The sequence below is a fragment of the Schistocerca cancellata genome, chromosome 4 (assembly GCF_023864275.1).
Source record: "Schistocerca cancellata isolate TAMUIC-IGC-003103 chromosome 4, iqSchCanc2.1, whole genome shotgun sequence".
NCBI lineage: Eukaryota > Metazoa > Arthropoda > Insecta > Orthoptera > Acrididae > Schistocerca > Schistocerca cancellata.
Window position 1 is genome coordinate 116,755,399 of NC_064629.1, and position 72,089 is coordinate 116,827,487.

Consider the following 72,089-nt stretch of genomic DNA (forward strand, 5'->3'; position numbering starts at 1 on the left):
CTTCGCATGACCACCTGTCTCAGTTCCACTGCCGACTGCTCCTAGTTATTTCAGTATCCAGTTGTTCGTTTCGTTTACTGCGTTCGCCTATTTTAGATGTGTTCCAAACTGTTCTTACATTTGGTTCTGGCTATGCAGCGTCCACGACCGGTAATCAAAAAGTATTTTATAGTTAGGTAAATTACATAAAAATTACGTTGTATGTAATAGGTACGTCTTTTCAGGTAACAAAAGGGCATATCAGCTCACTTCATTATTTCGATGAACAGCAGAAGACATACTTATAACAAGGCAAGATTTTTTTGTTATTCATATATTTCTTGTTTCATCGACTTGATTTAGCAGCTAACTGTCAATAATTTGCTTAATTTTTAGTGTAAGAAAATTCATATAAACCGATTTTCGTGTATCTTTCATATACAAAACATTACATTTAGGAAGGCTGTATTATTTTTAAGTTTGGTTGTTTCCAATTTGCAGTAGCTGCTAGTTTGGCTTCTTAGAAAAAAAAAGAAAAAGTGGGTTGCGGGTCATTTTGGCTAAGTAGGAAAATCGGTGCCTCTCCACTTGGAACGACATAGATTGCCATAAAATCGTATTTACTTATTATCTCAAAAATATTTGTTCAGAAAGGGCTTTCAAACCAAAAACTTTATTACTGCGAACTTAATTATTATTATTATTGCTGCATTAACTTTAATAATGCAACATAAAATCTAATTTTTACTGAGCGTGTGACGCAAGTATGAGAAAACCACATTTTATTTTATGCTCCCATAAAGTCTCTACTTCGCCTACGAACTCAGAGGCAACGTGAAGTGTATATAGGGTGTAAACGATTATTGTTTACAACGTAGCATAGCTATGTCGTGGAAGTCGAAACGAAGAATTTTATACAAGACACTTGTGGTCTATTAAGTTGAGAAACAGCCACCAACAGGTTTACAAGACTACATGTCGCGTGAGATTTTCATGTTCTCTTCTCCAGCTCTCTACACATCGTCATCGATTGTTTCGCAATTGTTGCTTGCATTAGCTTGTTATTTCTTCAGTGCCTAATTATTACATGTTTGTTTGTTTGTTGTATCTGCTCGTAACGGGCAACACATCGTCCGTAATTGGCAAGCAGTCTGTACTCGGGGATGGTTTTCCGTGCGCCGCCCTGTATTATTTCCCTGCGATCAGCCACACAAGGCTACGGTTGGCTAAACGAGAGGTTCTGCAGAATCACAGAAATTACTTCTAAAAGTGTTTAAGAATTCTGTAACGAATAAAAACTCTGTAGTCCAGGGGGGAGGCAAGTGTCCCCTCTTGGCGCCCTCCACCTTCAGTCATCTACACTACTAGTTTTCAGTTTTTCATAAGAATGAACGGTGAACGAGTAAAAATGAACAATTCCCAAAAAATAACGATCAGCAGTGAACTAGTTCCCAAGGATGAACGAGTTTGTCCATCTCTAGTACGCACACACCGGTATCGTCCTTCCTTGTAACTGGGCGACGCTTCTTCGAAGAAGGGGTTCAAGTAATAGATCAAACAATGACACTGAAAGTTGACTTACCAGAGGAAAGCCACTACGGATGGTAATGGAGGATGTTAGATGTCCATTGACTACCACTGAAGCTTGGATACCCTAAACAAATTATACGAGTCCCTGCGCGCTTCAATTGTGAACCCAACGGTTTCCAGTAGCTGCAACAGGAAGCCACGGCTGACGCGGTCGAACGTCTTGTCAAAATCCAAAAATGCCAGAGCATCAGAAACAGAAGTAACAGCGGCAACCGGTATGATATCACGGCATTCTACTACCGGTGTGAGAGTAGTACGACCAGGAATACAACTTTGATGGTCACCAACAACTTTCCCCGCTCTCGCATAGTCTCTTAATCAAAATTTAATAAGGTAATCGAACGAAATTTATCAGTTGCCTCCTTACCAGAACTTTTAGGAATTAAAACAATTTTGCCAGCTTTCAACGAGTCGGGCACAAACCTTTCTCTCAACACTTCGTTCAAAAGGAATGCAAAAATAGTCACCCAACAAAGGCCAAAAACGGACATTAAACATCTTAGGCAGACCATCCAACCTCGGCAACGTGCGAGGAGGCGATAGTCACATTGGAAAGCTTCTAAAAACGCAGCATTTTGAGCAGGTGTGAGTCTACCATCCAGAGACTGAATAAATAAATCGAATGACGTATCGACAGGAAACCACATACAACCCAACACAGAATTGATGTAAAGCATGCAATAAGTCCTTTCGTGCCGTCACAACATTACCGCCCTCACTCTTGAGAGACATGATACACGTATACACGTACATCGACGACGAGTCTGGTGTCAAATAGGATGACATAAAAAAGTCAGTTCATCAGCCACCACGGAACTTGGTTTTTATCTCATCCTTAATCCATCCATTTGACGTTGCTTCAACCGTAACAACTGCACCTTCACGCGGTTGACCTCTGCAACCCGTAGTGGAGCCTGATGCACACTTTCATAAAGGTGACATAAGAGAGAGTAGTGAATTTCTTGCATCCTCCGAAATTTCCGCGCTCTGTCATCGCAGAATCGTATCAACGTTTGTGCGAGCGCCGGCTTTGCCAGTTAATCCCCTCATTTCACAACAGAGGCGCATCGCGCAGTTGAAGAGAGACTACGATCCCACACTTCCCGGATCACTTCATAAAGAGAGGAATCCTACAAGTGCGGCACATTCAGCATCCAGGGCGACTGAAAAAAAGTCCACGACTGTTGCGTGTGATTTAAAGCAACAGTAACTGCGCAGTAGACTGTGTAGCTGGCGTGGATGACATCGACACCCAAAATCAAAGCGCAGATCCTATTAGATAAATAAAACCTATCAAGCCTACTGCTCGATGTATTAGTCGTATAGGTATTTCCACAAGAGTCGTATATTTACAGCCACAAAAATCTTGCAGTTTCAAGGAACGAACTAAATCTTACAATTACCGATTGAAATTAAAATTGGGAGATTGATCTACATGACGCTGCACGTAGTTCAAAGCGCCACCTGTCAGAATATTATGCAGACTTCTCCGTAACAAATAAACCACCTTTTCCTTATAAAATCGGGTAACATCCAAAATGCATCCAGTACTGGACGGCGCGTAAAGGTGAGTCGAGGTCAGGTAAAGAAAAGTACATCCTGTTCCTCTACCATTACCAAGCACTTCAATCCCTTTAATGGGAATTCCCTTCCTAAAACACAAGGCAGTCCCCGTGGAACATTCGGGAGCCACATTAAACACACTGTAAAACTCAGGGAGAGAAAAGTGAGCAAATTGTACTTATGTAGAAATACGACATCCGCACAGGAACTATACATAAATTGACGCAACGAAGCGAACTGCAGATCCGATGCCACCCAATTAAAATTCAAAGAAAGAAACATATAAGCCTGTATACTTTAACAACAAGAAACGAAATTCGCGGTGCTGAGCAACTGAATTACGTCATCAATGAGTGTCAAAATCCATTGCCGAGGCCAGTGACGAGTCAGAGGGTGGCAGGCTCCCCCGCCTCTGCAATCTTTATGTTCCTTCTTTCCACGAGCCAACGCCAGTACGTGTTGACTCATTGTTTACAACGACTACATGATAATACAGAGTCGGCAGTCGAGGATGTAGGTGGTTCTTGATCATCATCCAAAGTTGGTGACAAACAAGTAACCACTGACGCCAACTCAATGGGATGGGATCCTTACAATTCAGATCAACGCACTAGAGAGGTATGACGTCTAAAATCTTGGTCGACAGGTGGGATTTCATGGCCACCAATCGCCTCCGCTGGAGTAACAACAGATGGCGGTTCTGACATCTGAATGGATGATATCAGGGGAACAGGTAATTTTAGGACAGCCTAAATTTGCTGCTGTTGAACCATTGTAACATCAGAAGACCCAACGACCATTGGGTGGTTCCGGAGGAGTTACTTCAATCGTGACGAGAGTACTAGGGCAACACTAGACACCTCAGTAGATGTTTTCGCACTATTGACCCCATCTGGAATGGATGACTCAACACTACATGATACATCAACCGATAAAGTTACTTCAGGGAGGGGTGGGTGAAAATGTTCTAATGTGTGTGAAATCTTATGGGACTTAACTGCTAAGGTCATCAGTCCCTAAGTTTACACACTACTTAACCTAAATTATCCTATGGACAAACACACACACCCATGCCCCAGGGAGGACTCGAACCTCCGCCGGACCAGTCGCACAGTCCATGACTGCAGCGCCTTAGACCGCTCGGCTAAGGGGTGGGTGAGGAGGAGACGTATACGATTCCTCACCATCCTGCGTACGGCGTCTCTTACGTTGCACTGCGGACACTGTCAGCTTGGCAACAACAGTTTCAGGACCGTGCTGCGAGTGTAAAGGTAGAAAGTCGGAAGCAGTAAGCTGCGCATCCCTCTGTTGTTCCGGATGACGTGGCGCCAACCCAGTTAGCAGTAGAAACGAGATCAGTTGATGTCAATTTTCGAAGCTTTCAAATATGGAGTGCAATACAAATACCCGCTAGAGGCAGTTAGATATAAGGTGGGCACTTTCACTGCAGAGAAAGCATGTTCCCACTTGCCCACTATACACTATATGAATGCAATAACAAAAAAAATGGTTCACATGGCTCTGAGCACTATGGGACTTAACATCTGTGGTCATCAGTCCCCTAGAACTTAGAACTACTTAAACCTAACTAACCTAACGACATCACACACATCCATGCCCGAGGCTGACTGGGTGTTGTGTGATGTCCTTAGGTTAGTTAGGTTTAAGTAGTCCTAAGTTCTAGGGGACTGATGACCATAGATGTTATGGCCCATAGTGCTCAGAGCCATTTGAACCATGCCCGAGACAGGATTCGAACCTGCGACCGTAGCGGTCACGCGGTTCCAGACTGAAGCGCCTATAACCGCACGGACACGCTGGCCGGCAATGCAATAACAGTAGACCCGTAGATGGGAAGGAATGTTACGTTTGACTACCATCTCCACTGAACGGATTCCGCTATAACACTGCAACCGGTGTTGAGAACCAACAGTCGCGTCGTATACCCCTCACATCACCATAAGGGAGCAACATCTTAAATAATCCGTCGTCAGCTTCCGGCGACAGATTGAACACTCAGACACTGATATAATCCAGTTCCGTGTTAGCAAGAAGCACCACACTTAAGGAACCATCAGGATGCTTAAAGGGAACTTGAGAACTACGACGCAAAAGCAACCTATCTACTTGAAGTGGATCCAAAAAGACATAGTTATCAGTATCAAAACAGGCAGTAAGAACCTGATCAGACCTTACATGAGTTGTATTAACAAGCCAATCATGAGTCTCCTAAAAGCCGGGCTGCACGGAAAGCGTGGGTTTATCGAAACTAAAGCCGACTGTACTTTTTCATGGAACACACTTGGAACCTACGGTGGATATTATGAGCGGACCACGCCACTGCTAACGGACACACACAATAACTGACGCTGCGGACCAAACAACGATGCGACACACACGAAGACACAAACAGGACTGAGGAAAAGATGTCCAGGCGCGCGCCCGCGACTCGGCGGTGCGACGATAAATCAACAAACACCCCCCTCTGCGCTCGAGACGGAACTATCGCTTTGGCTAACCGTGCACGACGCACAGACAGACTCGAACTTCCATATGTCGCCATTCTTGTGTCACACCTTGTACTCGTACACACATTATGTAATTCCCATACAGGGTAGGATATTTTAATTGATAGTCGCTGCCTAGTATCGTTGGATAAATACGAAATTGCACTACCTGTTCTTTCGGACATGCATGCATGTCCAAAGGAACATTGCACCGTTCTTCTTAACTACACAGGCACTGCCATATCGTATTTATCCGCCGCTACCAGGCAGCGACTATCAATTAAAATGTCTTCCCCTGTACAGAAATTTCGTAATATGTGTAGGAGTACAGGTCGCGATGCAAGGACGACGACATATGGAATTTTGGGTCAGGCTGTGAGTCGTGCACAGATATTCAAAGCGGTTAAGGCGAGCGCTGGCGTGCTGCGGGAAATCCTGGCTCGAATCCCAGTCTGGCACAAGTTTTCATTGTCCTTCTTCCCTTATACAGCTGATGGTTGTTCGTAATCGCAACTGCGAATACATTTCATATATATAAGTGTTTTTATATTCTACACGTCCACTGATATGTGGAAAAGGTATTTTCATCGTCCTTAAATAATTGCAGCCAGTGCTTGCTACAATATAGCAGGTCAGCAACTGGAAGCAGTTAATTCCATAAATTATCTGGGAGTACGCATTGGGAGTGATTTAAAATGGAATGATCATATAAAGTTGATCGTCGTTAAAGCAGATGCCAGACAGATTCATTGGAAGAATCCTAAGGAAATGCAATCCGAAAGCAAAGGAAGTAGGTTACAGTGCACTTGTTCCCCCACTGCTTAAATATTTCTCATCAGTGTGGGATCCGTACCAGATAGGGTTGATAGAAGAGATAGAGAAGACCCGACGGAGAGCAGCGCGCGTCGTTACAGGATCATTTAGTAATCGCGAAAGCGTTACGGAGATGATAGATAAACTCCAGTGGAAGACTCTGCAGGAGAGACGCTCAGGAGCTCGGTACGGGCTTATGTTAAAGTTTCGAGAACATACCTTCACCGAGGAGTCAAGCAGTAATTTGCTCCCTCCAACGTATATCTCGCGAAGAGACCATGAGGATAAAATCAGAGAGATTAGAGCCCACACAGAGGCATACCGACAATCTTTCTTTCCACGAACAATACGAGACTGGAAAAGAAGGGAGAACCGATAGAGGTACTCAAGGTACCCTCCGCCACACACCGTCAGGTGGTTTGCGGAGTATGGATGTAGATGTAGATGTAGATATTGATATGCTTCTCTTATATGTGGTGAAGGAGTCTATCTTCTGAAATGTAATTGATCAATTTCTCTCAACATATAGGCTATCACGTCCGTCTACGCTCCTGATGTATCATGGGTCTGTTGTGTAAATACTGTGCACGTCTGACATCTGACGCGACGATCCGATCGTTCACCTGAGTATTCGTCATACTGCTTTTGTAATGTTCACTCTCTGATTTCGTGTAGCGGTGACGAGTCACGAGTATAAATAGAGCACGACTTGACACAACTGTGGCAACCTTAATAACTCTCCGAATTCATGCTGCTATTATCTTCGCTACAATCAGCGGCTGCTCTCTTTTTCTGGCGGTTTCCCGTAGTAATGTATCCCACCTGTGTACGTAGTTAAATGCCAACCATTTAATTTTCCCGTTGCCCCCTCCCCCCCCCCCCTCCTTCCATTTCTGTACATGCCACTTACGAAATGTAAGAGAAGCAAAGGGGAAAGAGTACTTCACATGTAGAGAATATAAGATATAGTTAAAAGATACATAAAAATAGGAGTACACGCAGGCAGCATAGAGATGGTCGACGGGCAAACGAACGGACTGGACTATATTGGTAGCACTGCAACCTATATGATAAGGGAAAGTGTTTTTTGCAGATGCAGCTTAACCTGCACCCATCTGTTCTACTCTATGTCTACAGTTTCATCTATATGCCACAAGTCATCGTTAGATGTCCTTACATAATGTGAGCCAGTGGTTCAGTGACACTGAAAGAAGTAAATATTCGACAAATAATGCCACCCTTTCCCTTCTCCGGATATTTCTACATCTACATCTACATTTATACTCCGCAAGCCACTCAACGGTGTGTGGCGGAGGGTACTTTACGTCCCACTGTCATAGCCTCCCTTTCCTGTTCCAGTCGCGTATGGTTCGCGGGAAGAACGACTGCCGGGAACCCTCCGTGCGCGCTCGAATCTCTCTAATTTTACATTCGTGATCTCCTCGGGAGGTATAAATAGGGGGAAGCAATATATTCGATACCTCATCCAGAAACGCACCCTCTCGATACCTGGACAGCAAGCTACACCGCGATGCAGAGCGCCTCTCTTGCAGAGTCTGCCACTTGAGTTTGCTAAACATTTCCGTAACGCTATCACGCTTACCAAATAACCCTGTGATGAAACGCGCCGCTTTTCTCTGGATCTTCTCTGTCTCCTCTGTCAACCCGACCTGGTACGGATCCCACACTGATGAGCAATACTCAAGTATAGGTCGAGCGAGTGTTTTGTAAGCCACCTCCTTTGTTGATGGACTACATTTTCTAAGGACTCATCCAATGAATCTCAACCTGGCACTCTCCTTACCAACAATTAATTTTATATGATCATTCCACTTCAAATCGTTCCGTACGCATACTCCCAGATATTTTACAGAAGTAACTGCTACCAGTGTTTGTTCCGCTATCATATTATCATACAATAAAGGTCTTTCTATGTATTCGCAATACATTACATTTGTCTATGTTAAGGGTCAGTTGCCACTCTCTGCACCAAGTGCCTATCCGCTGCAGATATTCCTGCATTTCGATGCAATTATCTAATGCTGCAACTTCTTTGTATACTACAGCATCATCCGCGAAAAGCCGCATGGAACTTCCGACACTATCTACTAGGTCATTTATATACATATTGCGAAAAGAAATGGTCCCATAACGTCCCATAACACTCCCCTGTGGCACGCCAGAGGTTACTTTAACGTCTGTAGACGCCTCTCTATTGAGAACAACATGCTGTGTTCTGTTTGCTAAAAACTCTTCAACCTAGCCACACAGCTGGTCTGATATTCCATAGGCTCTTACTTTGTTTATCAGGTGACAGTGCGGAACTGTATCGAACGCCTTCCGGAAGTCAAGGAAAATGGCATCTACCTGGGAGCCTGCATCTAATATTTTCTGGGTCTCATGAACAATTCAAGCGAGTTGGGTCTCACACGATCGCTGGTTCCGGAATCCATGTTGATTCCTACAGAGCAGATTCTGGATTTCCAGAAATGGCATGACACGCGAGCAAAAAACATGTTCTAAAATTCTACAACAGATCGATGTCAGAGATATAGGCCTATAGTTTTGCGCATCTGCTCGACGGCCCTTCTTGAAAATTGGGACTACCTGTACTCTTTTCCAATCATTCGGAACCTTCCCCTTTGTGTTTATTGTTATTGCTATCATTACTATTATTATTATTATTCACAAGTCTGGGGTTCGATACCCTGTTGTTTCTAGGCTTTCATCTGACTGTCTCCTGTAGCAGCGCTTTATGTGTGAAAATATCAAGTTGCACCATTGTTAGTATCCCCTCTATAAATAGTTCGGAGAGCCGTATTTCAGGTCAAGACAAGCCGAAGGCATTACGCTATGCCTAGTAGTGCATTGTAGTCTTCGAACCTACCTTCCGACTGGTGACAGAGCATTACCTTATTAATTGTCAAAGCTACTTGTCGTATAACGAGCTACTACATGTATAGTACCGGTACACAGAATGCTTTTTTTTCCTTACATAAAGCGAGAAAAGCAAAGATACCTGTCAGAAGTGATACAGTAAAGCAGCGGATGGAAACCAAAAAGGAGACATCATCTCCCGAAAAAGTTACGAGCAATTTTTTCTAGAACGCAAAAGAAACATTGATGACCTTGCGACGGTTAGCACAATAACTAACAAATGCTGCATAAGACGGCTGGGCCATCTGAAGGATTAATACCCAATAAACATACAGCAACTGATGAAACCTTAAATAATGTTTGTGTAAGGATCAGTGACTGTATTTTGCAAACCGTCACTCATTTTAAGCATACGTAGCATGTTCAGATCTGCACAAGCAAGGGTAGAACATCAGTGCAAGAACACGAGTTGCAAGAGAGGCAGAATCTACAAAATTTTTGGAATGTAAGTCTTGAACAGAATGTATATTACAAAAAAAAAAAAAAATAGAGCTTCTTGAACAACTTAGATCAGTTACTTTTGCATTTCGTTTTGGTAGAAGTCTTGGAGACAGTAAAATCAGTAGGTTAAGATACTTGGCTTATTTTTATTAGGTGGCGTCAAACTCATCTCTCCATTGTACAAAAGCATGTAGCGAGAATAATATGCGGTACTCGCCTTCGACAGTCTTGTAGATAGCTGTTTAAAGAGTTGGACATTTCAATTACACCATCACAGGACATATTTTCCCTCATGAAATTTGCTGTAAATACACTCCTGGAAATGGAAAAAAGAACACATTGACACCGGTGTGTCAGACCCACCATACTTGCTCCGGACACTGCGAGAGGGCTGTACAAGCAATGATCACACGCACGGCACAGCGGACACACCAGGAACCGCGGTGTTGGCCGTCGAATGGCTCTAGCTGCGCACCATTTGTGCACCGCCGCCGTCAGTGTCAGCCAGTTTGCCGTGGCATACGGAGCTCCATCGCAGTCTTTAACACTGGTAGCATGCCGCGACAGCGTGGACGTGAACCGTATGTGCAGTTGACGGACTTTGAGCGAGGGCGTATAGTGGGCATGCGGGAGGCCGGGTGGACGTACCGCCGAATTGCTCACCACGTGGGGCGTGAGGTCTCCACAGTACATCGATGTTGTCGCCAGTGGTCGGCGGAAGGTGCACGTGCCCGTCGACCTGGGACCGGACCGCAGCGACGCACGGATGCACGCCAAGACCGTAGGATCCTACGCAGTGCCGTAGGGGACCGCACCGCCACTTCCCAGCAAATTAGGGACACTGTTGCTCCTGGGGTATCGGCGAGGACCATTCGCAACCGTCTCCATGAAGCTGGGCTACGGTCCCGCACACCGTTAGGTCGTTTTCCGCTCACGCCCCAACATCGTGCAGCCCGCCTCCAGTGGTGTCGCGACAGGCGTGAATGGAGGGACGAATGGAGACGTGTCGTCTTCAGCGATGAGATTCGCTTCTGCCTTGGTGCCAATGATGGTCGTATGCGTGTTTGGCGCCGTGCAGGTGAGCGCCACAATCAGGACTGCATACGACCGAGGCACACAGGGCCAACACCCGGCATCATGGTGTGGGGAGCGATCTCCTACACTGGCCGTACACCACTGGTGATCGTCGAGGGGACACTGAATAGTGCACGGTACATCCAAACCGTCATCGAACCCATCGTTCTACCATTCCTAGACCAGCAAGGGAACTTGCTGTTCCAACAGGACAATGCACGTCCGCATGTATCCCGTGCCACCCAACGTGCTCTAGAAGGTGTAAGTCAACTACCCTGGCCAGCAAGATCTCCGGATCTGTCCCCCATTGAGCATGTTTGGGACTGGATGAAGCGTCGTCTCACGCGGTCTGCACGTCCAGCACGAACGCTGGTCCAACTGAGGCGCCAGGTGGAAATGGCATGGCAAGCCGTTCCACAGGACTACATCCAGCATCTCTACGATCGTCTCCATGGGAGAATAGCAGCCTGCATTGCTGCGAAAGGTGGATATACACTATACTAGTGCCGACATTGTGCATGCTCTGTTGCCTGTGTCTATGTGCCTGTGGTTCTGTCAGTGTGATCATGTGATGTATCTGACCCCAGGAATGTGTCAATAAAGTTTCCCCTTCCTGGGACAATGAATTCACGGTGTTCTTATTTCAATTTCCAGGAGTGTACTTCGGAAGAGTTCAGAAGAAATAGAGATACCCATAATAACAGTACTTCAAGAGGAAAGAATCTTCATTACTCTTAACTAAAACGGACTTTAGCTCAGAAAGGAGCGAATAATGCTGTTACTAACATCTTTGAATAATTACCCAATGATTTTATGTTTCTAACGGATATCAACAGTAGCTCGGAAAGTAAGTTGATAAAATTACTTCTAGGCAACTCCTTTTATTCCGCAGAAGACCGTTTATTCATAAACTCGCAGCGTATTCAGTGGAAAAGTGTTGTACTTACTTGCGTTTTTATCATATATATATATATATATATATATATATGTTTCGTGAACTAATCTGTACGTAGTTAGCTTGGTACCATATTTAAAAAATAGTTAACTCAGTATTCTGTAAACTGACTCGTTCCACAAATTTACGATTTATCGGGTGAAGTGGCCCATAGCATAAGCATTTAACGAACTAACTAAGTAACTAACTACGTGAATAGATTAGGATTTCAAAAGAAAATACATCTGCCCACAAATGTAGTTTGGGCATGAGTAAACTGAGGTTGGATGAATCATCTTACTCAAAGGCGTTTCTTCATCCTGACTCCCATGTTCCCCCCAAATTTGTAGTTAGAGAGTTCAACGAAGAGACTGTACATAGGTAGACCTTCCATCATCGCTCTTTATAAACGGAATGTACTAACTGGAAAAGTGTTGGAAGAAATCCAGTGTACTACAAGGTAGTTAGGCCGAAAAATAGGTACATTTATGACCTAATAAACGCAGTCGTTCATTGTCAGTTAGATATCTTTCCATCTTGACCTCATTATTTTCTGTGGGAAATGGCTAGGGTATGTCGTTAAACTTTTTTACAGAAGTAATTACATCTTTTCAACTATACCTAAGATATTTGTCCGCACTGTTCCATATCTGTAACACAGCCTAGCAGACGCTGGACTGCCAAGCGATTGCGTGGGCGCGAATTGTTGGGGCAGCGCGTGCAGGAGGAGCGGTTAGGCGCTTCCCGTAAGAGGAGCCGCGACCACGGCGGCGAGGTGGTCTCTCCTCTAATTGTTATCCGTAAACGGGGAGCGGTGATTGTGTTACGCGCGCACGTGTCGGCGCAGGAAGCGCGGGGCCACTTCCTGCCGCCACCCCCGGCTGGGTGTTGTTGCTGGCACGGCCAGACTGGAGCACGCACTGGCCCGACACCCTACAACTGGAGGACCGCTCCACCACCTGGCGTCGGATTTCCTCAGCCTGCGGACGCTGAGTACCGGCTGATGGAGGCTGCGAAGGACGTTGCTCCCTCAGGTATGATCGAAACTACAATGCCAATCACTGAAACTGCAGCACTGTGAGGGCAGCAGATAAAAAACGTAAAATTCACTCGAAATGTACAACATACCGGGTGATCAAAAAGTCAGTATAAATTTGAAAACTTAATAAACCACGGAATAATGTAGATAGAGAGGTAAAATTGACACACATGCTTGGAATGACATGGGGTTTTATTAGAACCAAAAAAAAAAAAAACAAAGTTCACAAAATGTTCGACAGATGGCGCTGGACAGCAAAAAAAAAAATGGTTCAAATGGCTCTGAGCGCTATGGGACTTAACAGCTGTGGTCATCAGTCCCCTAGAACTTAGAACTACTTAAACCTAACTAACCTAAGGACATCACACACATCCATGCCCGAGGCAGGAATTGAACCTGCGACCGTAGCAGTCGCGCGGTTCCGGACTGCGCGCCTAGAAACGCGAGACCACCGCGGCCGGCCGCTGGACAGCAAAACGTCAGTGACTGTGCATGACAACCGTGTATAAAAGGTGCTGTAATGAGAGAGAGTTACCTGAAAAGGTGCTTTTAGTGAAGCTGTATTATCAGAATGGGGAATGTGTTAGTTCAGCGTTACGATCCTATCGCCATAGGAAGGGGATTGGAACGGGTAAAGGTCCGTTGACAAATGCAGCTGTGGCGAGAATGATTTCGGAGTTCGAAGCCACGGCTTGTTTAGGCGATAGACCCCGTAGTGGCCGACCGAGCACAAGGCGTAATGCTGCTGAGACAGTTCAGGAAGAAATGGAGACTGTAGAAGGTTCGTCTATGCACGGGGAAGTCAGCGCTCGTGCAGTCGCACGTCGCACCGGCATTCCATACACTACTGTTTGATTGGCACTTAGGCGTACCCCCCGATGCTATCCGTACAAAATCCATCGGCATCATGAACTGTTACCTGACGATTTAGTGAAGCGGAGGGCATTTGCGGTGTGGGCGTTTCAAAAGATGGCGGAAGATGACGATTGGTTGAGTAACGTGTTGTGGACCGACGAAGCTCATTTCACGCTCCGAGGGTCTGTCAACGCCCACAACTGCAGCATTTGGGCTACCGAAAATCCTAGAACTGTCGTGGAAACTCCATTGCACGACGAGAAAGTCACGGTATGGGTTGGATTTACCACATCTACCGTTATCGGGCCTGTTTTCTTCGAGGAAATGCGTGATTCTGGTTTTGTAACTGCTACCGTGACGGGTGAGAGGTACGCCGATATGTTACAGAATGGCATCATCCCCAGCCTGGCTGATAAACAGCTGCTGGAACGTACGATGTTTATGCAGGATGGCGCTCCACCCCATATTGATAGACGCGTGAAAGATCTCTTGCGCGCGTCGTTTGGTGATGATCGTGTGCTCAGCCGCCACTTTCGTCATGCTTGGCCTCCCAGATCCCCAGACCTCAGTCAGTGCGATTATTGGCTTTGGGGTTACCTGACGTCGCAAGTGTATCGTGATCGACCAACATCTGTAGGGATGCTGAAAGACAACATCCGACGCCAATGCTTTACAGTGCTGTTCACAACACTATTCCTCGACTACAGCTATTGTTGAGGAATGATGGTGGACATATTGAGCATTTCCTGTAAAGAACATCATCTTTGATTTGTCTTACTTTGTTATGCTAATTATTGCTATTCTGATCAGATGAAGCGCCATCTGTCGGACATTTTTTGAACTTTTGTATTTTTTGGTTCTAATAAAACCCCTTGTCATTCCAAGAATGTGTGTCAATTTGTACCTCTCTATCTACATTATTCCGTGATTTATTCAGTTTTCAAATTTCAACTTTTTGATCACTCGGTACTTAGATATGCAAACTATTAACATTTCAACCCAACAGCAGAACGTACAGGGTAATTACAATTAAGCTTTCGCTGTTTGGCATGGCACCACGAAAAACGAATGATCGTAGGACAATTTAACATGAAAGGACCTGCAAAGAGAAAGAACGAACTAATCATTGAAAGAAACACATTTTGATTTCCATATGACAAGGTAGCATGAGTTAAATGGGTACCATGTTTACGTTCAAGGCTACACACGTTGCTCAGTGTGACGACCATCTGCATCCAAGACAGCCTGGAAGTTTGTACCAGGTGTACCGGTATAAAATGACCGTTTTTTTGTGAAAATGAAACACTAAGAAACTTCCTGGCAGATTAAAACTGTGTGCCGGACTGAGACTCGAACTCGGGACCTTTGCCTTTCGCGCGCAAGTGCTCTACCAACTTTTTTTTTTTTTTTTTTTTTAATCTCACTTTGTTCGGTTTCGTTCGTTGCATCTGCTCGGGGCGGACGTCGTAAGACATCCGTTTATTTTCATTGTTGATCGATTAACTCAGTTTTTTAAATACAGAGGGCAGCTAACTCTCTGACCGAACACGCTGAGCTACCGTGTCGGCAATCAACTGAGCTACCCAAGCACGACTCACGCCCCGTCCTCACAGCTTTACTTCTGCCAGTACCTCGTCTCCTACCTTCCAAACTTTACAGAAGCTCTCCTGCGAGCCTTGCAGAACTAGCACTCATGAAAGAAAGGATATTGCGGAGACATGGCTTAGCCACAGCCTGGGGGATGTTTCTAGAATGAAATTTTCACTCTACAGCGGAGTATGCGCTGATATGAAACTTCCTAGCAGATTAAAACTGTGTGCCGGACTGAGACTCGAACTCGGGACATTTGCCTTTCGCGGGCAAGTGCTCTACCATTTCATTCTAGAAACATCCCCCAGGCTGTGGCTAAGCCATGTCTCCGCAATATCCTTTCTTTCAGGAGTGCTAGTTCTGCAAGGTTCGCAGGAGAGCTTCTGAAAAGTTTGGAAGGTAGGAAACGAGGTACTGCCATAGCTCAGTTGGTAGAGCACTTGCCCCCGAAAGGCAAAGGTCCCGAGTTCGAGTCTCAGTCCGGCACACAGTTTCAATCTGCCAGGAAGTTTCATATCACCGCACACTCCGCTGTAGAGTGAAATTTTCATTCTAGAATGAAACACTAATTTTGAATTAAAAAGTAAAAACATTTTATTCGAAGTACTGACCATTGCTTTCTATATATTTTGACCACCTTTCTGGCAATTTGTGGACACTACGTCAATAGAAATGTTCTTTTGAAGCAAACCAATCAGACACCCAATTTTCGACTTCTTCGTAGGGATCGAAGTGTTCCTCAGCCAATGCGTGTCCCATTGATGAAAAAAAATTGTAGTCGGAAGGGGCCAAGTCTGATGAATACGGCGGGTGGGGTAGCAGCTCCCAGTCAAGTGTTTTGATTGTATCCTGAACCAGTTTTGCTTTGTGTGCAGGTGCATTGTCGTGTAAAAAAATTACTTTGCCATGTCTTGTGGCCCATTCTGGTCCTTTTTCGATCAATGTATAGATCAAATTGATCATTTGTTGTATGTAGCGATTAGTATTCACAGTTTCACCGGGTTTTAGACGCTCGTGATACACCACACCTTTCCGATCGCACCAAACACAGAGCATTGTCTTCTTGCCGAATCGACCTGGTTTTGCAGTCGATGTTGATGGTTGTCCCGGATTAACCCACGATTTTTCCCGTTTAGGATTCTTAAAATAAATCCATTTTTCATCGCCAGTAACAATTCGATGCAAAACTGATTTTCTTTCATGTCTTTGAAGCAAAATTTGACAAATGGTTTTACGGCTTTCCATCTCTCTTTCATTCAATTCATGTGGCACCCATTTTCCACACTTTTGGATCTTTTCCATAGCTTTCAAACGGTCAGAAGTTGTTTGTTGTGCAACATTTAGCATTGCTGCCATTTGCTTCTGACTCAATGTATCATCTTCATCCAATATTGATTGCAATTCGGCGTCTTCGAACCTTTTTGGTGGTCTTCCACGTTCTTCATTTCTTACATCAAAATCATTATTTCTGAACCGTTGAAACCATCTTTTGCATGTTGCTTCTGACAGAGCATGATCACCATATGCCTCGATAATAATTCGATGCGACTCTGCAGCACTGGTTTTCAAATGAAAACAAAAAATTAATGCTTTCCGCAAATCATCACTTTCTGGTACAAAATTCGACACTGTTAACACGATGAAAACATATGATGTTTGTTTCATGACTTGAGGTATACTAAATATCTTTGACAGATGTCTTAGCAACCAAACAAAAAAAATTAAGGCTCGTTCACAACAAATGTTACCTATCGACACATTTGTATCTTAACGATTATTTCATACCGGTACACCTGGTACGTATATCATTTCACAACTGTTCGCAGCACTTTTCGAACAGTGGACCACAGAATGTGCAGCTGTCGTGACACAGCTCCTGCAGTGCTTTAAGATCGCACATTTCGTCCAGCATTCTCGGCCACGGCAAAAGTAACTTCTTCAACAAATGGCTGTCGCCCTTTTCGAGGAGAATTTCCTAAATCGCCAGTTGATTTGAACTGCTGAATCACGTTCTTCAATCCCACTGCGGAAAGACGACCTATCTGTTTTCCTTTAATGAGTCGATACTCACGAAGAACAACAGCACTACAGCTGTTATTTTGATAAAACAGCTTGCAAGGTGCCGGGGCTAGCAGTGTATTTAACACTAAATTCTTCTCGAATCAGCCGGCCGTGGTGGCCGTGCGGTTCTAGGCGCTGCAGTCCGGAACCGCGTGACCGCTACGGTCGCAGGTTCGAATCCTGCCTCTGGCATGGATGTGTGTGATGTCCTTAGGTTAGTTAGGTTTAAGTAGTTCTAAGTTCTAGGGACTGATGACCTAACATGTTAAGTCCCATAGTGCTCAGAGCCATTTGAATCTTCTCGATCTTCATATGGAAATGATGCTCTAAGCCCCCCTTTTCTAACTCCTACTTTTGCTGTTGCACATGGATTAAGAAGAAACGCGAACTGACTGTAATCGACCCTGCAAGTGGAGTAGAAAAGAGTTTGGCACCTGCAATAATTTAATTTGATAGAAATTAATTAAATAAAGGAAAGTTTCAGTAACGTAGTGAGAAATTAAAGGGCTCTCTACCGATTAACATAATGAAAGTTCTGTCCAAAATAACAATTTGATTTATTATGACTAAACTCAAAATCATAAACAAAACACATGAAACATTTACAATACATCAAATTGGATCAAATTGGATACTCAAATAAATGCTGTGAAGGTGAAGTTGTCCATAAACTAGATTGTGACATTTATGATGAAGTGGTATGTGGAGCCAATTCCTTGCAACTCAAATCTTAAGAGAAACACCCAGCCAACTCAACATTAATTGCAGCTACGGTAGTGATAACTCAGACAATGAACACCCAAGACAGAAAAAAGTTAGAAAAGACGAACAGGCGCGCTCTGCTGAGCTCTGATTATCACAGTGCAAATTCCCTAGTCTGCCGGTGCTGCGGACATACATTACCAAGCAGTCTTCTTAACTCCAAGGACACGATCTGGTGTACTGGAAGCGATGGCTGGTTGCTTCGACATCCCGTCGTGGTGATGATAATGTCGCGAGTATAGCCCGAAACAAATTGTCCTGGTCTGGTTGTTCCAGACTAAAGACTTCCTATCAACACAAATGAGCCTCTGAGGGAGACGAAGAAGGCTCGCCACACAATCACTGACGGTACAGTGATTGATTTTAAAAAGCGAAGTCACACAGTAACTCCGATACAGTCAGCTTTAGCCGAAACTGCCCAAGACAGACAATATAGGCCTCTTGTACGCAGAACGCTCAATTGCCAACTGTACTCGGAAAGCTACATTGAAGTCGAAACTTCAGCAACTTCGTTAAACAGTTACAATCAAATAAAAGCATATTAGACAGCCAACGGAAGGCAGGCTGTCCAGAGCAGCGAGAGCTCAGTCTTGTAACCTACTCCGACCGAAAGGTGAGAGCCGACTACCACAAGAGCACCCGTACAAACCGAACACAGAACATTCCCGTCCCCACAACAGTGGCCGTGGTTAAACGTTCCAATCAGCAACTCGAAAACCGGCGGAAAATTCCGCTCTATTGCCGAAGCACTACCATTCCACCAATGGAGATTCTTGGCGCCAATTTCCACGCCGATTTGCTACGTCACGGAGCTATGCCCTGGGCAAGCCAATCACAGTTACGATTTTGCAGAAAACGCGGGAATTTGCCCGCCAAGACTGCCTGGGTACACAAGTCATTCCCACGCCTCGCTGGTAGCCCGCCAGAAAGTGTTTTCGCTAAGTTTCTGCGAAGTAACTGAACCTCTAGCCCAGCCGCTATTATGACAATGTTGGCGTCTGGAAGCATTCACTCGACTCCCTCACACCCATCGGCTTAACCCTTTCAAGATCAGCTAAGGACATCACACACATCCATGCCCAAGGCAGGATTCGAACCTGCGACCGTAGCGGTGGCGCGGTGCCAGACTGTAGCGCCTAGAACCGCTCGGCCACTCCGGCCGGCTGTATACTCCTATGCCTCTATATGTGACTTACGTTTTCCTCGTATTAAGCTGACAGACCTATATCATTGTAAGATAATTATTGGACAAATAAGTTATCGATACTGATTTTGGTACATCAGACCAAGTGGCTACATAGCTATGCCAGTATGAGAAACAAGCGTAAAACTTTATGAAGGAGTATTGGCTAAGAGATCTGGAGAGTGTACGAAGAGGGAGCGTGACAGTTACAACGCATTTTGAAAACATGAAGCTCTAACGAGTTTTGTACTTGCCGAGAAGCAGTGCTGTCATGCTATTTTTATTTTGCGACAACTTGCTTTTGTACTCCTACTGCACAACGCTGCAGTGTCTTGCGTGTCCGACATACCAGATGTGAAGTTATACGCCATAGAATAGAGTGTCTTCTTTATTTTGTTATCAGTACTGATGTTGATGCTGATTCTAATGTCGGTGATGATGATGACGGATAGGAGGAGGCGGAAGAGTATGATGAGAGAAACGAGAGAGTGAAAACAGGTGTTGACACATGTACTCTTTCTCTCCAGAATCACCGAAGTGCTGACAGGCTTAACATTCCCCTCCAACAGACGAATCACCGACAAGTGAAACTTACTCTCAGCCTGTGCGACATCTCACAATGATTTGAAATGTACCTCAGGATATTGCCCCAGCGTTTGATTAGCTGATTGATCTTATAGTCTGCTAAATACTGGAGACAAAACGTTTCTTCCATGTCCAGGATTGGAACCGACAGTTTCAAAGTCCAGAACCACCGCATAAACATACATTACCAGCAATGTCAGCTATCAATACGGGTTTCAGTAGGTGACTGTATACAAATGACAAGTCATTTGCTATAACACGAGGGGTATTCCATAAATAATGCAACACTTTTTTTCTGCTAGCAGGTTGGTTTTATTCAGGATTCCAATACTCCATATTCTTCCTCATTCTTTTGGCTACAAAACCCTATTTTTCAACATAATCTTCGCTTATGCGACGGCCTTACGCCACCTCACCGACAGGGCCTGTATCCCCGCATGTTACACTTAGCAGACAACGTCTTCCTGCACCAATAACCTCCCATCATCCACGTACTGCTTCCTGCACAGTGTATCTTTCATTGAACCAAACAGATGGAAGTCGAAAGGTGCGAGATCCGGGCTGTAGGGTGGATGAGGAAGACCAGCCCAGTGATGTTTTGTGAGCTCCTCTCGGGTGCGTAGGCTTGCATTAAGCTTTGCGTTGTCACGGAGGAGTTCGTTTGCATTTTTGTGCTGACGAACTCACTGAAGCCCTGCCTTCAGTTTCGAGGGAATAGCACAGCTGTTGCGGCCAGCCAGCACGCAGGAGATCAGACAGGTTTGAGCAGCCCTATTGCGAAGATCACAGAAGCATCTCCCAACGACTCACAGTGGTTTTGTCCACTGAAAAAAAAAATCATGGCCTTACTTACTGAACGCCCCTCGTAATACAGGCGAGTCAAAAGTCCTTGGACAACTTCATAAGTTGGAGGATTAAAGGGAAAATTGAAATGTGATGATGGGAACATAGGTTTGATGTAGGGCCGCAGCTTTTGGAGTGAATGTCATTCATGGCCGCCGTCTGGAAATCCGCCATTTTGGATTCAAGTCTTTTTTTTTTTTAATGGGAAGCGGGGTGTATGACACATCAAATGTCACTCTCTTGAGCTCTGGAATTGAGTGGCGTAATTTGTTTTTGTCTATCTTGTACAGTTTAGAGGTTATTAATGTTCAAAGTTGGGAAATTACCTTCATACTGATTGCTACAACACATGTTCTACGTGTTGTCCATCCAGAGACATGAGTCGGTATCAAGGCAACTTTGAACATTAATAACTTCTAAACTGTACAAGATAGACAAAAACAAATTACACCACTCAATTCCAGAGCTCAGGCGAGTGTTATTTGATGTGTCATACACCACCCTTCCCATTTAAAAAAAAATGACTTGAATCCAAAATGGCGGATTTCAAGATGGCGGCCATGAATAACATTTACTCCAGTAGTTGCGGCCCCACGTCATACCTATGTTCCCATCATCACATTTCAATTTTCCCTTTAATCTTCCAACTTATGAAGATGTCCAAGGACTTTTGACCCGAACTGTACTATCACCTTAGGAGTTGTTGAATAACAGAGACTTTATTTTTTAAAGGAAATTTACACAAAAACAATAGCTTACTAGTATTTATACTGAAATACAAAAGTGCTTTGATCATGTCGCCGCATTTTGTAGACGCGTTTGTAGCATTTTAGTGCTTATGGGAACCAACCTTTCGTAGCGTTTTGGCGCCATGAGACTACCGCTGCAGTGACCGCTAACTGCAGATCAGCAGAACATTAATATATGCAACAGTACAGAGCATTGTTTACTCTTTTAGCAGCTCTCCTGTTGGTGACAACATTCCCGCTTGAATGGCGTTCCATGTTCTTCTGTACTAAAGACTATCTATACTGTTACTAATAGTTTACTGATCCCACGAGAAACGGGTTTATTTCATCGTTTTTCGATGGAAGAAAACAAGGACTTATTTTGTGTTAGCAGAGGTCGTTTGTCAAAGGACAGCTAGAACTCGGATTTAGCGCCAATCTCGTCACAGCTCTTAGCAACTGCGTCGGGTAACGATTGTCCGTAAGAGGACCATCTAATCGTTCTTATGGAGCTGAGTAGAACAAACTAAGAATTTAAAATAGCCTAAGTGCTTTCTTGTGCTTCCAGTGGAATGTTTGATAGGTTAGGATCAGCCACGACATTTTACAAAGGCTACTTAACGGGAGGCAGCATGCTACAGAGAATGTTCCTGGTTCAGTTTCCAGCAGAACCGAAAATGACTGGCATTATTACGGAATAAATACTCCACGGAATTCTTGCTGCAGCACTTATGTATTGAGTCTCAAACTTTCGATGATTTCCTCTGTCATCTTCAGGAATAATTCTTAGGCCGAGTAGTACTTCCTTTATTTGGCTGAATTATGTCATGGAGACATCACAAAGTTACAGGACTTCCATATGCTGCCAGAGATTAGGTCGATAGTTATGATGGAAGAACGTTGGTAGCGATGTTGATTTTATTACATTGTGGATGACTGAGAGTAGTATGGCAGTGGGGTCTCCAGAAGAAGTTGCCCGACCTTGAACCCAGACAGTTTCACAGTCTGTCACTGACCTTGAAAGCATGACATTATCAAGATGGCGGATGGCAGGATATTTACAAAACTAAGATGGTGGATGACAGGGTATTTCAAAATCAAAGATTGCAGATAGTGAGAAATTAAAAAATCGAAGATGGGATTAGTGCTGCTTGTAGATTCTGCTGCTGTTGTTGTGTTAGTTGCGTCTCGGCTTGGTACAATTGCTGGATTTGCTCACCCTGTAACTGAATAACACACATTAGAGAACCTTCTTGTGACCCAGAAGCCATGCCTGTGAGACATTTGTATTAGACAACGCACACAAAAACATTTAAAAAGAAATAGCAAGAAATAGATACCAAGTAACGAGAGCAGGTAGATGGGTGGGCAAAAACAAAAATTAATCCTGTAACTTGCGCTCATCCTAACCCATCCTCGTTGCCAGCTATTGTATCGTGCTTTTGATACAACCGCAGAAGGAGGTTTTACCCGTCACCACCCTCAATTTCTTATAGGGCGCTGAGGGAAACACTATGAGAGAAGAAAGAGCAGAACACTGAAACACTGATAATGATTAGTGACAAGAATGCTCACATTTACTGACGAGTACTCACTTTTGTACAAATCATCTCAGGCAAGTGGTCCTTAAGTTCAGCTACCTAATAAACAGTTTTTGTCCCACTAGAATATTCACTGAAGATGGGGTGGTGTGGACTTTCTAGAAGCAGATGATGCGGCACTAAGTACACAAGTAGGAAGTGGTCTTCTTGGTAGTCGAGCTGATTTGGAATTATCTGCTCTGCTGTGGGGCCGACACTTATCACTTCTCTGGCGGCGCCACCGCTGCGACTTGTTGGTGCGGCAGTCACTGCACTATTCGCCGTCTCTGGAGTGGGTTGTCGACCTATCGAAGCCTATGGTGTTGCCTGGAGATGCGTGCTACGCTTACGATATCACATCTACTAGTATGGAATCCATTCTTTTGACTCTCCAAATTCCAGTTAACTAATCAAGTTTCACATCCCTTAACCAGATATAGGAGTGGTCCATGTGTCTTTGAGCTGAATATTTTCCAGAATTTTTATACATCGGGTTTCTGGGAATTTTGTACAGTTTACTAGCACTTGCTATGAGCACCCACTTTCTTACTGCTACCAATGTTTGAAGCAGTTTTGATTTTCTGCATAGCTAAGAATCTTCTTGCCGGCCGTTGTGGCCGAGCGGTTCTAGGCATTTCAGTCCGGAACCGCTGCTGCTACAGTCGCAGGTTCGAATTTTTCCTCGGACATGGATGTGTGTGATGTCCTTAGGTTAGTTAGGTTTAAGTAGTTCTAGGTCTATGGGACTGATGACCTCAAATGTGAAGTTCCATAGTGCTCAGAGCCATTTCAACCTTTTTTTGTGAATCTTCTTTTTCATTTCTTTTCCTATGTTAAGTTACAGTTGAAAAAATGAAACAAAAAAGTGTGCTAATCACACAAGGCAGTGACAGGTGACAATTCCAGATAGATATGCATTCAGAATTCAAATAGTATGTAGGTGTAGGCTCTTAAATGATATTTAACACAGAATGAACGTCAAGTACTGAATCTTAAAACTCTATGTGTCACCAGGAGATGACATGTATGTGTAGAGCATGTCAACTACAGGAGCTTAAATAGTATTGTATCGCCAGAAGCTGTCAGTGTATGTGCACAGTGGACGTCAGCTACTGGATCTTGAATAGTATTCTAACACCGGAAGCCGATAGTGTGTGTACAGTGGGTGCTAGCTACTGGATTTTAAGCCTAAAAGATCAGTTAAATTTATTGTTAGATGAAGAGTTTGTTAGGATATGTAATGATATAGAGGGAGAGGAAGGGGTGGGGGAGAAGGTCGCGCGGGGGGGGGGGGAGGGGGGGCGTCGGGAGAGGAGGGGTGAGATACAGATGTAACAGCGTCCTCTATGAATATCTATCAAGTGAGCTTAGCACGCTTCACATGCCGCCAACATTCAACTAGGACTGCTATGTGACATTTGTATAATGTGGCTTGTTTACGTTTTGTTCTAAGAGCTAAACTACAAAATTATATGTCTTTTTTTATTGGTAGAAGCAATGACGAAATTCGAGGGAGAGAAAGTTACTTCCTGTACGCAAGTATCAGAAATATCTAGTTATTGTTACCAGACTAGTAAGAAGGGCGTCATGTGTTGACAAATATAGAGACAAAGGGTTAATACCATAGGGCTAACGTACGGGACTGCTTGGAAATATATATTCAAGACAAGTGCTGTTTGGATAAATTTGTAAGTCGATCCATTAAGTGTATATACATTTAGAGTAGTATTCAACTGCGTATAAGATTTACATGTGACAAAGCTAGACATTTTATCTAAATTACATAGATCGCCAAGCCATAGTATTTATTTAAAACATCTTAAAATAGAAAACTGTACTACTAGTAGCATGACGTGGAGAATAATTGTTTGTGAACAGTATTTTATTTTGACTATGAGCAAAGATTAAAAAGATTGTATCAGGAAGGAAAAAAAAAAAAAGATACGATGCCTGAAGAATATTTCAAAATGTTGTGATATATGGCAAGGCCGGAGTGACCGAGCGGTTAAAGGCGCTACAGTCTGGAACCGCACGACCGCTACGGTCGCAGGTTCGAATCCTGCCTCGGGCATGGATGTGTGTGATGGCCTTAGGTTAGTTAGGTTTAAGTAGTTCTAAGTTCTAGGGGACTTATGACCACAGTGGTTGAGTCCCATAGTGCTCAGAGCCATTTGAACCATTTGATATATGGCAAATTTGCTGCACACCATATTTCCAAATTCATTTCGAAGGGCGGTTTCACTTTGACATACTAGGAAATTTGCTACGTGTTACAGTTCCAAATTCATTTTCGAGTACACTTTCACGTACTATAAAGAAATTTTCAAAGTCGCCAACTCAAAATTCATTGACGTGGAGACTCAGCAATACAGTAATATGTAGTATATACTCTGGAAACACTCATCTTATATCACAAAAAATACGTTACATTTACTTATGATCAAGGTAAGCTGTGTTTCGAAACAGTCTTCTGATGTCGCTACATTCCTATTGATAACAGCTGCAGAACATCAAGGAAGTGTTTCCTATTTATTTATTTATTTTTAGACACTGTCGGAAGATTAACTGATCCCAGTTGAGGTATGCAATCTTGATATCACAGTCACAGGTAGCAGTCCGCATACCACACTGTTGTATGGTGGTAACCACAGTTTGTAAATGATGATTACATCTTACATATATATAGCGATTTTCACAATAAACAGCAAACAACAGGCACGAATTAATGTATAGTAAAGGCAAAAAACTTTTCCAGTACCATGGGTCTGTAAAAAACTCATTTGCAAGATGACTGTGAATGTGGTGCACTATGAGACGCAGCTGAATGCCGCTGCACCACTAGGGATGAACTAGCAAGCAGTAATACAGTCTTTCATGATAAAAAGTTTCCCAGACAATCTGAATTTTGCATCATGGTCAAAATTCTCCGAACGATATGAATTTTGAGTAAATTGGAACTATGTTCAAAAGAATCTGAACAGTCTTTTTGTTATTTTAATTATGCTACATTATTTATCACAACAAACAGTCTACAATGGATGTAAGTTAATGATATAGCTGATGCTTGGCGAAATTATGCTTGATGTTTCTACAAACCATACCATTTTGTAACATGAATAATGCTTTCTCATGGATGCATCTGACTCTTGGCACGCTAGTTTCTATGGATGGGCATTGGCAAGCCTGAAGCTGACAACAAAGCATATTTGCTTGTTGGGACTAGCTACAGCTTGTTCCAAGGTTATTGTTCTAGCTTGTCATTCTGAGAAAGCACATGTGCATTTTTGTCGAGTCATCTATATCCGACACGCTTCGTGATAGTAAAAGTACTGACTCACTGACTAATCGAAAAGATAATACTAAAGCAAGGCAGCAATTCGTAGCAAATTATTAATAGCGTTTTTGCTGTCCCCTATGTGTGTGCTATCAAGAGATTTTGTGTACACACAAAGTTAACCATTTTCAGCTCCAAAATGTAAGTATGAAGGTCGTTGCTACCAATAGTATCAATTCTTTTTCGTGCTAGAGTGTTCATAGAATCTTCTTCTTGTTCTTCCAGATAAAAACATGGCCGGAAGGCACATATTAAACCGAGACCAAATTATTGATTCGTTTCTGCCTTGTATGACAAAAATGAATAAACTTATAATAATGTCTGCTATTTCTGACAAACATTAAATGAAAGATTAATTGTTAACTTAAGTGAGCGAAATACACGTTTATTACAAGTTATGAAGTCAGAAGTATGTTTTAAATCATTAAACTCTTCCATTCAATTACTTTTAAAAGGTAATATCAACTGTGTAAAGCTGGTCTTTTCATGAAAGTTGTTTTGCCAAGATTTCATCAACATTCTGAAACAGCTTATTCCTGAGGATCTCAAATTGATACAGTGACAACAGAGTGAAACTGCTGCAGACTCTAATGCTGCATTTTTCTTGTTTGAGTGGATTAATGGAATCAAAAAGTGTATGTGAATTATTTTTTACAGTTCGTATTGAATTTGGAGAAGAATGTCTTAATCTGAATGCAGCTGAGTATTATTTATTTCAAAGCAATCATCACCATATTTATGTGATATTTCACATAAATTTGACAGGCTGACATTAGTCTTTCAGGCTGATGTCTTTATCTCTCAATATCAATATTGTTGTAAGCGTTACAGCATGAATGAAAGGTATCAGATTGAGGTCCACCTTCTATTAAACTTAATTTTACAGCTTGTAAAATAAACATTTTGACAAAAATAAAAGAACAAAATTAATTGTTATGAGTTCATTTTAAAGTCAACTAAGATCCATTTTTGCATTACAGTGACACCATGCTTAAGTATTAACTTTATCTTCCAGTAAAAGACTTTATGCATCTTCTGCTGACAGTGATATCTTATGGTGAGACCTTTTTAACATCTCTCATGAAGTCGCTATGGCGTCTGGATCACTTCAAATCCATCTTACAAACACGAATGTTTATTCCTTTGGTTCAGTTTGCTATTCTATGATAGATTCATTCAGTTTCTACTGAGTGAGAGCAGAAGATGACAACATTCTAAACTGCAAGATGTAATTATACCCTAGTATTGGAGAACTATAATATTTGGTTTCAGAGAAAAGTTCTTGACGATTGTAGATGTAGGAATGACATTGTGTACTTTATGACTGAAAACACACATAATACTGGTGTAATATTCTGCAATATTCATTATTTGTTTCACAAACCAGGTTTTGGGTGTTACGCAATTATCAGGTAGAAAGATAAATATGTGGTGCAGTGAAATTTTGTTGGAACAAAGATTTTTAACTAGTGCATCTACAGAATATTTTCGTTGTCAGAGATGAGAAATGTTAATCTTAGAATTAGGAATGAAACAAGAGGGATTATTTCGGTGTAAATACTATGTAATATCATTTAACTGAGAGAAAATATGTGACACATTAACTAATGAATTACAGATAAGTTACAACAGTTGCTCAAAGAAGAAAAAACTAAACAATAAACTTTGGTGACTTATTCCAAAGATGTGGCTGAACAAAATAAACTTGTCTTTAACTAGTCATAAATTACAAACAGATAATATGTAACAGTGCTATTAAGCAGGTAAGTGAAGCAGCAGTGTTTGTACAAAGTAAAATATTTTAACACAAGAACAGAAATTATAGTAACTTAATACAGGAAGTGGGGCATGAGAGTAAGAGGGATAATTTACAGCTTGGCCTGGATGGGATTATGAATAGTATCTGCAGTTAGAAGCGAAGGGAACTGTGTCTGATCACTCAGTACAAAGCTTGGATTGATGGACATATGTTTATTAATTTCCATTATTTCAAAGTAGTTCATCTTCCTTCCTTTATGTATTTGATGTAATACTTAGTGTTTCACCTCACAACTATGGCTTTCTTTGAACAGGTGGTCTGCCAAAGTAGAATATTCTTTTTCTAAGTTTCCAACTTCTGTCGTGTTCCTTCAAGCATATTGCCCTGCCAGGCTGACCTACATCTACATTGATGCTCTGCAAATCACATTTAAGTGCCTGGCAGAGGGTTCATGGAACGACCTTCACAATTATTGAATTTGCCACAATTACATGTAATTTCATATATTCCACTATTTTTCAGAGCTGGTGTGCTGTTTTTACCATTGGGCAAAAAGTGTCCAACAGTGCTGTGGATATAAAATGATGTTTTTACGTTCCTGGATTTAAGCTTTTGGCTATATCCAGTGAGACCTTTCCTAAGTACGGAATTGTGCACAATTTGTTGCGTTCTAGAGGTGGTGGGTCAAAAATATGCTGCCTTTCATTCAATGATACATCTCCTAAAATCCATCCTCATGAGTAGGGACAACTTCCAAATGGAATTAAATGCAATCAAACAAATAGCATCAACCACTGGCGGCTCTCCTACTTTAGCGGATTCCACAATGCACAAAAATCAGAAACAACATAATCATAACTGCTTTACTCACCTGCTTAATATCACTAATATATCTCATCTATTTGTAATTTAGGACATATTAAAGACAAGATTATTTTGTTCTGTCACATCTTTGTAATATGTCACCAATGTTTATTGTTCAATTATTTTCTTCAATGAACACCTGTCGTAATTTGTCTCGAGCTCATTTGTTAATGTGTCACATATTATCTCTTAGATAAATAACGTTACATTGCATTTACACTGAAATAATCCCTCTTGTTTTATTCGTAATTATAACATTAATATTTTTCGTCTCTGTAAATGGATACATATATAGATGCACTAGTTTAAAATCTTTGATCCAACAAAATTTCACTGCACCACATACTTCCTTCTGTACCTGAGCATAGCGTAGCAGCCAAAACTGATTTTTGAAACAAATAATAAATATTGTAGAATATTACACCAGTGTTATAAGTTGGTTGGTTGGTAGAGTCAGGGTAAGGGACCAAACAGTCAGGTCATCAGTCTCATCGGAGTATGAAAGGATGGGTAAGGAAGTCAGCCATGCCCTTTCACAGGAACCATCGTGGCATTTGCCTGAAGCGATTTAGGGAAATCAGAGAAAACCTAAATCAGGATGGCCAGACTCGGGATTGAACCATCATCCTCCCAAATGCGAGTCCAGTATGCTAACCACTATGCCACCTCACCCGGTAGTGTTGTGTGTGTTTTCATTCATAATGTATGAAATAGTCTACCAAGAACCGAGAGAACGGTCAATCAATACAATTGTTTACTACAGTAATTCTCATTGACAAGTCCACTTTAAGCTGTAAGTTGTAATAATGCTTATCAGCTAAATTGTAATTGATTTCAGTAGTGCTAATAAGTGATCTGCATGTATTTTAATAATTTGTACAGACAATTTAGATTGAGAAACATGTAATGTGAAGGTTCCTTTCTGCTTGTAAAGTATGGTAAAATAATCACACTTTGATCATCAAGAAATACTGCTTAACTTATAAGTTCATGTTATAACCATTGTATGTGTGTGTTTGTGTGTGTGTGTGTGTGTGTGTGTGTGTGTGTGTGTGTGTGTGTGTGTGTCCTTACAAAATTCTTGATAAATACCAGTAATCTAATACTTTGGAACACGGTGACAAGTCGAATGAAAAGAGAAAGATCTGGCGGAAATATTGTAGTATAATTGTAAAAAATTACTGCACTGAGATAGGCAGTTTCATTTTTAGTATACTCTAACTTTTTTTATCTTGTCATTTTTGTTGCGTTTTAATGTCTGTTAAAAGTACTTTACTGTGCTTGGTTCTTTCATTATAATTGAGGCTAAGAAGTACTTTTTTTAACTTCACAACCACTGCATTCTTTCATTTTTAAGTGATGTGATTGATGTTTCATTTAAATATTTCCTACCATCGTCACTTTGCGATTTTTAAATTTACCATCATCATCTTTGATTTTTAAATTTCTCTGCAGCTGCCATTTTGATGACGTTATGAATTCTGGTTCGGTGTCCGAATGTGACGTTACCAAGGTTCTTGGTCAGTCCAAGTGTCATGGAGACCTCATAGCTATACTATTACTGCGTTTATTTCTCTGTTGTCTTTGAGCATCAGATGCCCGTTTTCACGTACGAGTAAGGATATAGTTTCTTTCCCCAGTTGAAGTTGTTGCACGCTATGATTTAATCCTTGGTGACAAAGATAGGCGATTACGCCACTCTGTTTACCAGAAGCCAACAATCTCACTGCGCAAAGCTTTCACCATCTAGCTCAAAAGAAAGCAGTTTTAAACATTAAACATGCTGATACACAGAGCTAAAATTGTTTCTGAGAAGGGCTACCATATTCCGTGATCTGATATCTAAGAAACGTGTTCCGTAAGAACGGCTATAGTGAACACGATGTTAAGACAGCTACCTCTAAGAAACAAAAACAGAGAGCTACTCGATCATCAGAAGATTAGCAGTCTATACCTTTCCTTCCTTTCTTTGGAGCTACAGCTAATAAAACAAAGAGTCCTGGAGAGACACGGTAAGCGTTTTCTGACGAACCGAAACAGATGCACCTAGTAAAAGAGAGCTTTGGTTCCAGTATTATGAGCATTTGTAAAATTTCTTTTGAATGTGACAGCAATAACATTGATCAGTCAATAGTAGTGATTTCAGAACGCTACACAGGGCATCGACGCAAGATAAAATATTGCGATTTCTACGAATCTTCTGTTGCCGAAGACGGCCACAGGAACAAAAATGTAATTACCACATGTTTGATAAAACGGAAACCCACGAGGTTAGCCGAGACCGCTAACGCGCTGCTTCCTGGACTCGTGTAGGCGCGCTGGCCCTGGATCGAATCCGCCTGGCGGATTAACGAGGAGTGCCGGCCAGCCTGGATGTGGTTTTTAGGTAGTTTTCCACATCCCTCTAGGTGAATACCAGGCTGGTCCCCATGTTCCGCCTCAGTTACATGGCTCGCAGACATCTGAACACTTTCGCAATATTCCATGGATTACACTCGTCGCAGACAGTTGGGATACACAAATTACTTCCCGGGGAGTACGGAGTGGCTGTAGGAAGGGCATCCAACCACCCCTTAAAACTAACATTGCCACATCTGATTAACCATGCCGACCCTGCGTCTCCACGGGAAAAAAGGCACAAGCAAAGAAAGAAAAAGAAAGAAAGAAAGTTTGATGAAATGGAAATATTTTCACATGCTCTGACTTATTGGCGCTCTGTCACCAAAGGAGACGTTGAGATCAGAATGTGCAACAACTTTAACAAGGAAAGGGGTTGTACCCATCATTGTGCAGTCGCGAGTCATAGGCTGCTATGTTCCGTGCTCCCTTAGACGCCGATCAATTGCTTCGAACGTCTTCCTGTCGGGACACCTTCGTTCTGGATATCTGTCTCGATACAAGCTTACCACGCCACGGCTATTGCCCCGTGCTAATCCATACATCAAATGAGCATCTGCCAACTCCGCATTTTTAAACTGCAAAACCACGTTCGTGATGAACACTAACCTGTTGATGCTACGTACTGGTGTGCTTGATGCTAATACTGTAGAGCAATGAGTCGCATGTCAACACAAGCACCGAAGTCAACATTACCTTCCTTCAATTGGGCCAACTGGCGGTGAATCGAGGAAGTACAGTACATACTGACGAAACTAAAATGAGCTCTAACATGGAAATTAAGCGTTTCCGGACACATGTCCACATAACATCTTTTCTTTATTCGTGTGTGAGAAATATTTCCTGAAAGTTTGGCCGTACCTTTTTGTAACACCCTGTATAAGATGTCAGTTGGGTATTAGAGTATACAAAAAAAAGTGGTGGTTTTAGCATACCAGCTATGTTTGTTGTTCAATCCTGAGACTGGTTTGATGCAGCTCTCCATGCTACTCTATCCTGTGCCAGCCTCTTCATCTCCCTGTACTTACTGCAACCTACATCCGTCTGAATCTGCTAACTGTATTCATCTCATGGTCTCCCTCTACGATTTTTACCCTCCACACTGCCCTTCAATACTAAATTGGCGATCCCTTGATGCCTCAGAACATGTACTACCAACCGATCCCTTCTTCTAGTCAAGTTGTGCCACAAACTTCTCTTCTCCCCAATCCTATTCAGTACTTCTTCATTAGTTATGTGATCTACCCATCTAATCTTCAGCATTCTTCTCTAGCACCACATTTCGAAAGCTTCTATTCTTTTCTTGTCTAAACTATTTATCGTCCACGTTTCACTTCTATACATGGCTACACTCCATACAAATACTTTCAGAAACGACTTCCTGACATTTAAATCTATACTCGATGTTAACAAATTTCTCTTCTTCAGAAATGATTTCCTTGCCATTGCCAGTCTACATTTTATATTCTCTCTACTTCGACTATCATCAGTTATTTTGCTCCCCAAATAGCAAAACTCCTTTACTACTTTAAGTGACTCATTTCCTAATCTAATTCCCTCAGCATCACCCGACTTAATTCGACTACATTCCATTATCCTCGCTGATGTTCATCTTATATCCTCCAATCAAGACACTGTCCGTTCCGTTCAACTGCTCTTCCAAGTCATTTGCTGTCTCTGACAGAATTACAATGTCATCGGCAAACCTCAACGTTTTTATTTCTTCTCCATGGACTTTAATACCTACTCCGAATTTTTCTTTTGTTTCCTTTACTGCTTGCTCAATATACAGATTGAATAGCATTAGGGAGAGGCTACAACCCTGTCTCACTCCCTTCCCAACCACTGCTTCCCTTTCATGTCCCTCGACTCTTATAAGTGCCATCTGGTTTCTGTACTAATTGTAAATAGCCTTTCGCTCCCTGTATTTTACCCCTGCCACCTTTAGAATTTGAAAGAGAGTATTCCAGTCAACATTGTCAAAAGCTTTCTCTAAGCCCTCAAATGCTAGAAATGTAGGTTTGCCTTTCCTTAATCTATTTTCTAAGATAAGTCGTAGGGTCAGTATTGCCTCACGTGTTCCAACATTTTTGCGGAATTCAAACTGATCTTCGCCGAGGTCGGCTTCTACCAGTTTTTCCATTCGTCTGTAAAGAATTCGCGTTAGTATTTTGCAGCTGTGACTTATTAAACTGATAGTTCGGTAATTTTCACATCTGTCAACACCTGCTTTCTTTGGGATTGGAATTATTATATTCTTCTTGAAGTCCGAGGGTATTTCGCCTGTCTCATACATCTTGCTCACCAGATGGTAGACTTTTGTCAGGACTGGCTCTCCCAAGGCCGTCAGTAGTTCCAATGGAATGTTGTCTACTCCCGGGGCCTTGTTTCGACTCAGGTTTTTCAGTGCTCTGTCAAACTCTTCACACAGTATTGTATCTCCCATTTCATCTTCATCTACATCCTCTTCCATTTCCATAATATTGTCCTCAAGTACATCGCCCTTGTATAGACCCTCTATATACTCCTTCCACCTTTCTGCTTTCCCTTCTTTGCTTAGAACTGGGTTTCCATCTGAGCTCTTGATATTCATACAATGGCTCTCTTTTCTCCAAAGGTCTCTTTAATTTTCCTGTAGGCAGTATCTATCTTACCCCTAGTGAGATAAGCCTCTACATCCTTACATTTCTCCTCTAGCAATCCCTGCTTAGCCAGTTTGCACTTCCTGTCGATCTCATTTTTGAGACGTTTGTATTCCCTTTTGCCTGCTTCATTTACTGCGTTTTTATATTTTCTCCTTTCATCAATTAAATTCAATATCTATTCTGTTACCCAAGGATTTCTACTAGGTCTCGTCTTTTTACCTACTTGATCCTCTGCTGCTTTCACTACTCCATCCCTCAAAGCTACCCATTCTTCTTCTACTGTATTTCTTTCCCCCATTCCTGTCAATTGTTCCCTTATGCTCTCCCTGAAAGTCTGTACAACCTCTGGTTTAGTCAGTTTATCCAGGTCCCATCTCCTTAAATTCCCATCTTTTTGCAGTTTCTTCAGTTTTAATCTACAGTTCATAACCAATAGATTGTGGTCAGAGTCCACATCTGGCCCTGGAAATGTCTTACAATTTAAAACCTGGTTCCTAAATCTCTGTCTTACCATTATATAATCTATCTGATACCTTCTAGTATCTCCAGGAAACTTTCATGTATACAACCTTCTTTTATGATTCTTGAACCAAGTGTTAGCTATGATTAAGTTACGCTCTGTGCAAAATTCTACCAGACGGCTTCCTCTTTCATTTCTCTCCCCCAATCCATTTTCACCCACTATGTTTCCTTCTCTCCCTTTTCCTACTCTCGAATTCCAGTCACCCATGACTATTAAATTTTCGTCTCCCTTCACTATCTGAATAATTTCTTTTATCTCATCATACATTTAATCAATTTCTTCATCATCTGCAGAGCTAGTTGGCATATAAACTTGTACTACTGTAGTAGGCATGGGCTTCGTGTCTATCTTGACCACAATAAAGCGTTCACTATGCTGTTTGTAGTAGCTTACCCGCACTCCTATTTTTTTGTTCATTATTAAACCTATTCCTGCATTACCCCTATTTGATTTTGTATTTATAACCCTGTAGTCACCTGACCAAAAGTCTTGTTCCTCCTGCCACCGAACTTCACTAATTCCCACTATATCTAACTTCAACTTATCCATTTCCCTTTTTAAATTTTCTAACCTACCTGCCCGATTAAGGGATCTGACATTCCACGCTCCGATCCGTAGAACGCCAGCTTTCTTTCTGCTGATAACGACGTCCTCTTGAGTAGTCCCTGCCCGGAGATCCGAACGGGGGACTATTTTACCTCCGGAATATTTTACCCGAGAGGACGCCATCATCATTTAACCATACAGTAAAGCTGCATGCCCTCGGGAAAAATTACGGCTGTAGTTTCCCCTTGCTTTCAACCGTTCGCAGTACCAGCACAGCAAGGCCGTTTTGGCTAGTGTTGCAAGGCCAGATCAGTCAATCATCCAGACTGTTGCCCCTGCAACTACTGAAAAAGCTGCTGCCCCTCTTCAGGAACCACACGTTTGTCCTCTCAACAGATACCCCTCCGTTGTGGTTGCACCTACGGTACGGCCATCTGTATCGCTGAGGCACGCAAGCCTCCCCACCAACGCAAGGTCCATGGTTCATGGGGGTAGGGCCAGCTATGTAGTGAAGATAATATTGGAGAGAGGGCCGACTCTTGGAACACATTTGCAGCAGAGTGAAAGACACGGCAGTAGTTGTTCATATCTGGTACATAAGATGGGAAACTGGATAAGAAGGATGCGAAAAAATGTTTTAATTAGAAGCGTTTTGGTTTGGATTTTAGAAAAGGAAGTCAGAATCCAGTACATGGTCGTAGACTGTTTACGAGCTCACATTTGTTGAGGGTATAGAATGTGAATAAGGATCTAATAAGAGTTGCGACGGATATCAAATTGTGTAATAGGAAGGCTACTGATTTTATTTATGTATTTATGGATGATTTGGGTAAGCGTGAATTCTGAACATTTATAAAACACCGAAGCAACGCTAATGGATTGGCAGGAGGACATCACAAGGTGTTTGTAGGTACTAATAAAGCGTAGAATTCTGGAGGTATTTCGCAGCTCAGGATATTAACCTGTAAAAAGGACCGCGTTATATAAGACTGTGAAATTTACGACGAAGAAGTGAGCGTATTCTCTCAAGTTTCTGTATATTATGAACTCGTGACTGAGAAGCTTCCATGTTCGGTCTCTGTTAATTTCCAGTTGGCGTCCAAGTTAGTGTGCACTAAATCTTTAATGCCCATAGTCAAGACATTCCATGTCAGCCTACACACGTCCCGACCGACTGCACTCAGCGTTTACAGCGCCGTCCTGTTGTACAGAGTTACAGATATGATGGCTTGTCTTGGCTGTTTCAGAGGAAAAAAATATTTAAAAAAGCCGGGAGAAAGCCGTTGGCAAAAAAGTGACTAATCCAAGAAAATAATTTACCCACGTTCCGTCACCTAAGCAGCTAACAGCAGATGATTTTCGTAATTGTCTACGAATGGGTGAATCATCCATTTCGGAGTTGCAGACCATTCTTAACGAGAAAGAATGCAGTCGTGAGAGAGGCTGTAAGCTGCAAGGAGAGGCTGTTAGCTTCATTACGATTCTGTGCTGTTCGATCCCCGCAATTATTAACTAAAATTATTCCTGAAAACAGCAACGTTATTTCTGATTGACTGAGGAAATACATAAAGGTAAAGCAAAATAAATAAAACAAAATATGTTGATGTAAACGTTATTAATTTATTTATAAATGTAGCATAAAAGCTGACCTGTAAGCTTAATACACACATTTCACATTCGAAGAAGAAACGCTACAAATGGTGGTGGCACACATCATCTAATAAATATAACCACAGATACATAAGAAATTAAGCATTTAGCAACAGTTAGAACTGTAAAAAAATCCCACACTTTTCATAGCAGGGGGGTTGGATATATACTGAACTTTTTTTAACCCTTGTGCCAATGATGAAAACCGAGCGAGGTGGCGCAGTGGTTAGCATACTGAACTCGCATTCGGGAGGATGACGGTTCAAACCCACGTCCGGCCGTCCTGATTTAGGATTCCCGTGATTTCTTTAAATCGCTTTAGGCAAATACCGGGATGGTTCCTTTGAGAGGGCACGGCCGATTTCCTTCCCCATCCTTCCTAATCCAACGGGACCGATGACCTCGCTGTTTGGTTCCCTCCCCCGAATCAACCAACCAATGATGAAAGTGTGTTTAACGAATTAGCGTCCATTAAATGTCGATATTTCGGTTTTTAGATTTCATTTGCGATATGTTTCGGACATAAAACCTAAAAGCAGAAATACAGAAGATCGACGGACTTTTATTTTCTCTATGTGCCACACGAAACCATTATGGATTCGTTAAAAAAATTAAAAGAATTATTCATTTCTGGCGTCTGTATTGCTATACTCCTCGCAAGACTGTTCCACAAACAGTCTTTAAATCTCTCCATAAACTCTGACCCTAAAGTTTCGTACACCTCGAATCTTGCTATGTATATCAGGGCAGGATTTAACCCCACACGCAGTGACAAAAGACTTGTTCCCCTGATCCCGCTCAATTAATCGAGCAATCAAAATACTTTTGTCGGGCGGTTGACTAGACAGCGCTACAGACGGCACAATTTGTTGGATGGGGCGGTGGAGGAGTCGGCCATCGGGTGGTGCTACCCGTTCGACATACCGACAAGGAAAGTTCGTCGGTCGGTCAAAATACCTACACACGTCCACTTTGTCGGTCAGTCGGTGTGTGTGTGTGTGTGTGTGTGAGCTAACATGCTTGAGGAAGTTTGGCTTCTTTGGCACATGCAGCTAGCGCAGTTTCCCGATTGGGTACTCATCCCATCCATGTATCAGCATTATAAATTTCTACTCTTTCTTCGAAGATTTCATAAAAAATATGTAATTAAATTATTGACAATATCGACTACCCCTGAACACACACACTTCTATACTTGTGAAACATCCATGCACTGCAGGCATGAATAAAGGAACAACGATGATATATTCGATCCCATGCAGTATTGAAAGCTTTTATTAATGATGCAGGTATTCAGTGAAAAAGACTCGAAATGTTGATCCTCAGGTATCTGTTACAGAGATGAGACGGCGCTGCATCTGGCACAAGTGGCGCCCTCGCCGCCAGTCCCGTGCTGTCACCGAATGAGAGGCTCGTTAGTTTGTCTTCTCCTGTGACTGCCGGAAGTTCTGCCTACTGCGACGGTTTGTGGTTCGGTGAGCGTTAGTCACTTCGTTAAAGTAACTATGTGTAATACGCTTTCTGTCTATTGTAAGGAATAGTGGATCGAGTTCTGTGGTGAGGAGCAATGATGGTCCCTTTTGAAGAGAATAAGAAGTACTGACTTTTTATGCTATAGAACTACAAAACTCCGTGACCGTGTAAGGGAACAAAGAAGAGACTAATTATACGAGTTACGTGTGCGCTCTAGTCGAATTATTAGTGTTGTTCGTCAGAAAAAAGTCGTAATTTTGGTTGGTTTGGTTTGTGGGGCGCTCAACTGCGTGGTTATCAGCGGCGTAATTTTGGTCATAAGCAGAGTTCCCACGAGTTGCCAACTCGCTGTTCACGTAGACAGAGTGAGAATTTTTTCTGGCTCATAGATTAATACTTAGTGTATTTGATCAGCTGCTTTCTCAAAATTGGCTTCTAGTCATGTTTCCCTTATGCTATGAGATTACCGTACATTTGGGGGCCGAAAATAGCCAGTTTCTAGCTTTAAATGTTTACTTGAATACTTCAATTAGTCATGTGATAGAAAATCGAAAGCGTTGTCAATGAACGTAGGATTAAAATAAAATTTAACATATTCTATGTAGTGTCTTTCAGTATAGGGACTTTCGAATCAGATAACAGCACTGTATGACACTTCTGTTCTTTCAGATGTAAACTAAAATTTACCAGATGCCATTTTGCCATCGCTTTAGAGTTGAGGAAAAATAATGGAACACTAAATCTATAATGCCGAAAACATAACTATATATTTTATTGGGCTGTTTAAAATAATTGCAGGTTCTCTGAACAGTGTCTCCATTGTATCTGCTAGTGGCTATTGTAGACTGGATTTCGTCAAATTGTTGTTTCCCTGGATGCAAAGCATATTGCCGCTACAGTTCATTTCTTCTGACTTATCCACTACAGTTTAAAGTATTTAGACCACTTAAGATATGAAGTATCAGATTGGTAAATAGGATAGCGGTGTTAAACATCCTTCTCGCTAGTTGTTTCTTAATTTCTCACCTTATTGCTACGGAAGAAGGAAAATTGGTAATTTGTATATAACGGAACATACTGTGTGGCCAGAAAACCACAATACTCTGAAGACCCAAATCTTCATGGACAGATAATACGAATAAACGGTATCTGGCATTATGCTTGGCATTAAAGAGGAATTGCACTAGTCTGTAACGTAAGGGCTAAGGCATCGGTGACAAAAAGCAGAATACAAAGGCTAAATTGGCCTTTAATTTCAAAAATTGGAAGTCGCGGACTAGTGACTGTACTTTGCAACGAAATTTCATTATGACTGCTCACGATGCGTTTACGCCGTATATCGGAAACCACGCCACAATCTTAAAATCCTTGTTTTGATCGTGGAAGTTGAGTTGGAGACTTGGAGATGAATGGAAGTACCTTAGTTGTGGTGACCTAGTGCTCTGTAGGTTCAGGGTAGGTTGAAATGGAGTTGCCGAAGAGCTGCGGAAGTTTAAATTACCCAAGAATTCTCTTCAGAAATAATTTCTGAAGCATGAGACTCTTACGGTATGCATGGAAGCAAGCGTTGTTAAAATAGAATGACTGGATTTATGAAAAATAAACGGAAACGTTAGGAGTAACTTATTTTACGAGCTTCGTACAACGAAATGGCGTAGAAAATACTTGTGACCTATCAAGGACATTTGACTTTGTGAGCCAGAAAAATTATGTGGAATCTTGTAAAGGAAACTTCCCATAGTGTAGTCTTTCATGTAAAGGATGCTGGAAATTCAGACAAATCTTCTACATATGTAAATAAAATTCATTTTATTACACAAAAGATGAAGTCGTAAATTTAAAAATGCTGATATTTTATCACATGGTATGATATTAAACAGGATATTAATTTTTGCAAATTAAATGGTAAAACAATAATACCGGTAGTCTAGAGTTATGATAGTTTTGGGCGAATACGCAGTGACAGAAAAATTAACACCAAGAGAAAGATGTGCGACATGAACCACAATTGGGAGGCGTATTTCTAGATCCGAAAGATTGTCTACTCAAATTTCGCGCCAGTGGCAGGAGTGGTTTCATTAGAGCCATCATCAGGATAATAATGAGCGTATGAGGATGATAAGTGTTAGCTGTAAATACGCGTTGTAACGGTCTTCAGCGTTAGTTACCTTTGAGACTGGCTGTGGTGAGTTGGGAAGTAAAGAACGGCTTTAAGGCAACACTCCACCATAAACACCTCACTGAGTTTGAATGAAGTCGTGTAATAGGGTTATGAGAGCCTGAAAGTTCATTCTACAGTACCACCGAAAGGCTTCGGGGAATGTAGCCACTGTACTTGGTTGCTGGCAGGCCGTAGTCAAGAGTATGTATGCTCGCAAGGACACGTGGCTCCAGATGGCAACGTGGCACTACTGAGAGGGAAGACCATAGTGTTCAGCGTGCGGCTCTGGCGCATCGTGCTGCATCTGCAGCAGCAATTTGAGCAGCAATTTGAGCAGCAATTTGAGCAGCAATTTGAGCAGCAATTTGAGCAGCAATTTGAGCAGCAATTTGAGCAGCAATTTGAGCAGCAATTTGAGCAGCAATTTGAGCAGCAATTTGAGCAGCAATTTGAGCAGCAATTTGAGCAGCAATTTGAGCAGCAATTTGAGCAGCAATTTGAGCAGCAATTTGAGCAGCAATTTGAGCAGCAATTTGAGCAGCAATTTGAGCAGCAATTTGAGCAGCAATTTGAGCAGCAATTTGAGCAGCAATTTGAGCAGCAATTTGAGCAGCAATTTGAGCAGCAATTTGAGCAGCAATTTGAGCAGCAATTTGAGCAGCAATTTGAGCAGCAATTTGAGCAGCAATTTGAGCAGCAATTTGAGCAGCAATTTGAGCAGCAATTTGAGCAGCAATTTGAGCAGCAATTTGAGCAGCAATTTGAGCAGCAATTTGAGCAGCGAACTGTTACAAATCGATTACTTAAAGGACAGCTCTGATCCAGATGCCCTGTAGTGTGCATTCCTCTGATCCCAGACCACCACCATTTGCAACTTCAGTGGTGTGATGCAAGAGCTCATTGGAGGGCAGGGTGGAGCTATTTCCTGACGAAAACTGGTTCTGACTTGGTGATAGTGATGGCCGTGTTTTGGTTAGGCTGCAGCCAGTTGAGGGCCTGCAAATATCCAGCATGCTGTGCACACAGGACCTACACCTGAAGATACGGTCTGGAGTGTGATTGTGTATGACAGCAGGAGCACTCTTTATCCCACGCACCCGGCCTGCAAATGTGAACATAAATTTGTTAATCATACCTCTTGTGCTGCCATTTATGTACAGCATTCCAGGGGTGTTTTTAACTGGTTAACTCGCAAACATACAGCTTTTGTAACCCAAGTGCTGTACAGGGTGCACACATGTTGCCTTAGCCTGCTCCATCACAAGATCTGTCTACAGTTGAGCACAAAGAGGCAATCATTGGATAACTCGAGCGTCATCCAAAATAGCATTAATCGTCCCTTTGTTGACTGACAGTGTGGCAATAACAGAACTCCATCCCACAATATCCAGCACCTGTAAAACACAATGCACGCACGTTTGCACTCTCTGATTAAAGTCTGTAGTTTACAATAGTTATTAATGTACAAGCATTTCACATTTGCAGTAGCGTATCTCGTACTTACATTAACCTGTGATCTTGTGTTGTTAATCACTGATGTAACCTAGACAAATGTACTATCGGAAATTTCATTACCGGTACTCTACATTTTTTGATATTGCAAATCTTCCAAGTGGCTGCTTTCCTATTAGTTATTTTGGAACTTTAAAACTCAGTACATACGTTGGCATAAATCAGTAAGTTGAAATATTTCACTTTCATTAAAGTATTGCAAGGAATCCTCAGTTTCTTAAATCTCGAAGCCCTGTGCTCTTGCACGAATCTGAAAGGATTGGAAAATGGTTAAGCAATAAAATATTGCTGGGCATAGCAGCGTGCTGAAAGAATGGAGCGACTGGTACTTGAAATAGTACTCCATTACATATGTATACACACACCACAATTAAAGAGCATACTACAAAGGCCTTAGGGTTGATTCTGCAGTGAATGATAGTTGTGGATTTCTTGACTCTGGGTATACCTGCTACTAGTCAGTATAGTCTTCTGCCTTCCTTCATACTGATCTTGAATAAAGTCTGAAACATTTAAAAGACCCACTATTTGCTTTCAAATCTGTAACATTTCCTTCCAGCATGTATATAACATAAGAATACATCCAGATCAGAGACTGACAGTGTTAAATTTCTGGGATGATAACTTGGTAATGAATTCAGGTGGGAAAGGTGTACCACAGAATTTAAGTGCCTAAAAAAGTCTGTATATGCAGTTAGATTGCTACATGTTGGGGGCATAAATGTAAAAAAACTTGTTTACTTTGCTTGCTTTAATTATGTCACCTGGGATCATATTACAGGATAAATTATCAAACTGCAAAAAGTTTCTAGTATGCAAAAGTGTGTACTAAGAATCATTTGTGGTGTAAATTAAAGAACATCTTGCAGAAACTTGAAGGTAATTGGTATTCTAACCACTGCTTCTCAGTATATTTGCCCATTAATGAAAGTTGTTGCAAGTAACGTCTCTTTACAATCAGTAGCCCAGTACTAGGAATAAGAACAATCTACATAAACACTTGACATCACTAACCTTGCTCTGAAAAGGGTTAAAATATTCAGGAACACACATTTTCAATAAATTTCTGGCATCCATTAAAAACTTGATTTCAGATAAAGCACAGTTTGGAGCTTGCAATTTTTTTTTGTAGGTAACTTCTAATCTTAAGATGAATATCTTAACAGGGACTGTTAAACCAGCTAAAGTAAAAATCTGTTGACAGCACTTGATCCCAGCTGAAGATTAGGTATTTTGTGTATGATAGATTTATTAAAATTGCATATCTGTTTCATTTTGACAGATCCCAGCAGTTCGTTTACTGTAATGTATCCACATATTTAGACACTCTGGACAAATAAGGGAAATGAGTATTATATTCAAATGTTTTAGGTTTTGTTATACTTTGGCTTGTTACGCACCCACAAGAATGATCTCATTTTTGAGTTGGTGGAAATAAAACTGAATCTAACCTGAATCTCCAACATAAATATAATCTAGTGGGGCATATGGTAAAGATATTTAGGTAGCTACCATCTCAGCACCTGGCTAGGTACACCCTTGGGAGCTCCACATGCTTAAATGTTTGAAAATCAGTTGTAATAATATAATTAATGATATGTTATTGAAGCTCTCCAGCTTTCACTATGTTAAACTTTAAAGGCCATAAACTGAGCACTCAGCATTATTTCATGCAATACTACAGGTGAGCAGACTGTCCATGTGTTAATGTGGGAATATCGCTTTGTTTCCATCTACATTCAGAAAAGGTCACTTGTTTCATGTGTCCCTTTCTTACCTTACCCAGCTTCCTGCACTCCAATTCTACCTATCGATTCATCTAGTCCAGACTTGGTGACTGCAGGTGTGGGCAGTCAGTGTATGGGAAACATAGCTCAGCTGGAAATTTCCCTGTAGCTGATCAGGCTGCAAGTAAATCAATGTGGATTTGCTCTTAGGCAAGCAAGTGAGTGTTCTATGTTGAAATAGCTTGTAAATTTCTAGAACTCCTTGACATTTCATGCTATTTTCCAGAAGTGGGATGAGAAACTTGGAAACTGATATAGGTGAAAATATGTTGTTACGAGTCTACTTTTGGAAGGGGAGGAAATGAGATAGTTGGATCAATGTGTGTGGCTATCTAGTGCAAGGTGTAAAACATGTTGCTGAATTTTGCTGACAAATGATTGAGTAGACCAAAATACTGTTAGATGTCTATAAATGCTATTGAATCAGTGTTGGAAATGGCTTGGTGTGGGGTTTGGATAGTCAGCAATTTCCATTCTCATGTTTCAGTGGCTTTATGATTTGGTGACAGCTAGCCTGAGAGCACTGTCAGTGTAAAGTTTAGTTATAAACTTGTAAAAACAGTTTCAGAAGCACACCAAATATTTAAACAACCCTTCAGAGACAGTTGTTTTGGTCAGTCTGTCTAGACAGTAATTTCAAAGACTTGGTGTGACTGGTCTATCAATTGGCATAACACCAGAGGATGTTCAGGAAATATATCTGATTCTGCAAGAATGCACATTCTATCCAGGGCCTCTGAAACCCACACCTAGGCAATGTTATAGTACATGCAATCATACTGCCTGAATTGAAAATCAGGGCTGTGGCTAAATCTTTGCTAAGTCTTATTAGAGGTTAGATTATCAAAAGAAACACCGGGTGAGCAGGTGAATTGAAGGGGAATTCAGCACTGTTAAAATATGATCCAAACTTCGAAAGAAAGGGTGTTGCTGGTGGTAAGTTGTGTTAATGGCTATGACTGATACTAAGCAGCAATAGTTGCAACGAGGCCTTTACCTTGGCCAAAAAAGGCTTCAATTGTCTAAAGTAATGTTAAGTATTTATTTGTTTTTCAATACTTGTGGTATTCTGTGTAGTTCATTCCTGTTCGTGTGGTCAATAGTAAGTTTTGTCACGCTTGGCCAAGAGGTGGTATATGAAAGACTGTTGTCTGTTGTGACAATGCATGACTGTGTATGGTCTAAATTATTGATAAATTGTTACTAACACTAAGAAAGTTGTTCCACAGCTGTTGTACTCACCTGGCATAGCTCAGTGACTTCTTCCTCTTACAAAAGATAAAAATAAGTTAAAGGGATGAAGATTTGAGTCAAGGGTGTCACTGAATGGGTGGTGGAGCACTAAGTGGGGCTCCTAACACTTACTTTAATCTGGGGTACAAATGTTTAATTCACTACAGAACTTTAACATTTGTAAGAGTGATTGGAGTGCTACCAAAGGTTTAGCTTTGCTAAGTAATATGGAAAATACAGTGACGTGTTAAATATCACAGACCTTCACATAACACAGCTGAAATAGTGTCTAATATTGTCACTTGCAGGCAGAGCCCTGTGGAGGTCCATAATGGGCATCTGCAAACAGAGCATGAAGTAAACTTTGGTGCAGTATACCAGCAGTAGACTAGGATGAACAGGGCTATTACCAAATGAGATGGTGTAGTGGTAAGCACATTGGACTCTTTCAGAAGGATGATGATTCAAACCAGTGTCCGGCCATCCTAGTTTAGGTTTTCTGTGGTTTCCCTAAATTTCTTGAGGCAAATGCTGGGATGGTTCCTAATCTGATGGGACCACTGACCTTTTGTCCTCTCCCACAAACAAACCAACCAACCAACCAACCAACTGGGCTGTCAAACACTGCAGGTGTTTATCTGTGAACTAAAATACATGATTAGAAAGAACAAGCAGCTTCCTGTGCTAAAGGAAGAGATCGTGGACAAAAAATAGTGGATAATTACATGTGTTCGAAGCACAATATGTTCAATTTTCTGTCAGTTTCCATAATAGTACACCAGATCAAAAATGGAAATTTTGCATTCTTGCACCTTATCGTATGAATTACTGTGGATGCCCATGGATACAGTGGAAGAGATTTTAGTGGAATTAGGGAGGGTACTTAACATACCCGTGAAACCCATGGAATGGGTTAAAATGTGGCAGAAATTTTTAACTTGGTGTCTTTGCTGCCAATGGGGTTATTTCGAGGTTGTTAGTACAGAATGAGATCTAGATACCACAGTTATAGTAAAGGTATTTTGGAAACTTTCAGAGACCACCTGTTGCTAAATGTATAAATATGAAAAGTGTATATTCATGTTCTTAATAATTAGTACACATTTAAGTTTGAACTCTAGCTATATTTTTTAGGTTGTTTGGTGGAAACCAGGTGAGATGTCTGAAGCAGTTACTACAGAAGCGCAACCATCTCGGAGGAGGAGCACCAGGGTGAGAAGAGACACAACACAAGATAAAGATAAGCCCAGTGTGAAAGATGACAGTGGACTGGCCAACAAGAGGAAGGCTAGTAACAGTATGGCAGCAGCCACTGGCAGACAGGAAGCCAGGGCTCCACCACTCGCTGGCAGAGTGGAGCACAGTGCCAAGGCTGCTGCAGGCAGTGCTGTAGGGAAGACACCAGTGCAGCCAAGGACAAAAGGACGTGTTTCAGGTGCCACTGCTGTAGGAAAGGTTGAAAGGAAGGTTGCAGTAGGGAACACTGGAAAGGCAAATGGGCACATGTCAGCTGCTGACAAGGCTGAAGGGCAGGGAGTGGTGGCGCCTGCTGGAAAGGCCAAGCGACGTGCATCGTCAGCAGCTACTGGCACGTTGGAGGGTGGCATAACTGTGGTGACATGTGGGGTGCAGGGCCAGGTGCTCTCTGCCACCAACAAGGCAAACACCACACCCATCGTAAAGAAGTCAAAGACCAAACCAGCTCCAGAAAAGGTCTCACAGCATTCCAGCTCTGAAAGTGCCAGGGGAAGACGTGCTTCCTTGGAGAGGAAGAGCATGTCCAGGAAGAGCCGGTCCCGCAAGTCCAGGAAGAGCCACAAGGGTAACAATATTGCATCTACATCATGGAATCTGATAACAAATCTGTATTTGATAGTATTATATCTGAGTATCAGTCCACATTGGTGGTTTGTGTATTTTGGTATACTTTCTTGTTACTCTGGTTTAACCATGTATAATGTATTAGATTTGACAATTCCATTTAGACACTACAGATTTGTACTACTATACTGTCAGGATGTTCTTCACTAGACATTAACAGAGGTAAACTAAATTGCCTGTTGATACCAGTAACCCACTGCTCAAACTGCTGATTCTCCTCTTTACTTCAGGGAATGCTAGTTTAAACAGATACCTCACTGCAATAATAAATTCAGCATAAGTTACATTAAGTTTACACTCTGAACCTCTACAGTTTAAAATGTTTAATTTTGTTTCAAAGTGAGTTCACTTACTGATCCTGACTCCCTTACCTATTGGCTTCAATTACATTGCCAATTCATTACTTCTGCTAAAACAGATAAGGTGTAAGTGATCAGATATTTTCAGTGTTTCCAGTGATTCTCACTTTAACATTGCAGATGTAGCTTATGCAGTGTCAAAGTATATTAATAGCAAAATTTAAAATTTTGCTTTTTCTTTCTTCAGGTTCTTCACACAGTGCTAGCTGTTTAACCTGTTCTGAAGACAGTTACTCTGATGAAAGCCATTCTGATAGCTGTAGCACTTGCAGTGACTATGATACTGGAAGGTACGTGTTAAAAAGCTTTGGCAGCTGATAAGTTGTATAAAACAGTGTTAATGGAACAAATGAACTTCTTTTGTAACCATAAGTTTAATCAAAACAATACCTGTAAGCCTTATTGAGCTATGGACTGGTGACAGAAATACATAAAGAATATTGTAGTAATTCAAAATCCTTGACATTGTTTTATGCTCAGAATTAAAACAATGTTAACACTAAGTGAAAGCATGATTCCTACAACAGAGTAATAATGTCTTTCATGGAGCTGGTGTCAGTGGGAAGTCAGTACTGACAAATTCTTGAAATATTAAAGTATCTAATAACCTTCTTACCTTGTTTGTTAGGTACTAAACGCCTAGGCTGAATTGTATATCACAAGATCAGTTTGTAAAGAGAATTTGTGCTTGAAGGGGAGAGAATTCTAATGGTTTAGGGAAATCAGTCTTGAAGGGAGTAAGTTCAGATCCAGTCCCTTTCTTACTTAGGGAGGGGAGGGATGGGAGGTGGCAGCAGTAAGGGATTGAAAGATTGTTTACCCCATGTATGGCAGGATTGTTGCAGGCGATGAACATCAAATCTAGACACAACAGAAGAAACACCTACTAACTAATAATTAAGCTAGCAAACAGAATGGAAAATAGCATAGTGATCTAACATTTTGGTTATCCATTAGTGGGATGGAGGCTCTTATTTTAAAAAAACTGGTTAAATCACATAAAAATTTAAACTGGGGTTGTATAATATGGAAAAATTCTTAATCTTAGAGAAGTACCATAGAGTAGATGCCTATTTCCCTGGGGCATCAGGACTCCCGGCAATGGCCATCCTGCCAGGTGGCCCTTGCTGTGGCTGGGTGGCACCCGTGGGAGGGCCCTTTGTTGGAGTAGGTGGCATCAGTGGATGACAAGCAATGAAGTGTGGCACATCTTCCTCTCTGGCCGCACCATTGGGGAACAAAAGGCTATTAATGACTGTGAGACATATTTGGCCTGGTATCTAGTCTGTACGAGAGCTGATTGGGAATCCTTTGTCAATGAAGCCTCGGTACTTTGTAGAGCATTCAGAGGACAAGTTTGTGGAGGTGGAGGACTTGTCAATAATGCGGTCCAGGTCAGTCTGATAAAAACAGCACCCTCTGCCCAGTCATGGGCATTACTGGCTCGTGAAAAGCTGGGATGTTTCTGTTACCATCACCCCCCATTAAAGCTTAAATATGGTCCAGTCTGATGACGAGCTGTGTGCCAACTTGGAGACAAGGTGTCAAATTCGTCTGCTGCATCCACTGGCTTCCGAGGGATAATCAGGTTGCCACTGGTGCCTTCATCTTGGCCTTTGAGGGTGACACATTACCTGAGAAGGTGAAGGTGATTGTCTACCACTGTGATGTCAAACCATATATCCCTCTCCCTATGCGGGAGATGGTCACACCTCTCGGTGGACTGCCAGTGACGGCTCCTAGACCTTTTCAACCATATCTTGAGGGCGAGTTCCCCCACAATGATGGGAAAGCATTCATAATCCCCATCTTGAAACCTCGAAAAAACCCACTGGAGGTGGACAGCTACCACCCTATTAGCCTCACTGTTCTTCACAATTTGCTCAAATGCATGGTGAGCCAAGGTTGACTCAGTTACTTAAGTCTCGGAGCCTTCTGGCTCTGTCTCAGGGTCAGTTCTGTAAGCGCTGCTCTGCCACCAATCTCTTGTGCCTGGAGTCTGCCATCTGTATAGCCTTTGCCAGTCGTCAGCATCTGGTTGCTGTCTTTTTTGACATGCGGAAGGCATATGATATATGATATGACATGGCAACATCACACACTCTCTACATTTCGTACAAAATTTTCTCTTCATTCCCTCTGTGTGAAAGTTGCAGCCTCTGATAGTTCCTCCAGAGTTCAGGAGAATGGGGTACCACAAGGATGTGTCTTAAGTGTCTGCCTCTTTTTAATTGCAATTAATGGGATTGCTGTGGCAGTGGAAATGCCTCTCACCTTCCTTGTACACTGATGTCTTCTGCCTATACTTAGCTCCACTGGCATTGCAGCTGCCGAACGTCAGCTACAGTGCACTATCTGCAAGGTGCAGTCTTGGGCTGTAGCACATGGCTTCCAGTTTTCGGCTGCCAAGACCTGCGTTAGGCATGTTGACATGCTGGTAAAACAGGCTGTCAATGCACCAGCCTAGGAGATCGGCCTTTTGGAGTGTGACCTCAGGTCAGTTTTGCAGCAGAAGGTACTTCGCACATGGGGTGAAGAATGGTGCACCCTTCCTTTACAAAAAACTTCGGGCCATCAAGGAGGCTACCAGTGCGCTCCTCCTTGCAGGTCTCTCTGCCGGCTGTGCATTGGCCACACCTGGATAACACAGCTATTTATTGTGCCGTGAGGACCCACTTTTGTTGCTGCTGTTCAGCTTTGACAGTGGTCCACATCTTGTTGGATTGCCTGCTTTCAACTCTGCTCAGGCAGATGTTTGTGCTACCTGATACACTTCCTGCACTTTCATGAAATGATGTTGTGACACGAGCTTTAGTTTCAAGTTTTATTCATTGTGGGGGTTTTTATTGCTTGATCTAAGAGTTTGTCCTTTTTTGTGTTGAGTCTGGCCTTTGGGCTACGATTTTAGACTGGGGTTTTTAGTGCATTTCTTGGTGGTTGGCTTTTCCTTTTTTTGTTTCTGTGGTCAGCCAACCACTGTCAAACTGTGATTTTAATGCCTTTCTTCTGGTCTCTGTGTCTGTCTTGTACTGTGTCATCTCCATTGTTTGTTTTTATTCTTTGTGGGTGTTTAAAGTTCATCAGAAAAGGGACCAATGGCCCTAGTAGTCTGGTCCCTTCAATCCCACAAACCAACCAACCAAATATCCATATTTCAATGGACTGTTAAGAATGAACTTTTTGTTTCCATGCCTAGCCAAGACAAAGATCTCTTGATGTGTGCTTCATCAAAGCAATGTAATGTGGTGGTACTCTTGAAATTCATTAATAATTTGTCTCTTACTGAATAGTTTAATGTAAGCACTAGTGTTAAATCCCTAGTATTCAATATTTCAACTGGGATAACTGTGCTAGAGGTCATGATCTTTCTGGAAAGGAATGGTGCTGTAAGTCATGCCAATGACATTTTGAAGGATTTCAGTTTCTAATACTACCTTTTGGTCAAAAAATCTGTAAAATGTGGTGTTCACATCAGTTACTGAAATTTGATGCCTTATTTACCTATCTTGTTAACACACCAAACCTAGTGTAAATCTGCATCTGACATTATTTTTCTTTTAGTGTTCAACACTGAGGATGGTTTGCAGCAGAGAGACATTCCCCTTTTCTGTCTGCCTTCCTCTTCATTTCCACGTATGTTGCATCCAACATCATTCATGACCTGTTGTGTGTATGGTATCCTTGTTTGCCCCAGTTGATTCCTTCCCTCAATAGCTCCTTCTGCTATTGTTCCAATGATGTAGGATGTGCCCTACAATTTTCTCTTGTTGAGATGTACCTTCAGAGACCTAGTTTCCTGTACTCTTCTAAGCACTTATTTCATTTGTTAGTTTCTCTCCAGCTGACAATCATGCTTAAATAGCAGCACGTCTCCAGGGCATCTAGCAGTCTGCTCTCTTCTCTTCCAATTTTCCAAGTTTCACAGCCATAGAGGGGCACACTCAAAACAAAAGCTTTCATGACAAGTTTCCTTATTTTCAGACTGATGTTGTTGCTGGTAAGAAAGTTCGTTCTCTGATTAAATGCAATTTTGGCCTTTTTTATTTTGCTCACAATTTCTTTCCAGCTTCTACCATCCCTTGTGATTTTGCTTCCTAGGTAAGTAAATTCCTCCATCACTCCTCTCTTCCAATTCTCATTCTCAGGGGTTCATATTCTGCTCCTGTACTGCATACTATCACTTTAGTCTTTCTCTTGTTTATTCTCATTCCATATTGATTGCAAAGAATCCTTTCCATTGTTTGGAGGACTTCCTCTAGATCTTTCGTTTCCATGATAATAGCAATATCATCTGCATAATGTAGCATGTGTATCTTCAGCCCATTAATTTTGATCCCCACCCCAGTAGTTTCTTAAACCTGGTCTATAGCTTCCTGGAAGTGTTGAATATAAAGAGGAGTGCATATCCTTGGCTTACCTTTTTCTAATATTTGCTTCTTGTTCCTGGTGACAGTCCCTAATCAGTGCCACTTCATTCTTATAGAAACTGAGTATCACACTGATGTCTTTGTACTTCATTCCACTTTTCCTCAGCACTCTCAATGTATCTTGCCAGATAATGTTATCAAAGGCCTTCTCAAGGTCTACAAAGGCAATATAGGTTGGTTTATTTTTCTGTAATGGCTTTTTGATAAGGAGTCTGTGCCAGAATTGCTTCTTGTTCCCAATCCCCTTCTGAAACCAAACTGATCTTCACTCAGCATATCCTCCACATTCTCTTCAATTCTCTTCAGAACTATTATGAGAATTTTTGGTGCATGTGATGTTAGGTATAAAGTTTGGTACTGTTCACATTTTGTAGCTGCTGGCTTCTTTGATATAGGAACAACGATGCATTTCTGGAAATCAGTTGGTGTATCTCCTGTGTTATAGGTTGACATAAGTTTAAGCAGCATTGTTTTCATGCTGTCACCAGCATTCTTTCAGTTCTGCAGGGATGTCATCAATACCTGTTGCTTTGTTGTCCTGTAGTTCTTTGAGCTATGTCAAATTCTTCTTGGAGAATGTCGTCTCCCTTGCCATCTTTGTCTACTTGCTCTTCTCTTCCTATTACTTCCTCTGAAAGAGGTGTTACAGCATACAGCTCTATGTATTCTTTCCATCTCTTTGCCATGTCTTCACCAAACAGCATTTTCCCCTCTTTATTTTCTAATGTGCCCGAGTGTTTTGTTTGTTAAAAAATTGATTTACTTTTCTGTAAGCTAAATCAGTTTCCCATTTTGCACATTTTCTTCCACTTCCCTCCACATTTTCTCAAGAAACTTTGTTTTCTTAGTTTCTCAATTAACCAAATTCCTTTGTCTTCTGTACTCAGCTTTTCCTTATTTGTCAATTGTATTTTTGTGTATTCTCCCATTTTCTAAAAGCTCAACATTATCTGCTGTAAGCCATTTACTCTTGTTTTTTGGGTTTAGTTTTCCCACGATCTTTTCTGCTGCTTTGTATATACAAGATTTAATTTACTCCATGTTAAAAATTTTTTAGCAAAGTTGTCTGTTTTGTGAGCATAGTGCTTTGCCAATCCCTCAGTTTTCAGTTTTTCTAGTTCCCCCATTTAAGTTTTCCTGGTTTTTAAACATTTGAAACTGAGTGAACTTCTCATCAGGAGCAGGTTATAGTCTGCAGGTGAATAGCTCCTGCAATCTTTCACCTGATTCCTAAAATGTGCTTTCAGTGGAATGTCCTCAATTTGTCTCCTCAGGTCTCCAGGGGCATTCCATGAGTATCTTCTTAATTTGTGATGTTGGAAAAGTGTTTGCAACAACTAATTGGTGCCTCAAGCTGAACTTGATTAGTAGATTTCCTCCTCCATTTCCTCTTTGAAGTCCATATTTGATGACAATTCTTTCCTTGCAGTTCTTCACGCACAATCACATTCCAGTCCCCCATTGTAACTAGGTTTTCATCTCCCTTAACATTTCTCATTGCATAACTTATTTCTTCGTATTTCATCAGTGTCTGCATCATCTTCTTTTGATGTTGGCATGTATATTTGTATTATCACAGTGGCCTTCTGTTCAGTTTAGACTAGTATTATTGGAGAGCTATATTGCACATATTCCTTGACACGTGAGCCATAGTTTTACCTCAATTATTCCCACTCCTCCCATTCCTGGTCTATCTTGGTCAGTTCCGGTGGGAATGACTCTAGATTCTTCAGACCAGAAATCACTTGGTTGGGGACATATCATCTTAGGATATAGATTTCCAGTCATTCCATTTAAAGTTTTAGATTTTCTAGCTTGCTTAATTGAAGCAGTGTTCTCACATTCCTAGTTGCTATGTTAAAATGGGGATATTTTTCCTACACATTCTGTCTTTTGCAGTCCCCACCCAGAGATGCAATTGGGGAATATTTTATATCTGTAAATTTTTACAGAAGATACTAGCATGGCTTACTGCTGACACCTGGAATAACTGTAGTTCTTTAATGTGGTAGTTTCCTGTTGCCTTCCACATACTATACCATTGACCATCAGCTGGTTTGTCCACATTTGGAAAAGATTTCTTATTTCCAGGGCAAGAGGGTGCCCTGCCCAGCAAATGCTGAGTTGGAGACTTATCCCAGTCATGCCTCAGTCCCTGTCTGTTAGTCATCATGTGAAGTGATTTTGCCCACTCTACCACATGGAGGTGTAGATTAAGAGTTTGCCTTCATTGGCTCTAGGACTTTAATGACATTAGTCCCCTTCAGTGCTGTAGAGGGTACTGTACTGTTCTCTCTCTGGATTCAGTTAAACAATTCTACACATAATACAACAAAGTACTTGTTTAGTTTCAGTGAACTTTTCCTTGGTGTAAAACTAATCTTTTAATTTGCCTCTGAATTTCTTGGCTCCGTATTGTGAGAACTGTGGTACAAATGGTTTTTAACTCGAGCTGTTAATGTAGACCCCCTCTGTGCAAAACACTATAGATCAACTGATGCTGTCAATAACTATACCTAATGCTATGCTACTCACAAATGTCATAAACTACATTCCAAAAACACATACAAATTTCAGTGCTTTGCCCTGTTTGCATGCATATGCAATGCCTGTACCTTGAGAGAGGTATCGTGCTTCGAAGGCTATGGATATTGACTTGGCTGGACAGTTTAATAAAAAACTGATTGGAGGTCCGAATGTGTTTCGAGGACTCTGCCTGAAGGTGTCAGGTTACCTTCACTGAAAATTGTAATAAATACCTCTGATATGCTCAGTATTTGCCAGCTTCCTCTGTACAGTGTTCCACATGTTTTAATCTATAAACAGCCATGGAAAAATAAATCATGCCATGAATTTTCATGTTTCTGTTCATGAGTGGTATTGATCTTCCTGTGGTGTAAAACACAATGCTTTGGTATTCTTCCAGGTGCATTCAAAGAAAGATCCAAAGCCTAAGGCACTTCTGTAATTTCCAAACAGCCCATAAAATAGAAGTAACTGATATTTAAGCTGATTTTGTTACCCTTTTCAAATACTATGCTATGTTAGATGGAGTCCTCTTGGAGCTATAATACTAGTGTAATTTATCTGGAGACCAGTTTCCACTTTGTTTAGCAGTCTCTGGAACATGACCAATAGTTCCTGCATGCCTTCAAATTTCATTATCTTTGGACTATGGCTCTGAAACTCAATGCAGATGTTCTGGAGATTACTTTGCTTCATTGTAGGTATGGCAACTTAGCAGAAAATTCCAGTATCTGTATCGTGACTTGTAACACAACTGAACATTTGTGGTACTCTCAAGTGGTGGCAAACCACTAAGCACTCCAAGTGATCACTGCTGTGGTTCTAGGTGAACAGTGAGAAATAAAATCAGGTATGGTGACAAGTCTATAATTTTTTCAGTGAGATCTCTGTTGTGGAGAAATCACAAAATTGCAGGTTTCAAAATTCATGCAAGTTGAAAATTTTCAACATTGTTCATAGTCACAATGAAACACTAACAATGGATACTTAATTCTCTTAGATCATAATTGCGTCATTTCTGGCACTGATTTGCTGGCTTCAGGTACTTGTTCTGTACTAACGTAATGGTACGAGACAGAAATCTTGAACTTAAGTTGGCACAATTTATTATTCAAGGAAAAATTGGTACATGAGGGAGAGAGTGTAAATGGTAATTCTAAGGTTGCAAATCAGTCTTGAGGTCATATGATAATTTCATTAAAGTGACTTGCCAAAAGTTTACATGCAATAAACTTTTGTATAAATTGCCTTTGAATATTTGGCCATAAGTAGTATTTTTTGTGATTAAAGTTCTTAAACTTATGTATCCCTGCTACACCTCACCAATGATGAAAAGTCTGATAAGACAGCTTCCTATAAACTGTTTCTTGCTACTGTATATTTCACTTTTGAAATTCTTTCAACCAGTATTTCTGAATAGTTTGGCACATACTCAACTAACACACTACCTTTGAATTAAAAATTAAATGGTTGAAAAATTATGAATTGGAAAACTTCACACATTCTGCAACATTCAAATGGTACTAAATGTTTGGTTGTGTGGAGGCTACAATGGTTCCATTAAAGAAGAAATGTGGCCCAGGTTATTGTTGCATACAAAATACGGTATAAGCTGTATGACCCACCAGCTGTACCTGTCAAATATGTGAATTGTGTAATTTTATGCAACAGGAATATAGAACAAAGGTCTCAACTAGAATGTTTACAAGGCCTATAAGCTGTTTGGTATATTTTGGTAAAATTAGCAGTGTGAACATGTACAGTGCATACTAAAGTTTTTAGCAAATAAAAGTAAAATTCAGGTTTGCAGTTATGTGCACTTGCATACATTCTTACAATGGTATGTTTACATATGTCTAAATATTACATATATTCAGTTTACCATTATTTAAGACTGCTTAAAGCAACAGGATACTACTATACTTCTTTGTTTAAATGTGTAATTATTATTTTATGGTTATTTTACTGACAACTACTCAAAGCTCTAAGTACATTTATAATTTCTTTGGCATAAAATAGGTAACTATAGATACAGAGGCTGCAGGCTCTGTTATGTGATATGAACTGACTTTCACAGGTCTCTCTGGAACCTAGAACACATTGGAAAGTAAAGTCTTGACCATTTCCCCATGACAGCATTTCATATTGGGTTATAAGAAGAAAGCATAAAACAGGTATATTATGAGGTGGTTATAACTGAAGTTCAGCTACTCAGATGTCCCATGTATTCTTTAATTATTGTATAATAGTGAAACTTGGTAGGCATTTTAATGCATTGATGTGGAACTGATTTACACTGGAAAAAAATTGTTAGTTTTGACCACCAGATGGAAATTTGGCACTGTGAATGAAATGTTTTGAAATGTTTCCATGTGCTGTGGATGTGAGCAGAAAAGGTTAACCAAATCAGAAAGGTATAATACCGACTTCATTCCCCACTACATAAACATGGTCAACTTAAGCACTGGATATATGCTGCATCCATAAAATGGTCACCTTGTAGCAGTCCTGGTGGTATCTGAGCAATGTGTTCCTGTTTTGATCAGGTAGACTGTGTTCTCAGTAAAAACATTTCAGGAAATCCCAGAGCCAAATCATATGGATGCAGGTAATCTGGCAGGCCATGCATCTTGGAAACACTGATCACAAGTTTGTGGAAGGTTGCTATAAGCAGATCTCTCACTGGGTGAGCAACATCAGATGTTCCCATCTTGAATGAAAACAGTGGTTTCCACACAGCTGTGCTGTTCCAAAAAATGATTCATGTGCTATAGTCTCAATGTGCAGACATCACAGGACACCTGACAGGCCCTGTGTGTAGTCTCTTCAGACAGGGAATACAGGTGATTGTGAATACCCACCAGTCATACTTTGTATGGCAAGTGAAGCAGCTCTTTGTGCAGAACATAGTTCACAGTACCCAAAATTTAGCAGTGCTGTGTATTCACTGTACCCTGTAGTGAAAAATGTGCCTCATCACTCCATGGAATATTTTCCAGCCACATGTCAAACTTCAGTCTGTGCTACCAACTGAAGAGCAAATTGCTGCAGGTCATGGGGTTTCACTTTGTGCACAGTATAGAGGTTGTACAGATGTTAGTGTAAAACAGCCAGTGGAACTTTAAATACTGTTGATCATGGATGGAAAATTATTGTGACACTGCATAAGCACTAACATGTGCTGCATGGCAAGTTATAGCAACAGCAACCTCATCCTCATTGTCTTCCAGGATAGGATGCTTTCCCCTTACTGACACCACACTAAACTAACATATGTTTTAGTCTTATCTTCTTCAAACTGTTAAATATCAGGTTGCTCCTCACATTTCAGTTGTGATACTATCTCCCAGCAATCACAAGTCAAAGTAATTTCACATTTTGTTGCTCAGAGATTGAAATAAAGTTCTGTTTGTGTCCTGTTAATAAACAGCTGGTTAACCATATACCAGTGATAAGTCCTCTCAATAACTTCTGTTGTAATATTGAAAACTTTGTAAGTTTTTGTTTGTTACCGGTTCGTCACTATGTAATACTTTTGCACATGGTTTAAGACTTCAGAAATTACTTATGCAAACAACCTACCTCATTAAATTACAGAACTTTGGTGTCCCATAAATTAGAAATATTTATCCCCCTACCAGTTGATGTGAGGTCACAAAAGTACAAATGTATACACCTACTTCACTGTAGAATAAAGGTGATGAATATGTAGCACTATTCATTTTAATTTAGTTCTAATTAATTTTCTTTCATATATCAAGTTATACTGTGGTAGCAACCATACTAAAGTCCACAGTTCTTCCCATAACTGATTTTTAAACCTTAGTAATAAGTAATTGTCATGACTTTTAAAATGGCTGAAATGTGAAACACCTCTCACTTACAGGAAGCTGTGTGCTGCTTCCGCAATGAGCCTTAAATTTTGAGTCTGCAATATTCAGAGAATTTATTAGGTTCAATATTTTGCTGATACTGAGTTAGCTAATATTGTAATTAGGGTTGTATGTTTAAAATATTACTCCTTCCTTATCCTCCAGCATTTCAACAAAAGTTGCTTCCAAACACAGTGATTGAATACAATTTTAACATTACAAAAGTCCACCTCTGTGAATAACACAGAATTATGGAATGAGCCAAATGTGAAGGTGCCTTATGAAACAGTTGCAATCTGTAGTTAGAGATCCTAAATTCATGGTGCAAGAAATGCAAAAATTGATTTAAACATTTGAAACCAGGATTTCTTGGCCCTGTGATATGCTTTTGTTTGGGTCAGTTTGCCCAGACATTGTTAAAACAATAAGTATTAAATATTTAAATTTTCAGCATGTCCAACAAATTGACTTGGATAAATACACCCAAGTCAACACTTGGCAAAACATGTTGGTTAAACCTTTACCCTTCCAGAGCATTCATGAAGCCCAGAAATTTGACACAATAACATCAGTTACAATTACAGAAGACATGACAAGTGACAATCTTCTCATACTGTTTCCAACCACAATACTCGTGGACCACCACCAAAAGCAGTGGACAACTGATATGGCTGCAAACAGGGCACTATGAAGACTGACATTCTGCATGTCATAAGCAACAGTGGAAAACATGAACTGGTATGGATGCAGCCATACTGCTGAAGAAATTTGAAAATGTGGTATACTGTTAGTGACACACTAATAAAGGAATACACAATTTAGTGGGAAATTTAAATGACTACAAATTGGTGTGAAACATCTGTGGAATCATATGCACAAATGCAGTAAAATTTCAATAAAGAGGCAATGGGCCAATACCTGTGGACAGCTAGACTTTCGTGATGGGTGCATGTTAAATTTTGGTTAAAAGAATAAACTATACCATTGGCATAGAGGACAAACACCATAATGACTCCAAATGAGACAAGCCACCAATTGACCCAAAATCTTACAGAAATCTCACTGCTAGATGACATAAGACATCTTTGAAACAACTTCACTCCAACAAAATTTACTGTCACCACCTATCAGTAAGCAAAGAAGCTGGTCTGTAGAAACTGATTAATTCATGACCTGTTACCATAGATAAAACAAAATGCCATGCACTGGGCCCAAGCTGTCTAGCTGCAGTGTGCATTAACCAATTTCTAATGAAAAGGAGTGCTGCACAAACTAGTCAGGAATACTCAAAAACTCACATGGAAATTACAGGGGAGGCCATCCTTGGTTGAAATCTAGACTGGAGCAGTGCCAGTTACGGTAATACCTCTAATGCTCGTATGTTGCCATCACCTAAGTTACATTTTGCCAGTGGGTGGATAGTTAAACACAGAGGTGAGGAAACTGGCACTGTATTTTTATGAGCAGTAATGAAATTAATAATCTTGTATGGCAAATGCATTTGAGTCTTTCCTCTGAAAGGTACTGATTAGATTAGACCTAACAGCAGAGCTGAAAAAATCATAGTGCCTGTGATACTCTACTAACTTAAGAGCTATGGTTCCAGTTTTGATTAGAATTATATTTTTTTACTTCAAACAGCAATCAGCCTAACTAAAAATCTTTTTTCAGTGATATTTCCTGCTCATGTTCAGACTGTGAGTTTGAAGACCGGATAAAAGGAAAGAGACAGCGAGCACCAAAGAAAAAGCCTGAAGTTGTGATGAAATTTAATGAAATTTACGCACCTGATTAGCAGTGTCAAAATTTCAAACTACAGTTTTAACTTGAATTTTTTTTAATCTTCTAAGTTTCACTTTTATAAGAATTGATTTTTAATTGTTTCATGCACTAGCTTCAGATATTGATATTTTTACTGCAGTTTCTATAATTTTTGTGAACTAGTTTTAAATACAAAATACTTAAGCTGTAGCAAGCATTCTGCAAATTTTAAATTTTCAGTGGCGTTTTGGAAATACTATGCACAATAAAGATTGTATGAACTAAGTTATTTGTTCAGTTCTGAACTGGTCCCTATTTGTTTTTCCTAACAATCACTCAAGTTTTGATCAGTTATATGTAGGATGTGGAAATAACATTTCTACAGTTAATCATAAGGCATGCTTTAGCTTTTAGTGAAAGGCATGTGTGAAGATAGAGAACCTCTCCTAAACATTGCCTACAGTGAAGTGGATTGGTATTGCTTGAATTTACAGCAAAAGTAGCCTTCATCTCAAGAATCTTGTAAAGCTTGTTGAAAAATGGTTGACAGTGCTGTGTTCTTGGCCAGGTGAGCAAATGAACTTAGGGGATAATTAAAAATCTGGCAGGTTCTGCTGTCAGATAAAGCCACATATCAGCTGTTGTGGTCTAAAACTTGATTCTTGCATGTGTGTGTTCTTGGTTCAAAATATTGGTGGTGGAGACATTAAACTTTGGAGGGTTCTGAAATAATTGCTTTCAAACAGTAGTTCAACTGAAGAAACATGAAGTCTTACAGTAGTGCCCAAAATGAAATCTATGCTGTTGGTTTTAGTATACCTGTTCTTGTAGAGTAGAAATCTAATGTTAAGTCCTCCTGATAATCTCTGGTTCATATTGGGTACAGTTATTTCTTGGTAACAAATAGGAAGCTGGTGCCAGCTCATGGATATTAGGAAAGCTATATCAACTTCCTCTACTGCTCATCTTGTGCACAGACTACCAGCCATTTCACAGGAGAGTTTGTTGTCTGCTATCCAATCAGTATTATTTTATACAGGTAACTTCCCTGTATTGTTAAAGGTTTTTTGTGTGTGCTGTACACTGTCCATCCTGCAGTGCAAAGGGTCAAAGAAGCTTTCACTTTAGCACTCTTGATGGATCCACTATGGTGTCTATGTAGGTCCCTGGTCACACCACTCTTGACAATGGGGTTGTTGATGCAGCTGCCAAGCCTGCAGTTGTTGAACCTTGGCCTGCTAGTTCCTTCATTCCCTCAGATTTGTGTTGCTCTGTCAGCAAGTGGCCACTTTGGCATCACCACTGGTCTTTCCTTTAAGGGAACAAACTCTAGGTTATTAAACCTCTCACCAGCTTTGCTAACCTCCTCTTGGCCCTCTTGCCATCATGAGATCCTTTTAGTTAGGTTGCACATTGGGCACTGTCTTTTTAGCCATCACCATGTGATAACCCTTAACTAGTGAGGTGACTTTGGTGTAATGTACACCACAAGATGTCTCTGGGACCCTGTGTTAAAACTGAGATTTAAGGCAAAATAACATTTGAAAATTTATGCTATATAATACTTATTTTCACAATTAGTGTTGTTAAAATGCTTCTAGTTAATTTTATTGCACTAAACAAAGCCTGCAGCATTTTACTGTTTATCAGTCAAAAGCACATAATTTTGTGTGGTTCTTTCAAATAGTACACACAAATCTCTGAGTACTGAATTTTACATTCTGTAAAATTGTGAAATCTTTTTAGCAAATAAATTTCCAAATAAAAGTAAATTCCAGGATTTAAATTTGTGCATAAAAATTCCATGTGATAAGTAGTCTGTCAAATTGACAATTGCTTAGACTAAATTTATCACCACTCAGAACACATTAAATTTGAACACATTGTTTCATTGAAGAGACAGATCTTCATAACAACTTTCCTGAAGTTCTTCCTCTGAATGGTACTCCTGTTAGATAACAGAACTGTGATCACTGGCTAATGTGAAATCGCAGTCTCATTTTTTTGTGATGTATAACATTGACATCCTCTTCCATAGATTAACAATTTCATCAAACTCGGGAAAGTTAAAAATGACATTCACACCAACACATTTTGATCTGTTATACTGTATTGAAGAAAACAGGTACATAGTTCATGAGGTATGGTCTAAGAGACTCTCACTTATCAATAACATGTGTCAACAATAAACACAGTAACACACTGGACTCGTATTTGGGAGGACAACAGTTAAATCCCGCATCCGGCCATCCTGATTTAGGTTTTCTGTAGTTTCCCTAAATTGTTCCAGGCAAATGATGGGATGGTTCTTTTGAAAGGGCACAGCAGACTTCCTTCACTAATCCAATGAGACAAATGACCATGTAGTTTGGTCTCTTCCCCCAATCAATTAACACAGAAGGCGATAATGCAACTGAAAACAAAACATTGTAGGCTTGGTAATTTAAGGAGGGTAGGGCGAGTATAGAAGCATTCTGCAACTGGCCTTGTAGAGAGAAAGACCACAACTTGTGAGTTAAGGGTTAGTGATCCCACATCACTTAATGGGTTCTTGTCCACCTGTACCCCCAGCAAGATGGAGAAATATCATAGTCACCATCACTTTACCAAAAGGGTGAACCATGTACTTCCCATGGCAGTCTACTAAAATGTAATCCTCTTGAACAACTGGCAAGTTTTCTTCTTTGCCCTCAGTATGAACCATCTCCAGCAAGTAATCTAATGGGTCTCATATTTTATCTTTAACTGTTGTGGGCAAGCCATTCTTTCAAAAGCATTTGATTTTTTTCCCGTTTAATGTTCTGCCATTTTGAATGTTTTTCAAACCCCTTTTAAACTGTTGTATCTGTTGCAATGCAACTCAATCCCCTCCAGTTTTTCTGTTGCTCATTCCATCATCAGATTTATGGATCTCTCTGAAAGCATCAGGACCCCCAAAACTCTGGCAAGTCCTAGAAATACGTTTAATGGCTTGCAGGAAGTGTCTGTTCTTGAGTCTTTTGTCCATCTGTGACTGTTTTCTGCAGACCAGTAACAGCATATTATAGCCAGCAGATGAATCGCTTTCTTCCTTTAGTGACAAGATAGAACAGGCCTTGAAAACAGGTATCCCCACCTACCTGAGGTGGGAGAGGAGGTAAGACTGTTTCCAAGTTGCTTCGTCTGTAACCACAAAGTGAGATGAATACACATGCAGCCGCCATCAGTCTCTCCTGGTGAGATGTTTTGGCGTCAGTTTTTGCAGTGATTGTTATTAAAATTTTCTTAATTCTCAATGCGTGTATTGCATTATAAGTCATTGTTTACGAGTGGTGTTTTTTTATGTGTAATTAGCGTAGTGAAGCCTTTTCCATCAGTTGTGGTAGCATGTATTGGACATACAACACTTCAGAAATAGTTTGCTGTCCTATCCCTTCTTACCATGCATGCATGCATGCATGTACACGTTCCTCAGCACTTCATCGCTAACTCAGAGAAGCTGTGATCCATTGCTCATGTGCTGACTATAACACCATGTTCAAACTTATTTAAATCTTAATAACCTGCCATTGTAGCAGCAGTAACAGATCTAGCAACTGTGCCAGACACTTGTTGTGCTGTTAGGTGTTGCTGACCACAGCATCGTATTCGGCCTGTTTACGTATCTCTGTATTTGAATACGCATGCCTATATTAGTTTCTTTGCCGCTTCAATGTATATCAGAAATTATAGCAGTTAAAGTAAGCTATAAACACCTCATAAATAAAGTTGGACATCACCACTTAACAAGAATTAAAAACTTATTATACAAGACAGCGAAAACTGGAACTGACAATGAGTGCTCCTGATGTAGCAGGCAAAAGGTTTTTCAACAAGCTTCGAAAATCAATTAAGGAAGTAAAGGAATTAAACTTACTTAAAAATCGTTTAAAGTGTCTTTCAGAGAAATGTATATACAACATGTGTGTATTAAATATCAGATTATCAGCTGTTATACTGTAACAGACAACTATGTTAACCTCTTACGTACATGTAAAATGTGATTATTTTCTTTACTGTGCACTTATTGTACGAGGGTTGAATGAAAAGTAATGCATCCACATTCGTTAATTGGGTTTGGTTGGGAATATTTTAATAAAACAAACGCAGGAATAATCCTTAGAATCTGATCTTCAATTACCAGCATTCTTTCCACATTATCACCAGCCAATTGGATACATTTCTGCCAACAATGAAAAAGTTTTGTGAAATAGTCACAGAAGTCGACACTTTGTATCCGCAACCAGTCTCATGGTTCTCTCAACGTCTTCATCAGAAGCATAATGATGTCCTAGCAGATCGTCTTTCATTATTGGGAACACACACAAGTTAGACAGTGCTAAATCTCGACTGTATGGAGGATGCCATACTGTGGTGAGATTCCATCACAGAAGTTCTGCTGTGGTGGCACGTGAAGTGTTTGAACATTTTGCTTGTGAAATTGTCTGGTTGCTGTCACAGGACGTCAAACTCTTTGTCATGCAGGTCAAATGTTCCTGCCTCAACATCTTTAAACTTACTTGCCCAATGACGCACAGCACTCACATCAACACGATCACCATAAACTGCTTTAATTCTCTGATGAATTTCCTTTGGGGTGACATAAGCTGTCAAGAATTCAGTTACTGCACATTGCTTAAATCGCATTGACTGACTGTCTTCACAGGGTTCCATACTTTACACTGTAACAACACAACCGTTCACTGCTAAGGATTTCCAGCAACTGGAGCTGTAGAGAAGAGGCTACGGAACAAGCCAGTATCTGCCGCATACCAATGCTGCCAACTGTTGAAGAGTTACGAAGGTGGAGGCATTACTTTTTCAGTCAATCTTGTAAATATAAAATTGTATGAAAGCATCCTATACTCTCAGATGAAAACTATTAGCTAGAGTCCATTGGCAAAGAATAAATAAATAAACGAACAAACAAATTCACGAGAAGAGGCATGGCAGTGACATGGGCCAGGGTGGTTGTGAATGCTGACAATAAACATGCTCGTGGCTCCCCCCAGGGGGTCCACAACTCTTTTGTGTGTACGTGCATAGCGAGCACGGGACCCCGAGCTAATGTGGCCCTCCTTCCTTTCCAGGTTGCATACCTTCCTTTTCCGCATCCTTCCCTATGCCCCATCTTCGCCCCCCCCCCCTCCCCTCACCACTGGCTCTTTTCTTCCCTTTCTCCCCCTCTGGGATATGGTTTGTGCCTACGTCCGGAGACGGACGCTCGTAAATGTAACGCATTCTTCGCCTTCTCTGCTTGCATGTCTTAATCCTTCCTTTGTCCTTCTCTTTTCCTTACCTCTTCTCTTTACCCTTTTCTCCGCTGCGGCGTCTTTCCTTTCCCTTTCTTTGTTTTTCGCTTTCTCTTTCTTCCTCCCTGTGCATGTCTGAAGGCTGACCCATGCATTTTCATGCGTAGCCGGTGATGGGGTAACGCGTAATTCCCCGCCCCGGGTAGACAGGTAGGACACGTACGTACTCCCTGGTAACGGCCAGGCACAGGAACGGATGATTACCCGAGCTGATATCTTCCAAAAGTGCCGATTGGTCCCTCAGTCCGTTTCTCGGGAGGTGTGACCTGAGGTGTGAACAATCACCTAAGGTGGGAGTGCCCTCAGAGGGCCCCCACAAGGGAGGAGCGCACCATCGGAGACGCCCGTAATCGTGGGGGATTCTTCCGCAATGGTTTGTTCATATTCCACTATGTCTGCTCACAAGCGTAAGTTCACTGAGTCTCAGCCAGACAGTTCTTCCATCGTTGCCACAGTTCCTTGTTGTTTCTCAGTCTGACGAAGGTCACGAATTCTCCACTGTCAACCCTTTCATTATTCAGAAAGGTGTCGACGCAATTGCAGGTCCTGTAAAGTCTTTTTCCAGATTACGGAATGGCACTTTGTTGTTAGAAACAGTCAGTGCCCTCCAGGCACAAAAATTGCTGCATACTTCACTGCTCCACACCTTCCCTGTCAGGGTTGAAGTGCACCGCACTTTAAATTCCTCACGTGGAGTCTTTTATACACGCTCCCTCGACGGATTGTCTGATGAGGAAATTCAGCACTACCTGTCTGACCAGGGCGTAACGGCTGTTCATAGTTATGAAAAGGGTTGACACGAACATCGTTCCAACCTGCACAGTCTTCTTGACATTTGACAGAGTTCAACTCCCATCGAAAATAAAAGCGGGCTATGAGAATTTCCGTTCGCCCCTACGTCCCAAACCCTACGCGTTACTATCGGTGCCAGCGGTTCAATCATACCAGCCAGTCCTGTTCCAACCCGGCCAAATGTGTTACGTGTGGCAAGGATGCCCATGAGGGTGCTTGTCCACCTCCATCCCCTTGTTGCATCAACTGTATGGGTGATCACGCTGCTTCCTCTCGAGATTGCCCCATTTTTAAAGACGAAAAGCTCATTCAAGAAATCAGAGTGAAGGAAAAGGTGTCGACTTTTGCTGCTCGAAAATTATTCGCAAGTCGAAAGCCCACTGTGCCTCACAAGAAAATACAGCACCGTCCTTGCCTCTCCTCGGCCAACAAAGGTGGCGGACATGCAGACTTGTGGTCTCACCTTTAGTGACACGGTCGTCAGGTCGGCCAGCGCAAAGATCGTCCGTTCAACCTCCCCACTTTCGCCTGCTCAATCTATGGCTCACCCTTCATGGGGTTCTGCTAAATCTCGAGCCCAAAAGTCAGACACCCGGACTTCCAAAAAAAGAGCATACTCGTGAAGATTTTTTATGTACCCCAACTTCACAACCATCGGTTCCTCCTTCATCTAAACATGTTTCCAAGAAGGCTAATAAGAAACCCAGTTCCTCGCCTTCTCCGCCACGGCGTGTCTCATCTACAGCACCACCTGGCGGTAACCACACTGTGCCGTCTTCTGTGTCGCCGAGGCGCACTGCTGGCGGCCTATCAACCGGCCGCTCGCTGGTGGCAGGAGCTGCTCCTGAACAACCTATGGATAAGGATCTTTTGCCTTCGGCTGAGTGCCATTCCACGCTGTCTGTCGCAAGCTCTGAGCAGTCGAGTTGACGGCAACTTTGGTCCCATTCTTCCATTTTCTGTCCACCCTATGTCCATTATCCATTGGAATATCCGCGGCATTCGAGCCAATCGGGATGAATTGACGATCCTCTCCACATCCATGTCCGTGTGGCTCACTATTGCTAGACGTCTTCGACCAAGCGGATCTTGTTTACCTCAACACTGGGGACCCAACATTTTTGTTCGCTTCCACGACAAATTTCTCTCATTTGGACCTTTCGGTCGGTACTGTTCCGCTAGCTCGGCGCTTCGAATGGTTCGCCCTTGCTGATACACACTCCAGTGAACACTTTCCATGAGTCCTTCGGTTGCAGCCACAACTGCCATATATGCGCCTGAGACGCTGGAAGTTTGCCCAAGCTGATTGGACACTTTTCGTCTCTAGCGACATTCGATGACCGTCACTTTCCTAGCGTCGACAATGAGGTCACTCATATTACAGACGTTATTCTTACAGCTGCGGAACGTTCAATACCTCGCACCTCCGAATTGCCCCGGCGCCCCCCAGTTCCTTGGTGGAACGAGGCATGCCGTGACGCAATACGTGAGCGGAAATGTGCTCTCCACGTTTTCAGACACCATCCTACTTTGGCCAACTGTATCCGCTATAAGCAGTTCCGCGCGCGGTGTCGTCGCGTCATCCGCGAAAGCAAGAAGGCAAGCTGGGACTTCTTTACTAGCTCATTTAATACCTTCACTCCCTCCTCGGTAGTTTGGAGTCGGATTCGACGGTTATCAGGCGCGCCTAGTTTCTCCCCGGTCTCGGGGCTCACTGTCACGCATGATAAATTAGTGGACCCCGTCGCAATTTCTAACTCATTGGGTCAACACTTTGCTGAGATTTCGAGCTCTTCAAATTACCCGCCAGCGTTTCTCCCGAAGAAACGTGCAGCGGAAGTGCGACCTCATGCTTTCTCCTGTCAAAATCGCGAAAGCTACAATACTGTTTTCTCCATGCGGGAACTCCAACATGCACTCTCTTCTTCTCGCTCCTCCGCCCCAGGACCGGATGGTATCCACATCCAAATGTTGCTGCATTTATCATACCGTAGTCTGCGTTGCCTCCTTCGCCTTTATAATCGAATTTGGACCGACAGTGCTTTTCCCAGACGATGGCCGGAAGCTATCGTCGTTCCTGTTCCGAAACCTGGAAGGGACAAACATCTCCCCTCTAGCTATCGCCCCATTTCTCACGAGTAGTGTGTGTAAGGTTTTGGAGCGTATGGTGAATTGCCGTGTAGCTTGGTGGCTGGAGTCCTGCAGTCTTTTAACACCTGCCCAATGCGGTTTCCGAAAGCATCGTTGAGCAGTTGACCATCTTGTTGCTCTCTCCACTTATATCATGAACAATTTTCTCCGGAAACGCCAAACAGTAGCAATATTTTTTGATCTGGAGAGAGTATACGATACCTGTTGGAGGACAGGCATCCTCCTCACACTGTTCTCTTGGGGCTTTCGCGGTCGGTTGCCCATTTTTCTTCGCGAATTTATGGCAGAACGCACATTTAAAGTGCGGGTGAACACTACTCTCTCCCGTACTTTCTCCCAAGAAAATGGGGTACCCCAGGGCTCCGTGCTATGTGTTGTACTGTTTGCCATTGCCATAAATCCAATTATGGATTGTCTCCTTCCTGATGTCTCGGGCTCCCTCTTTGTGGACGATTTTGCGAACTACTACAGCTCCCAGCGGACCAGCCTTCTTGAACGACGTCTTCAAGGCTGCCTCGATCGCCTCCACTCTTGGAGCATCGAAACCGGCTTCCGCTTTTCTCCCAGTAAGACCGTTTGTGTTAATTTTTGGCGTCGTACGGAGTTTTTCCACCTTCCTTACATCTAGGACCTGTCAACCTTCCGTTTTCGGACGTCGCTAAATTCTTGGGACGTCGCTAAATTCTTGGGACGTCGCTAAATTCTTGGGTCTTATGTTTGATGAGCGCCCCACAAAACCAAAAACATCTTATGTTTGACAGAAAACTGTGCTGGTCCTCCCACGTTTCCTATCTTTCGGCTCGCTGCCTGCGATCCCTAAACACCCTCCGTGTCCTGAATGGTACCTCCTGGGGTGCAGACCGAGTGGTGGTCCTCCGCCTCTATCGCGCCTTAGTGCGCTCGAAATTGGACTATGGCAGCATAGTTTACTCATCTGCTCAGCCGTCTATTCTTCGGCGTCTCGACTCTGTCCACTACCGTGGATCACGTTTAGTGTCTGGAGCTTTTTACACCAGCCCTGTGGAAAGCCTTTATGCTGAGACTGCTGAACCTCCGCTGTCCAATCGGTGAGCTGTCCTTCTAAGTCGTTATGCTAGCCATCTGTCTTCCAAGCCTGCTAATCCGGCCCATGACATTTTTTTCGACGCCTCCTTGGATTTAGGGTATGCAGGCCGCACTTCCTCCCTACTACCACCGGGAATCCGCTTCCGTCAACTGCTCCGTTCTCTTTCCTTCCGCTTTCCTAAAACTTTCTTGACAACTTGGGGTACAGCACCACCTTGGCTCCGTCCCCGGACCTGCCTGCTCAGTGAACTTCGTCAGTTTCCCAAGGATGGTACCCCTTCACTTGTTTATCGTCGGGCATTTTCTGCTCTGTGCACAAATGAAGGAAGCCACATTTATTTACACTGATGGCTGAAAAACATCGTTTGGTGTAGGGTGTGCCTATATTGTTGGCGACACCCCAAATCGATTTCGGCTTCCCGACCAGTGTTCGGTTTATACTGCGGAGCTTTACGCTGTTCTCCAGGCTGTCCAATACATCCGTCGCCATCAGCGGATACAGTATGTTATCTGTTCAGATTCTCTCAGCTCTCTCCTCAGTCTCCAAGCTCTCTACCCTGTGCACACTCTGGTCCACCGGATTCAGGACTGTCTGCGCTTGCTCCACCTGGGGGGCGTCTCGGTGGCGTTCCTTTGGCTCCCGGGACACGCTGGTATCTGTGGGAATGAGGCGGCCGATATAGCGGTCAAGGCTGCAGTCTCTCTTCTTCGGCCAGCTATTCAGTCGCTTCCCTTCACCGATCTACGGAGCGGTTTATGTCGCAAAGTTGCTCATTTATAGCATGCGCATTGGTCAACACTTTCCCGTAATAAATTGCGGGAAGTGAAAGCCCTTCCTTGCGCTTGGACCTCTTCCTCCCGAACGCGTCGTCGGGAGGAGGTAATTTTAGCTAGACTCCGGATAGGGCACTGTCTTTTTAGCCATCGACATCTTTTAAGCGGCGATCCTCCCCACCTTGTCCCCACTGCTTTCAGCTGTGGACGGTAAGACACCTTTTAATTGAATGCCCCTATTTTAATCCGTTACGCTCCCGTCTACAGCTATCGCCTGATCTATCGTAGATTTTAGCAGATGACACGCGCTCAGCCGACCGCGTTCTCCAGTTTATTAGTGACAGTGAAATGACGTCAGTCATTTGAAGCTTTTTTTGGGGACAACCACCCCCTTTCTGTAGTGGATTTTTAAGCATTTCTTCTATTTTTAGTTTCTCCAATTTTATGACTTTGTTCCCATTGCTGCTGGTTTTCAATTTTGGTTTTTTACTGTCTTAAGTCACGGGCTGGGCGCTAATGACCATAGAAGTTTTGCGCCCTAAAACCAAAAACAAAACAAAAAAAACAAACCTTTTAATTGAGTGCCCCTATTTTACTCCGTTACGCGCCCGTCTACAGCTGTCGCCTGAAATATCGTCCATTTTAGCAGATGACACGCGCTCATCTGATCGCGTTCTCGAGTTTATTAGAGCCAGTGAGATGACGTCAGTCATTTGAAGCTCTTTTTGGGGACAACCAACCCCTTTCTGTAGTGGTTTTTTAAGCTTTCCTTCTGCTTTTAGTTTCTCCAATTTTTTGAGTTTCGTTCTCATTGCTGCTGGTTTCCATTTTCGTTTTTTACCTTTTCATAAGTCGCAGACTGGGCGCTAATGACCATAGCAGTTTTGCGCCCTAAAACAAAAAAAAAACGCTCACGGCTTGCTGCATTAGTAACTCGTGTCTCAGGTTTCATTCTAATGAAGTTGTGATTCAAATCAATATGGATACACGAAAATGGAAGTCATGGAACTGATAATAGTTTACGAAGGATGTAGATAACGTTAATTGCAACAATTGTCTCAAAAACCTCCGTAATGTTTCAGAAAATACAAAGGGCGTTATCAGACATCTTAATTAAACAATTTATTGAACAATGAAACATCGACCTCCATCGATAGGGGCTTATTGTCATTCTTCTAATATGCAAGTCCGACAAAATACCCAGCAATGTAGGCTATGCTATTCTTTCAAATCGCATAAAAAGGGAATACCGTGCAAAAGGTCGTACAGTGCCCGAAGCATTCCGCCAAAGTCTGACTTATCAATCGGACTCCTATAACATAAAACATACCCCAAAATCAAAACTATCCAAGCTTTTGCATGGTCTAGTTTTCCAGCATAACTTATCTCTTTGCAGGAGCACTGGTCTAAATCTTTTTTTTTTTTTTTTTTCCTTCCGCTCCATAGGTCGTAGAGGGAAGCAAGCGGAAACAAGTACTAGATGCAGCACTAGTGACCATAATAAAGGACGATTTTCAACCACACTCAATCGTAAAGGACACTGGATTTCGACGTTTTGTTGAACTGTTAATATAAAAATATTCGCTACCAGATCGAAAAAATGCGCCACACGAGTGAAGAAAATTGCCAAAAAGAAAAATACTGTAAATTTGTAACTTAAGACCTGTTTAACACCCGATATTTGGATCTCACTTATTGTGAGGCATTTATACGGCTGTAACTGGTCACTTCATTAACAGTAATTGGTGAACGAAAGCTTTACCTCTCGAGACATTCGTTTCCCAGAAAAGCATACAGCGCTAAATATTAGTGAGGCATTAGATAAATAGATTTGAAGCTGGAACATCGGAAACAAAGTTGTAAGAATCATAGCTGACAATGCCAGTAGTATGACGACAGCGGTAGAGCTTATTCACAGTGGCAGCATAGAGATGCAGCAGGTTTCGTATTTAGCACACACTATAAATTTAGTTGTGAAAAGTTATTCGAATAGCAACAGCGAGCTCTGCATTATGCTGGAAAAGGCGACAAAAATGTTCAATTATTTTAAAACAAACTGCAACGCTAATGGAAAAACTCTGTAAGATTCAGGATGTAATGAAGAAAACCTGTTGATAAATTAATTCAGGAAACCGAAACCCGATGAAAGAGTACGTTTTATATGCTACAACGTCTGCTGGAGCAAAAGGAATGCATTGCAGCC

At 41.8% G+C, this 72,089-nt stretch overlaps 1 protein-coding gene across 1 annotated transcript; it reads left to right on the top strand.

The window, feature by feature from the left end:
- The first annotated feature begins 38,219 nt into the window (after positions 1-38,219).
- LOC126185050 (uncharacterized) lies at positions 38,220-59,844 on the top strand. The gene is made up of 4 exons (XM_049927805.1): positions 38,220-38,257; positions 46,083-46,770; positions 47,376-47,478; positions 59,685-59,844. Exons 2-4 carry the CDS (start codon positions 46,107-46,109, stop codon positions 59,806-59,808), a joined length of 891 nt encoding a protein of 296 aa, XP_049783762.1. The 5' UTR covers positions 38,220-38,257; positions 46,083-46,106; the 3' UTR covers positions 59,809-59,844.
- Positions 59,845-72,089: the final 12,245 nt, after the last annotated feature.

Coding starts and splice junctions, on each gene's coding strand:
- LOC126185050 (XM_049927805.1), top strand. CDS start 46,107: ATGTCTGAAGCAGTTACTACAGAAGCGCAACCATCTCGGAGGAGGAGC. Junction 46,771..47,375: donor GTCCAGGAAGAGCCACAAGG/GTAACAATATTG, acceptor TTCTTTCTTCAG/GTTCTTCACACAGTGCTAGC. Junction 47,479..59,684: donor AGTGACTATGATACTGGAAG/GTACGTGTTAAA, acceptor ATCTTTTTTCAG/TGATATTTCCTGCTCATGTT.